We start from the raw sequence: 72,089 nt of genomic DNA, 5'->3' as shown, positions 1-72,089 counted from the left end.
AGCTGATTTCTCCTTAATAACATCCCTTAACATATTTGAAGACTGTTACTCCTAGGTCTTCTTTTCTCAAGACCAAACATACCCAGTGGTTTTTTTTTTTTTTTTTTTTTACCTTTCCTCATAGGTCAGGTTTTCTAAACCTTTGATCATTTTTGTTGCTCTCTCCAATTTGTACACATCTTTCTTAAAGTGTGGCATCCAGAATTGGGCATATTCTCCAGCTGCGGTCTCATTAGAGCCAAGTAGAGTGAGACAGTTACATCCTATGTCTCATGTATATCACACTCCTGTTAAGGGACCCCAAAAAGATAGTATCCGTATGTGTACCTACATCACAGTATTGATTTACATTCAACCTATAACCCCCAGATCCTTTTCAGCAGTATTACTGTCTATACCTGTGGTCCCCAGACTTTTCACATCACGCCCCTCCCTTACCCCTATCCGCCCCCCCCCCCCCCAAAAAAAACCCAGGGCCAGGAGCGAGTCCAGGCCTGTGAGGGCGGCAGACAGGAGTAAGGGGGGAATGAGTCTGGGGTCTCAGCTGGGAGCAGGTCTGGGGCCGGGGCCAGGGGCTGAGGCAGGAGGCAGGACTGGGGGCAGGGTGGGGCGGGTGGCACTCCCTCCCCGCCCCCAAGGGAGCTGGTCTGGGCCCTGCTGCGCCCCCCTGAACATTCCTCCATGCCCCCGTAGGGGGGCATGCCCCGCAGTTTGGGGACCATTGGTCAACACAGTTATTCCCCTTTTTCTGATGTGTATTTGATTTGGTCTTCCTAAGTGTAGTACTTTGCACTTGTCTTTATGGAATTTCATCTTCTTGATTTCAGACCAATTCTCCAATTTGTCATGGTCATTTTGAATTCTAATCCTGTCCTCCAAAGTGCTAACAGATTGGTGTCATTGGCAAAGTTTATAAGCATACTCTCCACTCCATTATCCAAGTCATTAATGAAAATGTTGACTAGTACCAGACCCAGGACACAACCCTGAAGGACCCCACTAGATATGTCCTCCCAATTTGACAGCGAACCATTGATAACTATTCTTTGACTATGGTCTTTTGACCAGTCTTGCACCCACCTTATAATAATCTCATCTATAATGTTATGTGGTGCAGCAAACATACATTTTACAATTAATAACTGATCATTTGGATAATAATAACTAATACAGTCATAAAGAGCTGGTCAAAAATTCTACACAGAACAGTTTTCCAATGGAAAATGGAGATTTTCCAAAACTTAAAACATTTCATGAGAACAAGTCCATTTAACAAAAAATTCAACAGGAAAGTATCAAAAAGAATCATTTTCACTTTCTTGTTTCATTTATTTTGCTTTGACATTATATTATATTATATTATATTATATTATATTATAATTAATGTAAACCTTGTAGCATATTTATATTGATTATATTTAATTTTGTAAGTATAATATTCCATATTATATTATCAAATATATTATATTGTCATGTTTCGACAATATTTGAAACATTTTGATGTTTTTAAATTGATTTTATTTTTAATTTCCATTTCAGGAGAAAACTCAAAATTTTGACTTTTTGTTCCGATTCAGAATGGAAACCAATTTCAAATTGGAATATCCCATGGGAAGGAAATTCTATTTTCTTACCAACTCTTTTCATATATTGTAAGGCGAGAAGGGACCATTTTGAACATCTAGTCTGAGCTCCTGAATAATGCAGACCATAAATTCCTCTATATCCACCTAGTAATTCCTGCATTGATCCCAATAACCTCCTTTAGAACAACATTCAGTCTTGATTTTAAAGTGATGGAGAATCCACCACCCTTAGTAAGATGTTCCGGGGTTATTAATCCTCTGTTAAAAATGTGCAATTTTTTCCCTGTGTGATTTTTTTTTTTTGGTTTGTTTGTTTTTCGGCTTCAACTTCCAGCCACTAGATCTTGCTATATCTTTCTGGATAATATTAAAGAGCCTTCCAGTATCAGATTTCTTCTCCCTGGGTAGCCAGCTCCTTATCTAGTATGGATATAAAGTTGCTAACATAATACATTCACCAACTTGTTTTGATTGAAACCCCCTCGAAAAATATTCCTCTCAAAAATGGAAACATTTTGTTTTGACATTTTCAAAATGAAACACTTCAATTTTTTATTTGAAAAAAAAAACCCTCAAAAATGAAAGCAAATGTTTCTTTCATCCAGAAACAATTTTTTAAAATCTTTTCTGTTCACAAAAAAAAAAAAAATCAAAAAATTTCCATTTTGGGTCAACATGAAACAATTCCCCCCCCCACACCCAACTTTTCAGTTCATCCAGCAAACCAAAAAATCAGTTATTCACACCACTCTGCTTTTGAGCTCTGTACACCAATACTGCATATTTGTTGTTCATTTTTAAGGCTCCTCTGCCTTGTCTTTTTGACTGTGAGCTCTTCAGGACAGGGATTGCCAGCACAGTGGAGCACTTATTCTAATTGGGTGCCACTGTAATAGTAGTAATTGTTATTAGATAGATAGATAGATAGGCTAACGACCTGATTCTGACCTAACTTTCATTGATTTTACCCCATAGTAACTTAGTCAATGGACCTGCCTTTACATCATTTTGGCAATGTAAAGGGGCCTTAAAGTGCGTATAAATGTAATTTGCACTGCCAGAGAGGTGAAAGGGGCCTTACCGTAAATGAAAAGAATCTGGCAATGCAATTAGACCTGACTTACACATTACATAAGTATAAGTGAAAGGAGAGTCAGACTCCAATTTTGAAAGTATGAAGCTGTTAAACTAAGGTATTGTTTTTCATGTTCCCCTTTAAATATAACCCTGTATCTTCAGTCTCTGACATCCCTTTTATGGCAGACGCACATTGATGTGAAGCCGCACACAGACATCTACTGCAGCTAAAGATAAAAAAAAATGCACATCACACCAAAAAAAATAATATGAGGTTAACAGTAAAAAACAAAACAAAATTTCATTGTTCTAAAGATCGATTATTTGCTAACAAAAAAATCTTTACAAAAGAAATGTATATTATTCTGTTTTACAGCTTCAAGCACTTCAGACAATTAACATTGATTCCCCCCCATAAAAGAAAGAAAGAAAGAAACCCAGATACAACAGTGAGGGGGGGAACTGATAGCTAGAGATGATGAAGGAAGAAAATCAGATAGATAGAGATGATGAAGGAAGAAAATCCAAAATAGAACAGAAATGGCTGATTCTCTCTTTGTGACATATTTTCTCTCTCAGCCTTGCATATTTGCATTAAAGTGATTGTGAATAATGTACATTTGACCAGTGCTGTCTGCGGAACTAATGCCTATTAAAGTGATGGGAAGTAGCATATGTTGTGCCTAGGGCAGAGAAAGTCCAATCACCCCCACTGTGTGAGTCTCCAACTAAAATGCAGGACAGCCTGGGTTTTATCCTAAATGAACCCAGCAGGAAGAAACAGGGCATAGTCCCTCATTCTACATTTAAGCTTCTAAACTAAGGTTATAAGAGTTAGTTTCAGAAAAGGGAACTGTAACATCCATCATTTAATTTATACTTGGTGCTAATGTTGCCTTTATCTTATACCTGCTCCATAAATACAAGGGAAACCATTAATGCAGAGAAAGGGGATACATGTATTCAGTTGTTTCAAGAATCAAGATGCATCCACTTTATTGCCACCAAAGCAAAACCCCTACTCTGCTCCAGTTATTCCTTCATATTTTCTGCCAGTGCACAATTTTGTCAGTAATTGCAAAACGATTTGGGTTTGTGGTTTCACTTTTATGTCCCTGCACTGTACTAGAAATGTTCTGCTATTTGAACAGTTTGGAAAGCTTTTTGAATTCTATTACATAATCTCTCTAACAACCTCCAGCATCAAGTTCAGATCCAAAACAGCCTTTCTTCTACCTGTGTGAACTTGATAGCTGGGAAAAAAAGGCAATTATAAAAATGTATGAGAATAACAAATTCAGCTGAACTAAGGAAATAAAAGTTGCCGAATTGTCATGTTTAGATCTGTAGCGATGCTTTTTGCCTCATTAACTGCAGCATTACAAAGGGGGGGGGAAGTGCTAGGACTATTTTTTTTTAATACAGCATCCGTCCCACAATTTATTTCTATCACTAGTGAAATAAAACTTACCTTAAATAGAAGCCCATCAATTTGTGATGTAGAAAAACATACTCTCCCCGTAGGTCAGAAGGAACTCCATTGAAATCAATGGGCTAGAATCTGATCGCACTTAAAAGGTGTAAATCGAGAGATACTCCACTGACTTTAAATCAGTGCATTGAGGGGGAGACTAGAAGCCTTTATTAGAAATGGGCTAAGCTGAAAATTTAGGATCTTGAATCCAAGACGTCAAATGCCCCATATTTTGGGAATTTCATATCTGAGGTTTTCAATGATCCCTCTACAGAACCTGATCCGAGAACAGCTGAAGTGAGAGTTGGCTCATATACAGGCTAGTTGTAAAATTCAGATACAGGTTTGGAATCTGAAACATAATCGCATTCCCAGGTCAGAAATGTTTAAATCTGGAATGATCGTTTGGGCTCATTTTTAGTGCACTGACCATACTTAGGCAATATAATTTTTTTTCCTGGTTATTGCTGATGTTATTTCACTTTTAAAAGATAATGGGCAGATGGTAAAAAAAATGCTACAAAATAATTGCTACAACAATCTAGTCTTATCAGCAGAACTCAGAAATCAGATTATATTTCTATTATTGTTCTTATTGTTGCATTAAAAATACTGGATAGCTTTAAAGGGATTGTTTTATATTTTACTTCTCTTTTTTCTTTCTTTCTTTCCTCTTGTCAATAATAACATAGGAATTGGAGAAACTTATTATTATTACCACTAGGCTTAGAGGCTGCAACTGAGATTGGGGTCCCATTGTATTGGGCACTCTTCAAACACATAGTAACGGACAGTCCCTTCCCCAAAGAGTTTTCAGTCTAAATAGACAAGAAAAATACCTATCCCCATTTTACAGATAGGTAATTGAGACAGAGAGAAATTAATTGACTTGCCCAAGGTCACACAGGAAGTTTGTGGCAGACCAGAGAATGGAAACCGGAACTCTTGAGTCTCAGACCAATGCCTTAACTACAATACCACAAGCCAGAGGACAAGGGCTCTAGACATAAAATGATGTCTATTCTCACTTTTACATGCTTGCTCACCACCTTTCACATACCTGGAGAGAGACTCACACGACACACATATTCACATTCCACTTTTGCTTGTTGTGGCCTTAATGGCTAATGACGGTATTATACAAGATTCAGATAAGGCCAAACATGGAAAGGCGGGTCATAACTAAAGCTGTGTGAAACCAAAATAGTACTTGAAATCAGCTTTGGTTCATGATCAAAATGCATCCATCCAAAATGCATCCATCCATCCATCAGCTAGTAGAGGTTGCTCAGTTTTTCCTCCCACCTGCAAAGAGTCAACAGAAGCTTCTTAACATGTGGCAAACCAGAAACTGTATCAAACTTTTGTTGTCAAGGTATTTTGAGTTTGAGCCTGATACGCTGGGATAGGTCAAATGATTGGCTCAATCTATGCTATGCGATCAGAAGGATCAACCTTGTTCAACAGAAGCCAGAAGTGAATGCATTTCAGTGGAGCTCCTTGGTGCAATGAAAAGTCAATCTACAAAAACTGAACAAACCACATTTGCTTCTAGCCCCTATGTGATTCCCCAAATTATTGGTAATTGGCTCCTTGCTAATTTGTATTTTGCCTAACATAAACATGTTAATTTTAGATTTTATGTTTTAGATAGTCCCCTAATATCAGAATTATTTTGTTAATTCAGAAATGAAATCTAGACTCCATGTATCCTTGTTAGGGGTGGAGAACAGTCCTACAATTCTTCCCAGTTATTGGGAATTCTCTCCTTGCTAGTTTCATTTTGCTCCCATATTTACTTCATATCCTTGTTTCACAATGGAAAATTTGTTTCCCTGGTTTAAGAGACTTTTTCCCCCCTAGATTCATAGAATTTAGGGTCTGATCGGACTGTTATGCTAATATAGTCTGACAGGCTACCTAATACAGGCCACAGAATTCCATCCACCGATTCCTGCATCTAAGACAACAATGCTGTGTCTTGTCCCATATCTAGCTCTGTTAAACCAATGTACTGGTGCACCCATATGAACAGCTGTGGTCCACACCTTGCTCACAGATTTAAAAACCAAATTCAGCTATGGGGAAAACAAGTTCATTCAAACCCCAAACTTTTATTCTTCAGGACATGCAAGCCTATGCACCGATAGACAAAATATCATGAACCACACTGTGTCACACCACACTTGGAGGGGATGTCATTGTAACTAAAATATTGTTCAAGCATGAGCTCCTGGCCCTATTGAAGTCAATGGGGTTTTTGCCATTGACTTCAATAAGTGCCAGGATTTCATCCCATGTGTTTTAGTACATATACCACTACTTTCCTAAGGAAAGGTACAGACTTTGGGCCAGATCCTCAGTCAATGGAGGTACATTGATTTACATCATTATGATTTGGCCCATGGCCTCTATTTTGCCCCAGGAAATGCCATGCTATGCCATGGAAAGAATAAATGGTGACCTTACACAACAGATTTGCCAGGCTACTACGTCAGTCTCAAAATCAGCATCTTCTGCAAAGATGCCAAACCTGGGTAGGACAGTAATTGTGCATGGTTACTTTTTTTGTGCTGGTATTTTCAATATGTGTCCATTAAGACTTATGAGTGGATACGTGCCCTGAGTCCACAAAGACATTACAAGCAGCTACCATAGAGCACCGCTGTTCATTGTGATCATTGATAGCCACACATATAACCAGCACAAAGCTGGATCACTCCTCTAAGGGAACCGCACATTTAGCTATCATTCAAAATCTTCATCCTGATCACTGATAGCTCAGTAACTCCCTGTTTTGCCAATAGGGCTGAAGCATTTGCCATTATTCATCACACCGGTTCACTCTTCCCTCCAGTTCTTTTCATTGTGGCACAATACCCAAAACCCATGAATCTTGCAGTCCTAGCAGCCAAGTCTGTAACATTTTGACTATACAGAATCAGAGCTAATAATTCAAGCAAGCAAAAACAGTGAAATGGAAAGGGGCATTCTGATTAGAAGCACAAATAAATTGCTTCAAAGGAGACCTTTTGTTAAGTGAAATGAATATCAGGAAAACCAAGGCATTAGTGGTGATCCAGTAATCACCCTGGTCAAATCAGAAAGCATCAATGTATTGATTACATTGCTACAATTGAATTTATTAATTACTTATCTCTTCTTATATATTTAACCGGTTTAGCCTATAGTTGATATCAGCTTTGTGAACAAATGGACACAAATGACCTAGAAGTGATAGACCTTGCACTAAAAATGCCTAAAGCATCCAACCTCCCAGGCAAATATATATTAATTTTAACCATAGGTGCTGTAATTAGGCATATGGGGGGCTGCAGCACCTCCTGGCTTGAAGTGGTTTCCATTACATACAGGGTTTACAGTTTGGTTCAATGGCTCTCAGCACCCCCCACTATAAAAATTGTTCCAGCACCCCTGATTTCAACTATTATCTATTTTAGGATTTTATATGGCCATCCATCATCATTGTATCTGAGCAACTTCTATGTAAAATTGAGAGCAATAGATAAGTTCCTAGTGAACTTTGTGGAGTCTCTGGAACTTGTCTTTTTTCAGGGTAAAAGGTTGGCTTGGTGCAATATTTTTGATTTTGACTTTTTAAATTAATAAATTAATTAGCTTTTGTTGTTGTTAATAATACCTAGCTCTTGTATAGCGGTTTTATCCAAATATCTCAAAATGCTTTACAAAGGAGGTAAATATCATTCTCCTTATTTTACAAATGGGGAAATCGAGCCACCGGAAAGTGAAATAATTTTTCTGAAGTCCACCACTAAACCAATGGCAGAGAAAGCAACAGAACCCAGGTTTATTGAGTTCCAGGCCAATGCTCTATTCACTGCAGAGTTGTGGTAACATATGTTAAGAATGAACCATCTTGTTCTTTGTTAACTCCAGAATATTCAATTTTTTTATTGTCTAACATCCTTGTCACTTAATCTGAACTAAACATAATTATAGATTGTGCACTGGTGATTGTGATATCTGCTGGGAAGTTGGAAACCACTTGGGAAACAAAATAAAAAATTGCAATATTCTAATGTTACAACATATAGGTCTTTTATAGTTAGTGTAATTATTTCTATTTTTATGCAAGGGACATGTGCTTACTGGGTTTTTTTTCAGACAATGTTTTTACTAAAAATGCCCCTGATTTTAATATTTGATATCAGATCTGCTATGCAACATGAAATCATCAAGAGGACATACTCATTTTTAACTTTTGGTTAAACGTATCAGAGCAGATTTGGAAGTGTGATTTGCTCCCTGCAAACTGTTTGGATTAGCCGTGCATATCATATTGCCTTGTGGTTCCTTTCCAGCAAAAGACAGACACATTAGGAAACTGACTCCAGTCACTACCGAATTTCAATTCCCTCATCTGGGATTCATTTTCAATCTTTTCACCTGATCTATGTTTACACCCTTTGGAAGCTGAATCCAGATAGGCTGTAACACTGGAAGCTTGTGCTGAGCAGACATTATACTCATCCTCCTCTCTTTGCAGTAAAGTAGTGTGATGGGTTGGACCCCACACCCTCCTCCACATTGAGGGAAGAGGCAAATTTCATAATATATCTTTGGGTCTGTACTCGAAGGGAGGTGGACATCTGAGTGTTGGAGCAAGTCCCTTAAGATGAGTCTTCCCAGAGCTGATCTGCAGCTGGATGTGGCCCTGCCTGTGTGTGTGTTAGAGGAGGTTTTAAGAGCCTGACTGAGGCCTTGGCTACACTGGCGGTGTACAGCGCTGCAACTTGCTGCGCTCAGGGGTGTGAAAAAGCACCCCCCCCCCCGAGCACAGCGAGTGCAGCGCTGTAAAGCGCCAGTGTAATCAGAGCCTGCAGCGCGGCACGCTCCCTCGCAGCGTTGCACGCTACTCCCCTCGGAGAGGTGGAGTACTTACAGCGCTGCGAGAGCTCTCTGACTACACTCACTGGCGGCAGCGCTGTGAAGTCCCGAATGTAGCCAAGACCTCAGTAAGAACAAGTTAAAGTGGGCCCATACTGGCAGAACAGATGGACTCAGTGGTATTTCAGCACATCAGGTGGCTTCCCAAGGGGTCCAACCCGTCACAGGTAGAACAGGATGGATGAGTTGCAAATTGAAACACAATTCTCATTCCCCAATATAAATTTAAGCCAATCCTGCTCACTGACATAGGAAGAAAATTATTATTCTTTGAAGAACATAGCTTAAGAAGCCAATTTAATAGCCATGAATACCAGAGGGTGGAAATATTTATGCGTAACTCACTGTTTCTACTTCCAAAACCTCACAGGGGCATATATTTGTACTTCCACATGACCACATCCTGGTCGCTATCTCTTAAAAAGAGCACATACAAAATGTTTCAGCATTAAAGCAAGAAACACAGTATGCCATGGTCCTGAGTCCAAACACTGTGTGTAGCTAGAGCTAAATGAAGAGATCCGTTGACAATGCTGCATACTCATCTAGGGGTTTGCTAGAGAGGTATGATCTAGTCAAAGAAGCATGGGACCACGAACCATGCACTTCTGAATTCCAGTCTTGATACTGACTTCCTTGGTGGCTTTGGGAAATAACTTAGCACTTCAGCCTCATTTTTCCAGCTGTAAACCTTACATACGAAAACCATGTCATGGAATGTTGTGATGCACAAGAATCATGAAGCAGGAATGAACCATTCCCTCATTAATCATAGACTCATAGATGAGACCCTTGGGAGCAGAACCTCCTAATTTTTCTAGCCTGTCCTCTTACCCTAGTCATAGAATATCAGGGTTGGAAGGGACCTCAAGAGGTCATCTAGTCCTCTACATGAACCCCATAAAAGTATTACCTAATCTACTCTTAAATATCTTTATTGAAAAGGGCTGGCCAACAATGCATGTCCAACAGAAAGCAGATGAACCTTTGTCTGTTTTTACACCTAAACTCAAACCAGAGCTTTATCAAGATTTTTTAATGGTCTTTTACTTCTGGTTTTAAGCTGGGACAGGAACTGAAAATGCTAAAGTATCACAAATAGGATGAAGCTTGTGTCTTTCACCAACAGAAGTTTGTCCAATAAAAGATATTACCTCCCCCACCTTATCTTTCTCATTTCCTGATACCAACATGGCTACAACAACATTGCAAACAAAGTTTCACAAGGCAGGCAGCTCTCCTGGCAGGATGAGAACCAGATGTGCCAGAAATCTCAGGAAAGAGTCTCTTCTCTCAAGAATTCCAGCCCATTTTTGTAGACTCCAGGGATGAGATTTCCAAATTATATAAGGCTAAAATTAAGTTCTTAAAGCCTTGCATTTTCAAAAGGGGCTAGTGATTTTGCATCGCTCAGTTTTGTCTGACGCCTTAAATGGGTCTGATTTTCAGAAGGCAAATGCTCAGCACTTTCTGAAAATCAGGCCCCTTGAAGGTGGGCACCAATAACTTGAGTTACCCAGAATTACTAAGTCATTGTTGAAAATGTAGGCCTAAATCCATATTTAAGTACCTACGTTGGAATTTTCAAAGAGACCTAAAGGAGTGAGGTGCTCAACTCTCTTAGAAAGTTTATGGGCCTATAAGCCCATTTGAAAATCTCTGCCCTAAATAAGTGGCCTGATTTTCAAAAGTGCTGGGCACCCAGCTGCTCCTATTGATATCAATGTGAATTTAGTGATGCTCAGTAGCTTTGAAAATCAAGCCATTATTCAAGGGAGGGTGGTCCAGTGATTAGAGTGCTACCCAGGGAGGCGGAAGACCAGCATTCAGTTGCCTGCTCTGTTGTGACTTTGGGCAAGTTCCTCTCATTTTACAAATGGGTAAACTGAGTCAAGGAGAGGCTGGGACTTTCCCATGGCTACAGAATGAGCTGGTGGAAAAGCTGGGAGCTCACAGTTCCCTGCTTTACACACAAGAACACACTTATAATAACCTGCCAAAATAAATAAAGCATGTGTAGGAATTGTTCTTTCCAATCCCATTTGCAGTCATAAATGAAACAATCTTCCCTCGTTCCCCTAATGGACATTACTTTGTGTAATAGAAGAGAACTTAGGATGGCACAACACGGCATAGACTCTACCAAGAACTGAACTACAGTACTATTGGGTTCTCCTTCAGCTCTGTGGAGTTTATGATACTGAAACTGATCATCTACACAATATGGGTTTATGGATTCAGATCACTGTAATGGTTTGATGCTGTGACGTACTTGGTACTCACAAACTCCATTAAAGCCAACAGGAGAGGCAGACTCTTAAGCCCCAATTCAGCAAGGACTTAAGCATGTACAGAACTTTAAGCATATGAGTAATCCCACTGATGTCAATGGGGCTGCTCATGTGCTTAAATTTACTCATATGATAAGTACTCTGCTGAATCAATACTTTACAGCCTGGTCCAATGGCTGTTGAAGTTAATCGGATTATCTTGTTCCTTCAATAAGTGTAGGAGAAGAAGAATTGTCTAATGGTTAGAAACTAGTTTAGAACTTGGGTTCAATTCCCTACTCTGCCACATATTTCTTGTGTTACATTGGGCAAGTCACTTATTTCTCTGTGGAAATGGAGATGACAGCACTTCTCTACCTCACAGGGGTATTGAGAGACTAAATACATTCAAGATTGTGAGGTGCTTAGATACTAGTGATGGGAACCATGAAAGCACATTAGACAGATTGGATCAGTCCCTTTATTGTCGGTTCTACCATGTCATATGCTTCTCAAACATAAATAATCATCTTGATTAACAACAGAAAAATATTAATGTGAGAAATACTAACATAAATTCTTATTTTGGACTCCAATAAATCCCAGCTTTTTAATGCCATTTGGATTAAATCAAACACCAAACTAACCTGTGAACTAGCATTGGGAAATTTCCATTCCAAAGAGAGCTTTAGTAATACATGCCAGCAACCTACACTTTGTCCCCAGCTGGAAAGATGTTGGCAGTGATTCAAAAACGTATGTTAATAAGGATGCTATATTATATATATATATATATATATATATATATATATATATACATATATATATACATACAAAGACATATGTGTGGATACATATATACATATATATATTATACACACACACACACACACACATATATATATAAAGCATCCTTATTAAGATACATTTTTGTGTATATATATAATGTGTGTGTGTGTGTGTGTGTGGTGTATATATATATATGTCTGTCTGTGTATAATATATATATATACACACACAGTAAATATACACACACAGTAAACCTTATCTGCATCAACACACTTGTTCAAACAGCTTTTCAAATCTGAGTCCCAATCTTCATGAATGAATAAAAAGTCCCAGATGTTAAAATGTCCCAGGACATGCATTTTAACCAACTTTGTTCTGCATTTGTAGCCTGACATGCAAAGGAGGCATATTGATTAGAATTATTGGCATGCTTAGTATTTTAGTTTTACCGTTTCCTACCGAGTGGCATTTGCTCTGAAATGACTAGTCTTTTTGATATTTATTCCCAGTATGGTACTTTCCAGACTTGGTTGCTTTGGAAATTCCCCTTATCTCAGTATCCTGGACATTTTAGAATGGATGCCTGTTTTGCAGGTGCAAGTACAGAGAATGAGAGACGGCACAGTGAGTGAACGGGAGAAGGAGAGAAGGGAGAGAGGGGTAGGGCATGTCTGGAGAGAGGGGAGAGAATGAATGAATAAATGCAAAACATCTGTGAGTTGCAAGACAACAAGGGACAAAATGTGCCCTTCCCTGCATGGGAGCATGAGCTGAGAGTAGGCAAAAGGAGACAACCTTTCTATTTATGTCGCTACATAAAGATCAGGCAATATACCCCGGTCTTTGTGGCCCTGAAGTAAAGGAACTCCATAGATCTATTTACCATTGCCATATGGCTAGTGCAGTCATTTACATGGGTGTAAACTCACTCTTCTCTAGTTAATAAATTTGAGTCTCAATGACCCCTGTAGTCATTTGCTTTTCTTATCAATGGATATGTGTGCACTGCCAGAACATAAGAACGGCCATAGTGGGTCAGACCAAAGGTCCATCCAGCCCAGTATCCTGTCTGCCAACAGTGGCCAATGCCAGGTGCCCCAGAAGGAGTGAACCTAACAGGTAATGATCGAGTGATCTCTCTCCTGCCATCCATTTCCACCCTCTGACAAACAGAAGCTAGGGACACCATTCCTTACCCATCCTGGCTAATAGCCATTAATGGACTTAACCTCCATGAATTTATCTAGTTCTCTTTTAAACCCTGTTATAGTCCTAGCCTTCACAACCTCCTCTGGCAAGAAGTTCCACAGGTTGACTGTGCGCTGTGTGAAGAAGAACTTCCTTTTATTTGTTTTAACAATATTAAGCAATAATCCCACTCCTGCGGGTGTCTTAACAATCGTCCCAACCTCATCCTGCTCTGGCAGTTGTGAGTGTCTAAGGCAGGGGTCAGCAACCTTTCAGAAGTGGTGTGCCAAGTCTTCGTTTATTCACTCTAATTTAAGGTTTCGCATGCCAGTAATACATTTTAACGTTTTTAGAAGGTCTCTTTCTATAAGTCTATAATATATAACTAAACTATTGTTGTATGTAAAGTAAATAAGGTTTTTAAAATGTTTAAGAGGCTTCATTTAAAGTTAAATTAAAATGCAGAGCCCCCCGGACTGGTGGCCAGGACCCAGGCAGTGTGAGTGCCACTGAAAATCAGCTCGCATGCCACCTTCGGCACACGTGCATAGGTTGCCTACCCCTGGGCTAAGGCATTCTAGCTCCCTCCTTCCTCCCCAGCTCCCTACTCTCAGTTTGTCATCTTGGGTTGGTGGAGTCCAAAGAATCTAGCAGGTCAGTGCTGCCTGGGCCTCTCTAGAGGCCCCTCCACCTGACTTAGCTGAAGTGAATTCAGCTTTAATTGCTGGTAGGGAGGCCCACACCAGAGTACTTTAGGAAAACTGGCGCTTTGTTAGTGGTTTCAGCCCAAGACTCCTCAGCTCTGCACAGTCCATTGCCTTGAAGCTGCCTCAGCTCTGTGCCATCCATTGCCTCAAAGCCTCCACAGCTCTGTGCTGAGCAATCCATCGCAGCAAAGCCTCCTCAGCTCTGCGCTGTCCATCACCTCAAAGCCTCCTCAGCTCTATGCCGTCCATTGCCTCGAAGCCTCCTCAGCTTTGCACCATCTGTCACCTTGAAGCCTCCTCAGCTCTCTGCCATCCGTCGCCTCCAAGCCGCCTCTGTTCTGGGCCCCGTCATCTCGAAACCTCCTCAGCTCTGTGCCGTCCGTCATCTTGAAATCACCTTAAGTCTGGGCCATCCATAGATTCAAAGCCACCTCAGCTCTGCACTGTCTGCTGCCTTGAAGCTGCCCCAGCACTGCAGCATCCATCACCTTGAAACCACCTAAGCTCTGCACCATCTATCATCTCAGAGCTGCCTCCGCTCTGTGCTGTCTGCTCCTTTGAAGCTGCCTCAGCTCTGCTCTCTAAAGAGCAAACAGACCCTTTAGCACCAGAGAAGTACTTCCAGCAGAAGGTAGGAGTTTCTTTCCCCTGTCTCTCTCCTTTTATCCCTGTCCAGGATACCTTACCCCGCTGTGCCTGAATATGGTTTCTGTCCGGGACCCCAGGCATATTTGATGTAGATCTCATGTTCCTTTATTGACTAGCAGGGTCACTAGCATTATATTGCCCCCAAATGCAAAACTTAACTGTATTTTAATCAGACACCCTTAACCAATCACATAACTGAAATGAAAATGAGGCCTGGCCCATTCAGTGACTTTCTGTGGCTCACCAACAGATGCTGGCAGAGAGCTCCCTCCCTTATGGAGTTCTCAAGTGACTCTGGGCCACTCCTCTCCCATTTCACCAACACATGGCAATAGTTATCTCCCAACTCCAGGGCTTACACCAATGTGCTGGAAAGATGTATTCTGCTGAGATCTCTGGGCTTTTAACTGTGAACTGTATTTCATCACAAATATCAATCATCATCCTCATCCTCATCATCATCGTATTTAAAAATGATTGTTGTTGTTATTATTATTAATTCATTATTTTGTAGCACCCAAAAGCGTGATAGGTGCAGTACAGGACACATTGAAAAACATTGTCCCTGATGCAAAAAAATCTTAGATGTATGTTACACAATATAGATGTATGTTACACAATTTAATAAGCATAACAAACAAGAAAGCTTAAATAACCCCCTCAAGGATTGAACTCCAACTCTGGGTTTAGCAGACCAATGGGAGGAGGGATAGCTCAGTGAAATGAGGAAGATGAATATAATAGCAATATGATCAATGATTGCTCACTTTGAGTTTGGTTGTTCAATTCATTCAGCTTATTGTTCATTAGATAGTTAGATAGATAATTCAAATTAAACTCTTTGCTATTTTATTTTATAAATGTCCCGATCTTCAGTCACTGTTCATTACCTATTGCCAGTGGACTGCCATCTGCATGGTTGGAATAAACAGCTTTGTTCAGCATTTGATACCAATGACAAAACTCCAAACAAACAAAAATGTATTGCCATAATAATATAGGATAGAGTTATTTGCAGTGAAATGTATTACCAGATAAATACACAGCTTGGATACCAAACGGATTAGCCTTTCATGTCATTTAAAGAAAGAAAACTATTTTGTAATATGAAAATTATTTTTATATCTCTGATCTCACCTGGTGCATTTTCCCTCCTATTCTGCTGATAATTTCAACACATTTTTCATGAAGAGCAATTCCAGACTCCATTATTGTTCCAAGTTCTGATATTCTCATAGGAAATGAAAAACTGCCAAACCTTCCTTCCTGCTCATAAAGACCTGGAAGAGGTGGATAAGACCAGAGAATCTTCTGACTTAGGGAACATTTTATTTATTTATTTATTCACTTACTTATTTATTTAGATAAATCCCCTGGGCAGGAAGGAGAAAACAAAAATTTCAAACTCAGTTCCAAATATCTTGTTTGGAATGTTTGCCTCTTAATTACAGAGCTGCTGGCAAATAGCACACTGAGAGACTTGTAGAATAATTTGGTATTAAAAGACGTGGAGGGAGAGGTGGTGGTGGCTTCAGATTTTTTTTTAAAAGCAAAAGTACTATATATAGCATCTTTACTGGCAGTCACAGCAGAGAGACCAATGATTTATTAGGATTCTGGAGGCACACAGATCTAAAACCCTTTCCATCATGGAAGTGCTGCCACCTCTGGGGTGGAAAATCACAGCTGTTCAATGGGACACAACAATATATTACATTTTAGGAGACAAAGTGCTGAATAAATTTGTTAGCCAATTGAAACTGCATAGAGAATGTAGGTAATATGGAACAACCCTAGTTAGAATTTGGCCAGGACACAGGGGTTAACATCTATATTTGTATGCAAAAGGTCATGGAATTCTGATGGCTACGAAGAGCAATAGTCTCTCTTTTACACCTCATCTGACAGTCAGCCCCTCCAGCAACAGTGACCCCTAACACCATGTCAGTATGTTGGTCCAGTAGAGGGGAGAGAGCATCATCGACTGAGTCACCAGCAACACTTCCCAATAAACCACTGTCAGACACCTCCACTCTTCAGGGAAGTCCACATCCAGAGCAGAACTTTGCGGTTTAAGCTCATCTTTACTGCTGACTGTTACCTGGGTTTCCGAAAGTTCCATCCACTTATTGACCTAGTCCAACAGTACTCAGGTTCATAGAGATGGTAAGATCACAGCCCTAGATAACATGAGACTTCCAGGGAGGGAAACAACTCAGGGGGAGAAAATAGACATGTGGGGCTCAGGGAAAATCTACAGCACTCATCCATTCTAGATATAAATTTGCTTGCACTCTCAACTGTCCCGTGGATCAGCTGTTCTATGACCCTCTAGGTGAAGAATTTCTTCAGGGTGAAATTGTTGATGAGTCTTGCTCATTTTTAATGTCAATCCCATCCCTAGGAATGTGGGTGAGGCTCCAACTGAATAAGAGATTCTTGGCCTCCTATGTAGTTGGAAGCTGAAACACGTATTTCACCTTATGTAAGAGCTACACTCACCATCCCTTCTTTTGTACCAGGAATAAGAAGAGCAAATTGCAAAGACCTAAACCCTCTAAGGGTTCTCAAGACCCCAATTGCATTAAATATACATGATCATTTATTGGAAGCCGGGCCACCTAGAGCCCAGTCCAAGTCCCTTTGAAGTTAAATGGTCAGGCCCCAAAAAGAAGCGAGACTCCATAGATCTGGATACGCCATCGTTCTCTGAGTGCTACAGTGCAGACCTCTGCGTGGGACAGTGACAAGAATCTTTGTTGATGGGACAGCAGAGTGGAGGAATATGGCACTAGTCCCAAACCTTGCATAGCAGGAAGTGCAGCGGACTGTGCTTACTAATCCTCTTGTACTCAGAAGCCGTAACTTTAGCCTAGCTGTGTCCTTTTCTTGCACACGGAGAGAGATTCAATCCCTCTCAACAGTGATGTAATTTGTACTTGCAAAGCCCTTGTTATACACAGGCCTTGTGTGGGGAGAATGAAGATTTGGTCCAGTTATTTCCAAGCAACTCCTATTCATTTGTGCACATATCACAAGGAAAACGATACTCCAGTCATGGCACTAAAGCCACATTCCTATGACAAGCTATGAAAGAGCTGCACTGAAGCTGAGGGGTAGCCGTGTTAGTCTGGACCTGTAAAAAGCAACAGAGAGTCCTGTGGCACCTTTAAGACTAACGTGTATTGGAGCATAAGCTTTCATGGGTGAATGCCCACTTCGTCACATGCATCCGACGAAGCGGGCATTCACCCACGAAAGCTTATGCTCCAATACATCTGTTAGTCTTAAAGGTCCCACAGGACTCTCTGTTGCTTTTTACTGAATCTGAGCCATTCTAATCTGTTGCAATGCATGCGTCTACATGAAAAATAATAGGAACCTGCTCTATAACAATAATGTGAATCAAGTATATTGCAATGATAGCACCAAAGGAATTAAGGCCAGATACTGCTCCCACTACACTCAATTAGAGTTTTGCTATTGATTGCAGTGAGCGCTGGATCAGACCCTGTAACAACTTTGATTATTTTAGCAACCAAGAGTGTGTTTCTAAATGGATTATTCATTTAACAACATCCTTTCTCTTTCATTTACATTCCAGATACAAAAGAATTGCTGCGCTGATGCTTACAGGGGGAAAAATAACGGATGTTAATAGTTTATTTCAGTATAACGAAAATTAGGATACGTCTCTGGCATCATATTAGTTAAGGATAAATTGGGTACCATAATTCTTATTGTGCTGGCCATAAAACAGACCACGCCTGCTTTCAATTTCAAGAACTGTTAAGCAGCACTTTAAAAATATTTGCCTGGCTCCTGACACCTGTAGTGCTTTAGGATGTAACTAGTGACGGGTGCACAGGATCTCCTCCCATTCAGTTCAAGCTAATAAGATGACCATTTGAGGGAATGGCTTTGGGGATAGACAGAGGTATGCAGACCGGGCATTGCTGACTGTTGGCTGATCCTGGAAGATGCTGACTTTTTTTCAATTCTCATCAAAGTCAGTACAAGCGGAGGGTGTTCAGCACCTTGCAGGAGGCATTCACAGCACCTCGCAGACTCAGGCCCCACATATATAGGCCTGGATTGTGACATTTAAGCATAGCCATGAGTCAGGGAGTCCTGATGCCTCCTGAGATATTTGGTGTGCAGATTGCACCCACCTTTGCAAACTGCTTCTTCAGAGTGTACCTCCACGTCCTCCTCTCCGCCCCTCTTGAAATATGTGGGACCCCAGGGATGCACTGATGAAGAAAGCTCTGCAGATCCCATGAGCAGGGGCTGTAGTCGTAACCAGCTTTGGTGGAGGGTGCACAAGTGGGAGAAGGCAATGTTGTAACAGACCGTTGTATCTATGGCATATGATATAATATCTACATATGATAATTTGTCTAAGTGAAATTTAACATAGGATATAAACAATACAGTTTGATCCCTTCATAGAACAGGGCTCACATTTTATTATATAATTACAACAAGGGTAGCATTGCATACCAAGATCATTTCCCACCGTCACACATAGGCAGGTACTGACCTTCCTGCAATTCCCGGAGCTGCTGTTACTCTCCTACTATGTCCTCTTGAGTTTCCAACTTAGTTTCTCAAATAAATAAAAGTCACAACAGACACAGGCCAGTAATACATTTCTTTTTAATTATTATTTTTTCTTCAACTCATAAAGCCATAAGATACCTGCTACAATCCCTTAAATATTTAGGATTGATTGTCATGGCAGACAAGTCATTCAATGGAAAACCACAGAGAATATCAATAGGTGATATCTTCCTTGCTACTAAAAGGAATAGTTTTTTCTATCATTTTTTCTATCTATTGCATTCATTCAATAAAACACTATTAAACTCCATGGGATTTTTCATTTGCTTAAAGTTAGGTACGTACCTTGCTGAATTAGTGTCTGTGTAGATATTTACCTTGCACCATCACCAAAGCATGGGAATGCTTAGAACTAAAAAAATCAGGTAGGCTTCCTTAAAGTGTCTCTTGGAGACTGATAACTACAACTGCAAATGCTGGGGAGGCCTTCTGACTCTTGTCCAATGTGTGCTGGATATTACATCAATGTATATTGCAGCAAAATAAGTGTCACAGTGGTGGAATCAGTTACTGATTTGTAAAGAGAACATGGTTGTAACGGGGTCCCCAGGGTGCAACGTGGACTGTGGGACTGCTGATCCCTCCAAACCATCCAACCTGGGCTGCCTCTCACATTGTGCTGCTGTTGTCAAGCAACCATCCTCTGACAGGCACTGCGCTCACACAGACATCCTCAGGCAGGAACACAACCAGCAGAGTTATATGAATGATCTCCCAGGCACTAATGAACCATCAACAGGGAGGCGCCAGCCAATTCCCCACAGCTCCCCAGTCTTGCACCCGTTTTCCACTAATCAGAACCCTGGCCAGTGTAAGTCTATTATCTAGTTCGCCACTTCATCAAAGGAAAGTGGACATGCACCAGGCTTTGTAACCTGAGATTTCTTAAGTTCTTTAGACAAACTCACTGGTAAGGCTGAAACATTAACATATGTTTATGAACTACAGAAAGATAGATTTTAAGTGATTATAAGTGGTAGGCATAAAGGTCAGAGACAGTTACCTTAAGAAAATGAAATGTAAACACGCATTCTAAGTCCTAAACTTTTACACTAAGCAAGAGCTGAACCAAACAGCTTTTCTCACCCCTAACAGATGGTACAAGCAGCTTACAGTTCTTCAGTACACAGACTGGACCCTTTTCCAGCCTGGAACCAAACTCCCGCAGTTCAAAGTCTTTTTCTTCCAGACCTTCTTCCAGGTGTTGAGATGGGGGGAAGAGAGGCCAAGTGAGGATGTCTCTCTCCCTCTTGTATACTTTCTTCCAGCTGCTAGAAAGATCCTCACTGTGACATGTGCTAGGCTACATGTACCCTAGCACTTTTGTTGGTATAACTTATGTCACTCAGGAGTGTGAAAAACTCCCCCTAAATGACATAGTTGACACCGACAGAAGCATAGGTGTGGACAGCGCTATGTCAGCGGGAAATGCTCTCCCATCGACATAGCTACCGCTGTTCGTTGAGGGTGGTTTATACTAATAATATATGGAGATATCCTATTTCCTAGAACTGGAAGGGACCCCAGAAGATCATCACATCCAGTCCCCTATCTTCACTAGCAGGACCAAGTTCCAATTTTGCCCCCAATCCCTAAGTGGCCCCCTCAAGTATTGAACTAATAACCCTGGGTTTAGTAGGCCAATGCTCAAACCACTGAGCTATCCCTCCCCTGAGGGACAGCTATATTAACTATGTTAATATGAGAGTTCTCTACCATCAGCTACACGGGGGATCTTACAGATGAGCAGCTGCACTGGTATAGCTGTGCCTCTGTAAGGTATCTAGTGTAGATCTAGCCTAAATCCACTCCCATGGTGTACATGCCTTCTCCGGGAAATCTCTGGGATAGTGGATTGTGTGTTAATGAGTCATTAATGACTGTCTGCCTATTGATGGCTGTTCCTTTGTTTTACCTGAAAAGCTTGTGGGTGTTCCCAACCTCACAACATATTTCAGTGACACATACAGCAATACTTCATAACTCCACATATAATGATAGCACATACAATGAACAGGATATTAATGTTCAACAGATTGATACTTTTAAAATTATACCTCACAAGGTATACGTTGTACAAAACATATCATAATGATATGACGGTGAATATGGGGGCTCCAGGGGGCTACTTTGAGGTACAGAGTGTCACAATGGTACAACGTCTTCAGTTGATTCCATTAATGAAGAGGATGCAAAAGATGCTTCATCTTGACCTTTCAAGCTGATTCATCCCATGAAGGTGCTGTAGCTCCTGCTAAAAATTGATCTGCATGTCCTGTGCATTTAATACTGAACTTGTCTCAGCAATGTTCACAGTGGGAACCCCTTGTAACATGATTATAAGTTAGTCCTGGTCCTGATTCATAAATGCTACTCATATCTACACTTGGCCTACCTGTGTCCATTGTTCTTGAACTTGTGTCGTCCTCAAAGATTTCAGCAAGTCAAAACAGGTAATCAACTGCTCTCTGACTATTACAGATGCTGGAGACTTCTTTGTACTGTCACAATTACTGGCTATGTTTCAGTAAAATGATAAGAAATGATCCAGGTGTCTGTGATTAAGCTATGTATCTTATTAATTATGCAAGCCTTGTTTTACTGTTTAAATAAATCTTTGTGCTAGACGGTTAGTAGCTGACTGGTACCACACTGCACTGATATGATACCACCATTCATCTTCATAAAAGTTCTGATAGACTCATCAGAAAGAAGCTTAGGTTTATTGTCTTTGGTTGTCAGTTCTGATAAGTCATAATGGCTAAACTTCTCCTGCAGTTTCTGGATAACACATCACACAGATCTGTTGACTCTTCTGAGTACATGTCAATGACCATCAAGATCCTTTGAAAAGGCTAGCAAAATCCATTTTGAAGGCACTGCTTGGGATTCTCAGGCTCTGACCACAGATGCGGTCGTGCCCATTAAATAATATTCCTTACACTGAGATAGAGTAACACACTTTTGTCTTCTCTTCACTATATTTGGGAAACGTCACCCATAGAGGCACCTCACTGCAGTGTCCAGCATGAGGTTGTTCCATCATCTGTTGTTTTAAATGTGGTGGGATAATAACTTGAAGATCCCCATAATAGACACCCTTATGCCTGAAATAATACAATGTAACTGGACTTCTGAGTTTCCTAGTGTTTCTCCATGTCCAAAAATTGTCATCAGATTGGATATACCCTTGAATATTTTCTTACTTGTGAAGCTTTCACATTGTCTTTTCTCCAAACAGGTTGACAGCTAGCTAAATTTTCAGGGGCTTGAATGGCAAAGCTGATGTCAATGCCATCATGTAGAAATCAGCCTCACAACCTCTGTTAAGCTCAGAACTTAAATGGACTGAAATTCACATCAGTGGCAGGATAGCAGCAAGCCCCCTTTTTTAATAAGTTTTTACCTGCCAAACATGGAAACTTAGGGTGACATCCTGGCCCCACAGAAGACAATAGTAAAACTTCCATTGTCATCACTGAGGACAGGACTTCATCTTTAACTGCTGCCTTCTCATAATTTTTAAGGTAGACTATGAAGGTGGAGTAAAAATGTAACTGAAGGGTTACACTTAAGTAGATGGGGGAAAGAAAGAAAGAAGGGGAAGAGTGAAGGGGAAAATGGACAAAGAAAAGAAAGGAAGAGAAGATCAAAACATTACTATGCATGCATTTAATGCATTCACTTTTCTACATTTAATTCCAAATTACTGATGGAAGAAGTGGGAGGATCTAACTGTGATTAGGTCTGGAAAGGGCAAGACATTTTTTTCAGTCAATTACAGACCTGGTTATCTCTACTTTTCCCTAGATTGAGCCTGTACCCAAATGTTTATTTTTAGACAATATTTGTGTGGTATGCAGAATACCATATTGCTCTTCAAAAATACTAGGTATTAGCCATTAGTTAGTTAATAGGTTTGTGAAGTTCTTTGAGTATGCCAAGTTACATATAAAGGCTAAGTATTATTGTTATTATCATGTGAAAGCTGTTGCTCCATGGATCTTCTAAATTAAATGGGAAGCATGTTATGGCTTGGATTACGTACATGCATAACTTTGAGCGCCGGAGTAGTCCAACTGAAGTCAAATGTGCTGAATGTTGTGCATTTGTGCAAGTGCTTTGCAAAACTGGGTCCTATAATTTCAATGTACAGATATGAATCAGGTGTTGTGCCCTATTCTGCACAAAACATGCTCACATTTTGGTCTTCAGGAGAGCTGAGAACTTTTTCTGGAGTCTGCGACTGCTTCTGCTGCTGCTGCCACCCTTGTTCAGATGCTGAGAGTCTTGTCTGATATTATTGCTGTTGGTACAAAGAATGCATGACCTGAGAAGGACATTGTCAATCCTTCCTTTCATCCCATCTTAAGAAAGATCAGAAGAAAGCTTAGTTTTGACCTCTTGAGTATAGTAATCTGACTAGTCTCACCATAGCTTCCAGAAATTTTAAATAACTCGCTGGCTAACCCCAGTAATATCCCTCCTCCTGTTCACTTTATGGAAAGATCTTGCTGTCAGGAAATATAAAGCTCTCAACACCTTTACCACAACTAGGATTATAGCCCCCCAGGATGATGCTTTTCCAACTGTATTTCTTATGTGTGGTGCAAACCTCAGTCAACCTCATGAACAAATCTGCAGCAGACTTAACTGCAGGCTTGCCAGGGAGAACATCAGTGATTCTGTTCATGAGGTTGGTCTGGAACTGAAACTACTTTCCCCAAGCATGTTATTTATAATCAGTTAATTTCCCTTTGAAACCTTTATAGAAATCTGCAGTGATTCATTCTTCAAGACTGATGTCTGAAGGACCCAATCATACACCTCTGATGTCAGTAGGAACTGTGCCACTAGCTTGAATTGGTGCAGAATCAGTGGTTTTATATCCACAGCTCTAGTTAAAATCCATGGAAGTTGTAGGCACTCAAGCCCAGACACTAATAACTGGGTCTACTGAAGCAGAGACTTTATGTGTCCAACATATGTAAAATGTTCTACAGCTTTTTCTGATGGTTCAGAGGTACAATAGGCCACTGAGGATTTTCGCTGCTGCTTCTTGCTGCTACTCTTCATAGCATTGTGTTTCCAAACTGATAGCAAACATCCCTATTTTAGGAAATGACCCCTCTTTAAACCATAGCACCTGTCACAGTGCCTTTTTTCTGATTACTTCACATTTCCTTATGCCTGTGCTCAGCTCTGCAGATGATTCAAAGCCAAAAAGGCATCTAGTGAGCTATAAATAGCAGAGTGCAACACAAGTACAATAGGAGAGCACACACACATCCTTATCTATTAGGATAACTACTATCCTACTTTGGGGGTCAGAGAAATGAGCTCCTCTCGGCGTCAGGCCCAGAGTATGCACCTAATACTTTGGTACAGAAACCTCTGAACTCAGGGTTACACAGATAAATCTTATGACATTTGGACATCCTCAGATGTGTGCACCGTGACATGGGGGTGATGCCGAATTCTGGATCCAGTTCGGTATTGTTCAACTTGGGCCTCTACTTAGTATTGAATTAGGTGTCATAAATGAAATTCTCAGCCGTGTCTTACTTCAAATAGAATAGGATTCTGCAGAGATGGTATAAAAGTCTTGAATACTTATAAATCTGCTTGTAAAACTATAATAATATTTAGCTTTTGTATAGTGTTTGGGGGTTTTTTTTGTCTGTAGACCTCAAAGTGATTCACAAGGGATGGTATGTAGTATTATCCCCATTTATGGAAGAACTGAGGGATGAAGGGCTTCCACGGGCTAGTAGTAGGTGTGGAAATAGATTCCATAACTCCTGACTCCTGCCCTGGGCCCCTACACTACCTTTCTAAGGGCTTGTCTACCCTTGGAAATTTACCAAAAGAGCTATTCCAGAATCATTATTCCCGATTTGGAATACATAAAGCCCCATTAAGATACTCTTATTTTGGAATAGGAAGGCCTTTTTTCTGATTTCTGATTCAGGCACTCTAATTCCAGAATAAGAGTGTCTACATGGGTGGTGATACCAAAATAACTATTCTGGAATAGCTATTTCGGTATATTTCCAAGTGTAGATAAGCCTTAAGATATAAGAAAAGAAATGTGTGTACATCTCTGTGTGAGGCAGTACTAAGAACTCCAAAAAAATAAGTAATTTCAGTGTATTGGCAATAACAATGAGCTCAATATGCAGGCACACAAACCACTAGGGCTGAGCAAATAATTTGTAGCAAAGAAGAATTATTTGGTTAATTCACCTTCTTTTTATGTTCATGAATGGTCTCCAAGGTTACAAATTATTCATTATTTGAAATCATTTGACAAATAATTTCAATGAATAAACCTTAGTCTGGAGATAATCCAGGAGCAGTTCATTGTATTTCATATTTGAAATTCGAGCTGTGCTGGTTAGTTTTGATTGGAGACACAGTGTATTTGTTGTTATTTCTGTTCCCTGATTGGATGATTGTAACTTTTAGGGTATGTCTACAATGCAAGTGAAAGTGTGGTTGTAGTACAGGCAGGTGCTAGCTTTAATCTAGCTAACAGGGGTAACTATATTAGTATAGACATGGTACCATGGGCTTCTGCACAGGCTAGCAACCAAAGTGTGTACCCAAGATCCCAGTAGGCTTGTACTCTGGATGCTAACCCATGGTGAAGACCACACCCCCATGTCTACATTGTTATGTGTGCTAGCTAGATTGAAGCTACCACATGCTACAACCACACGTTCACTTGCAGTGTAGATGTACCCTTATTAACAAGTTTCAGATGCAAGTACTCATTTTTAAGAGTTGAAAATGCACTTGCCACAAATGTCCTGTTGCAGTCATTTGAAATTCTGTTTCCACATTCCTGTAGAAAATGTGCTGTCTATGCTGATGGGAAACTAACACAATGGGAGTATGAACACAGCAAAAGTACGTTACGTGTTTTATTTGTGCAAACAGGCAATATTTGGGGAGTAGCCCAACCCTAATCACAACTGGTTTCACTAATATATGTTCAATTTGAGCCTGATTTTGTCAACTTTTTCTCAAGGTGCTAAGCACTTATCAATATATCTACCCCCATTAAAGTCAATGAGACTATTTCTTACTATGCTCACCAACATCAGGGTTGTACAATCGAACACTTCATTGCAGAAAACCACAGTTGAACTTTGGCTGTGTTTATACACACACATATCACACACGCTTCAGCTACAGAGACATCAATTGGCAGTCACTCTGTCACGGTCATATCGCTGTACCCACATTCATAACAATCATTCCACCACACGTCTATTCAGTCACATATACATTCAGCCTCCCTCTTAATACTACTCTCACCTTCAATTACAATCATCCCCTCTTACCACCATTAACATATACTCACTCAGACACTTTCACATTCAGTTACATACCCACTCCCCAACACTCACATTCAGTTATACTCACAAAGTTACACCCACACCTAATTAAAATCACACCCTCACACTCCCATTCAGTTATACTACCAATAGTACACCCACACTTAATTACAATCACATTCAATTAAACCAGCAATTCTGCACCTACAATGTAATCCTTCCCTCACATTCACATCCACTTACAGTCAATAGCCCTCATTGGACGCACATGCCTGCTTGTCATATTCAGGAACACAGAGGAAAAGCCAGACCTTCCTCTACAATTTTGACCACATAGAAAATAAAGCAAACACGGTTGGCTACCAGTAATCATGGAGGGCGACTGTCCCCAGGCAATGCCTCCCTCACAGCAAAATACCCCCTGGGGTTTATTACCTTCCTATACTGCTAGATACTACTATCAGTACTTAGATACTGCTACTGCTAGTAATATTAATTATAATAAACGAATAATTTCAGTCTGATGTCAACTAACCAAGATCAGGGTTCCATTATGCTAGGTAATGTACAAACACTGTAAGGCAGTCCCTTCCCTGAAGAACTAATAAACTAAATAGACAAGACAGACAAAGCTTAGGGAAAAGGGCCCCTTATCACCATAGCGCATGGGCCTCTCACAACCATTAATGAGTTCTTCAGCACAATATGCCTTTGGGGAAAAGCAGTATTGTTATTCCCATTTCATAGATGAGGAACCTGGCCACAGAGAGAGCGTGATTTGCCCAAGATCACACAGGAGGTTTGTGGTGGAGTGGAGAATTAGATCCTGGTCTTCTTAGTCCCAGTCCAGCACCTTGACCATAACCATAAGACTACCCAAGAGACTATCTATTCCCTTTCTTGAGCCCACAGTTTTGCTATTGAAAGGCCTTGGGCCCAGACAGCTTCTGTTAATTCCAATGGCAATTTGCCCTGGTCCTACAAAACTTATTCTGGCAAAATGCAACACCAGCAGGCTGACCTCTGGGCTATTAGACCTGATTACAGTCTAGGCCAAAAGTCAGAGGAAGGGTTATCTGCACTTATGACATGTAAATCCATGAACTTGCACAGTGATGTAGAATATTATGGATGGAGTGAATAGGGTGACCAGATGTCCCGATTTTATAGGGACAGTCCCGATTTTTGGGTCTTTTTCTTATATAGGCTCCTATTACCCCCCACCCCTTGTCCTGATTTTTCACACTTGCTGTCTGGTCACCCTAGGAGTGAACCAAATCAGAAGAATAGGAATTATGCACAAACACACCATTGAATTTTCACCCGTGCTTAGAAATACGTTTGATCTGAACCATTTATTTATTTACTTTTGCAGTTCTTTAAGCTCCTTCCACCCACAGTTTTCCTGTTCCATTGCTCTTCCAGCTTCCAGACTGGAAGTAGAAGCCTCTGAAATCTGGCAAGACGTCCTGCTCTTGAGAGATTTCTACACAAATTTTGATTCAGAGAGATAAGCAAAGCTCTGGATAAATAGCCAAATTTCCAATTGCTTGTTCAAATGGACCCTCTGATCCTTGTCAAGTAGCATTGGGGAAAAAATAAAATGCTACTTTGACTCAAACAGTTTTTGCTGCAGTGATATTCATTATTTTATATTTCTAAATTTAGAATATGTCTACAACTTGTTCCTTGCAGTGGGCTGGATCCACCAGTCCTTATTCAAATAGAAATCCCATTGAAATTCATAGTAGTTCTGCTTGAGAATAGACTGCAGGATTTGGCCAGGTCTATGACTATAGGCCTGCTGCCACAATAGAAGACACATAGCCTATTCAGAGATGCCTTTACTGAATGCCAGGCCACAAATAAAGAGAGACATGTGGTACAGGGTAAAATTAGCCACAATTGAGCCAAATCAACCAAACCTAGATCAGTTGGAACATCTTTGTTGATCCTGACCAGGATTAATATGTGATGATAAATTACACTGGTTCCTGCAATTACCACTCCACATTCAACCATCCTACCTCCTGAATCTCCACTCTATGCATGGAGGAGGGGCTCCTCTCCTTCTACATCCCAGCCAGGACCCTCAACCAGTGCCTGAGCCAAAAGTGATATCACAAGGGGGCAGGCAAAGAGTAATGTGCCTAGCAAAGTCAACAGCAGGGATCAGCAGAAAGAGAGCCAGATTCACCCTGCTGTTACTTTGTTGATTTCAGTGGAATTACACCAGTGTAGAAAGACCAAAGAGAGTCTTCATTGTAGAATGACCAAGGGGAATATTTTAGTATCCTCATCACAAACATTGATATTCTTCTATTTTAAAGGGCTTTGGGGTGCTTTGTGTGGGTGACTTGTTTTTGTTGTGGTTATTCCAGGCTTGCTCTTGTGAATATTTCAGTTGCAAGTATTAAATGACCCACTCCAGCATTCTGGCTTCAGCCAAAACTCTCTTTGACCTTGTAACCCTTTCTTATGCAAAAAAAAAACCCTTTCCATCTAAATTTTCAAACCTGACTAGTGATTTTTAGTGCCTCCATGTTGGGGAATCCCACATATTGAACATCTGAAAAGAGCCTGATTTTGTTTTCAAAAGTGCAAAGTGCCCAACCATTCAAAGTCAGGCCCCTGTCAGATATCAGGAGTTGGCCGTCCAAAAAAGGAAGCACCCCAATTCACTAGCAACTTTTGAAAATATAGGCTTAGCCTAATCCTATTGAACTGCTGGAGTATACGAGGTTGCAGGATCACGACCAAAAACTGGAGTTCTAGGTGTGCCAGGGATGCAAAATTGGAATCAGAAGGGAAGGAACTAGTGAGATTATGATAATGTATGTTATTGTTGGTATTAATCATTTATTATTGTTGTTGTTATTACATTTTATTATAAAACAATGTAGGATCTAAATGTCTGTGTCCACAGCCAGAATAAAAAATGCAAAGCCTGGGCCACCTCGCCTTTAATTTTCTAACTGCTGTTTTGTAAGGCTGTGTCATGCTTCTCAGTTCAAACACGCTTTGGCTCTTTATTATTCATGGACCTTTTTCTCAGTCAGTGGTGTTGAATAATAAAACAGCCCAGGATCAAATGGGCCAATTCTCCACGCCTGACACCAACTGCTACTGTTCGCTGGGCTCTGCCAAGCGTTGCCTCTGATAATGAGTGGGATTTGGTTAAACAGTAAATTAATGAATAATGAAATATCCAGGTTGATCAGTTAGAGAGCACGCTTGCTTGGCCCCTGGCGAAATGCTCGGGGCAGAAATTACTCTCAAACGGCACTTGCCTGTCTGCTGGTCTGGGTAACTATTTTACGGCCTATTGCTTGACAGAATGCTGTGGAGGGGGAAGGGGAGGTTGGAGGGTATAAAAAGGGAAGGGGGAGGGAAGCGGGCAGGACAACCTAGTTATCACCTTGCTAAATAATGTATATAAGGAAAGATTTACAAATATGATTCTGAACGTCAAACAGTGTTTAAAAATACAGCTATGGGTAGCAAAGTGTCGGAGCTAGATGATGTTGATTTAGTTGGGGATTGGTCCTGCTTTGAGCAGGGGGTTGGACTAGATGACCTCCTGAGTCCCTTCCAACCCTGATATTCTATGATTCTATATAGCTAGATACAGAGGGAGGGTGGAAATTAGAGCCCTCCTTATAACAAACCCATTTGTTTCAGAAGGCAACTTTGCTAGAAGCAGAGCTGCACTATCCCTGCAATGGTAATGTGTGCAGATCCCTTGGGGCTTTCACTCGAAAAGGTGATTCCCTGTATCCAAATAGGGCCATCGCTGCAGCCAGTGGGAGCTTTGGCATTCACTTCATTGGGTGTAGGATCGGGCCCAATGGACACGTTTCACTGATTGGCTACACATTTTCTACAGCACGTGCAATACATAGGCCACCCCAAGGACACAGAATACTTTGTCCCTCCCCTCCTGAGTGAAGTTGCTGGACATAAACCCCCTTAAGTGCAATACTGAAGGGATGTACTGTACAATGACATAGATGTGAGTTTACATTAGACAAGACTTCTCTTATTGAATAGCACTGTTATAGCCTATTTCCCCCCCCCCGCCCCCATTCAGCTTTCAGCTGAGTGGGAGAGCCCCTTGTTCAAAGATTATACTATAGATTATAGCATCCCATAGATGTTCAAGGACCGCGGGCACATGAAAGAAACTAAGAATGACTTTAGCAAAAGGCACGGAACGTGGCAACCTATTTGGTATAAACAGAAGGCAAGAAACTAACCCGGAAGTGAGAAAATAACTCTTTAGGCTTCATTTTCTACTCTGGAAAAGACAAGTAGCAGTAAAATACTCCCCACGGGTCAATAATACACGTGCATACACAGACACACAGAACCATTACTTATCTCTAGCTACAAGAAAAAGCATCGAATTATCACATATAAATGCCTTAGAACTACGCCCTAGCAGAGATAGGGACTGATACTTTCCCGAAATCATTAGAACATAATTTTAATGAGAACATATTTTAAACAGAAGGGAAGGTCGATCAACCCAACCCCACCCTTTGTTATTCTTTTAATCTCCAAACTTCGGAAGCAAATCCTAACTTCAACAAGCTAGGGGGAGAAAGTTAACGAGCAGTGCTTATAAAATACAGCCTAGAGTTCGGTGCTTGGTTCCCTTACGGTGTCTGATGTCACTGGGAGGGTGTCACGGAAAGTTAAGGTTTAAATAAACATTAGAAACTTCAAAAAGGAGGCGGCACATTCCATCTCCCCACAAACATCAGTGAAGGGGTAGAACCTGCAGACTTTACTTGAATAATTGGGTTCTATATAACCAAAGGGGTGTGAATTAATTTGACTGGACCAATTTGAGGTTCTCTCAATTTATATGTACTTGTATGTTTGAGTATATATGTTCATATATAAATATACATGCACATTAGATAGTTAGATAATGTCACAAGGAACTTAAAATCTATGTTTATTATAACTGCGCACATCATACACCAAAAATGATCTGAAAAATTGTACCAGCAAAAGCCAATGTTTATAATACATAACCATTTAGAACATTTCTCTTTTTTCCTCTTACTTATATTGTTCCAATTATAAATAGTAAATTGATGTTAAACCAGCCTATTTACATGAAGGACATGTGCCAGGCACCCTTTCCTAAAAGTTAGCTTTGTTTTATCAAGCAATCTGCCTCCCCTCCTCCCCCTTCCATTATAATTAGCCATTGTATCATTATTCTATCATGGTTAATACACAGTTGGGCATGCTCCTTTTCCACCACCTAAATAGACCGAACTCTGAAATCAAACAGAAACATCCGAGTCAAGGCGAGATCAATAATTATCCTCATCCTAATTGTTGCTCTCTGCTATTTTGAACCCGGAACGACAGTCCTTGCTCCTGTAAACCGCGCACTGATGTCAATAGGAGGATGCATTTAAGTCAATGAAAGTTCTGCTGGCACGAGGACAGCAGCTTAAGTCTCTTTAGAACAACTGAGAGCTGTACACATGGGTGATTCCGTTAAGCAAATATGGAGTAACTGATGTTCTAAAAATGTATTTTGTAGATATTCAGATTTCTCCCTCCCCCCGACACACACACACACACACACACACACACACACACACACACACACACACCCCTCGTGCTATAATTTTAACCGAGGCAGTACTCCCAAATAAAACTGAGAAAGTAGCGGAAATTATAGAGGATGCTAAGTATCAGAGGGTAGCCGTGTTAGTCTGTATCTACAAAAACAACAAGGAGTCTGGTGGCACCTTAAAGAGGATGCTCTTTGTCACTCTGAATATCTGACTTATCCAGTGTACACTCGTATGGAAATACCAAAACACTCAGACATTTTAAATGTCCCCTTATATTGGGCATTTGTCTGCTCCTGTATTTGAAAAGATAGCAGTAATAAATAACAATAGCAATAAATTATAAAATTATAATATAATTCAGAACGGATTCCCAGTCCTGCAAACGACATATTCCTACCGTTGAAAGGCAACAAAGGTAAAACTGCATACATCACTCAACACCACAGATAAGACGTTGCTTAATCTATGTTTTGTGGTTGCTTTTTCAAGTCTTGTAAAGAATGTAATTCCCTTCTTTAAATTAATGAATATATTTGACTGTGTCTATTTGATCTCTCCTGGTGGGGAATATAAACCCATCAGTGCAAGTGTGAAATACTTCTATCTGAGAATTTTGGGGAGCAAAACTAATTATATCCAATGCCATTTGATAGAGAGATTGAATGGCCACTACAAAGTCGATTCCGTAATGAGTACCTTCTATTGTGCTTTTAGCCAGTATCATATTAAGAAATGGTCACTCTTAACTGATGATCAACAGAAGGATTTCATATGTGACACTCAAGAGACATTTACAAATAGAGGGACAATCCTGCTCCCATCGAAATCAAAGGGAACTTTGCCATTGCTTCAAATGGTAGCTGGAACAGGCCCATAATCGTGTGTGTGTGTGTGTGTTTCATATGAAATTTGAAGACATGAAAGGGCGTCAGAAGTGTTATCATTTACTTAGTGCAGCATTACATTTAGCAGCTTCTGCCTCGGGTACATATGTAAATAAAGAAAACTCTACCTCACATAGCAGAGCAATATTTGCAGTCACTTTCCCTTTTAACAATGAAGTCTGAAGCTAAGAGTTTCAAAAGGAAGGGCAAAATAAACTGCTTCTCTACTTCTTCATAACGCTTGTTAGTTTCTGATGAGGTCATTTTGCATTATGCAGAATTTGGAGGAGGAACAACAAAGACATTGTATTTATTTGAAACAATCTGGTCTGAAATGTCCTGAATTCTATACTTATCTATATCTATATCTATATCTATCTATTAATGAGAAAGAGAGAGAGAGAACGAATTCAATGAATAGATTTGTAGTCTGGAAAGACATTTGACTACTTTCATCACAGGGACAGGGGAGATGTTATTTATGAGATCTGGTATAAACGTGGGACACTCTGTGTAGGTGGGGCAAAAAGGAGTTCACCCCAAAGGTATGGAAGACAAAACTGATGTTTACGACTATATAAATCAATGTGAAGTTGTGTAATAGAAAATAGAACTAGCAAGAGTTTAGAACAGAGACTGAGGCAAGACAGAAAAACGAAAAGGGACTCCCCGGTCATGACTGAGAGAGCAGATTATAAAAGAACAGTGTGGTAGGAAGTTTTACAACTACGCTTTAATGGTGGTGGTGTGTATTTTGAATCATAGATAGATAGATAGATAGATAGATAGATAGATAGAAGGGGTGTATGGAGATAGATAGATATCCGGGGCCTGATCCGGATGGATTGAAGCCCCTGGAAAAGTGCGGTGAGAGTAGGACTGATCCCTAGGATTGCTTTGCTTCGCGCTATTGCATTTGCAGAGCACATCCCAATTTATTTAACTAACTCATTCATTAATGAATAATGATAAATGTGATTCTAAAAGATGATGGACGGAAGTTACTATTTCTTTAATGAAACTGAGATTACAGCAACGCTATAGAGCCCGAGCCTGTCGTTTTAGTGCAAATGCCCCACTGTCATTGATATCCTGGGAAACTTCCCAGCCCCCTGCTAGGGTTTTAACGGCAGGTAGGATCAGGCCACTGGATTTCCAAAGAGATGGTGAGTTTTCCTGGTTCGTTACAAAAGAATTGTTACGTCATTGTTGCAGGGTAACAGAGGAACTTCCTGGTCCTGTCCCTTCCCATCCCCCCATCTTTCAGTGCGAGTCCGTGGGCCTTCTAGCGCTGGTTTAAATATTGCACGCAAAATACATGGACAATAGAAAACGCTTTGGAAATAAATGCAAGTATCTAACGTTATCTGAGCAATTCCAGGGAGAATCATTAATCCTTTTCCTGTCCAGGGCTGGCTAAAACCCTCTAGATGGTTTTTAATAGATTTTTTGGTTGTTTTTTATTAACCATTGCAAGCAGTAGATGGGTCCCGGCCCGCCTACAGTGCCGTTAACTGCCAGGATCTGAGACTTATTCCCCTTGTATTTTCTTTCCTGCTTTAGTTCAGGACTATATTGCTTCACCCGCTGTACATGGATCCTTAAAATACTTCGATGGGCGCATTTCCCAGAGACATGAAAGTAGGTCACAGTTGACTCCAGCCCTTCTTTGGCTGATGCAAACGGCGCCTAGAATTCTTCTTTGTAACGCAGACTTGATTTCTTTTTCTTATCATGTGTAATGAATTATTTCTATTCGTGGAGTCAAATCGGTGGGAATTTGTGTTGCTCTATAGAAATGTAAAGCAAAAAACTTCCAACCAATCCCCTGACATCCTTTTACTAACAGGAAAATAAAACCAGCTAGGACGTGCAGTCAGTCTAAACTGGGACAAATAGGTCACTAATTATCCAGATTTCTTGGACCGTCAATGTTCCATATTTGTCTAAACACATGCGTATATTAGTTCTAAGAGGGGAGGGTCCGGACAAAGGCTAATGGCATTGGCAGGGGCTAATCTGGTAGTTTTCCCATTTCTAATTTACGTTGAACAGTATTCTGATCTCATTTCCAACATTAACCCTCAGTGTGAATCCGGAGTCATTCCAGTGTCACTCCAGATTTATATTGGTGCAAATGAAATCAGGATCTGTCCCTATGTTCCTTATAAGTGTCACTTCCAACACAAAATAAGGTTTGCTTGGGAATTCTTTTTGCTATGATCTCATTCCTGGTGCTGCAGTTATACAAAAGGAGGGCATAGCTCATTCTGCCTTGTACATATCAACACCAAGCTTGATCCATTGAACATATAAATAGAGCAGAAATATCTATCCATCGATCCATCCATCCACACACATACAACTGGAACGGGTACGGTGTTACAGCAGTGGTGATCTCGGACAAAATGTTTCCTGTTGTTCCAGTGTTATAATAATACAGAGAACTTTGTTTTACTAGCTCACACTTGGGCTTGAGAAGATTTACCACTAATCTAGCTAATACAGGCAAAATTAAACAAAAGATCACTTTAACATGGCATGAGGTTTATTATGTCTGTTTAGAAAGAGGAGGAAAAGATGGCAAAATTATAGACACCTCTGAATCAGACAGAAATAAAATGCCAACATTTCTGAGAAGCAATATTTATTGTCATTTTTTTTTAATGTAGAGACATATCCTAATTTTCCCAAAGCCCAGATTGGGAAAATGAAGACGTCTTGGCGTTATAAGTAAATCCGTCTGCAGAACTGAAGCAGCACCAACATTCAAAAAAACTGAAGAGGAAAATACAACAAAACACAACAATTTTTATTCTTCTTATTATTTATGTAAATCAGATCATCACTGGACAAGAAACCAATTTCTACCCATTACCATAACAGCTTGTCTATAAAGAACAGAAAAAAAAATTCAGATAGGATACTATCTAGTGTCAAGCGGTTTTTTTCTCTCTTTTTTTTTCTTTTTTCTTTTTTTCTTTTTTTTTGTTTTTAAATCCCCCCACCCATTCACAGAGGTATAGATTCACAGATAAATAACTCAAAACTACTTGCTCGCCATATTTACACATTCCCGTTAAATTAAGCATAAATAAATATGTACAAACTTAACATTGAATGCCCCTCCGCATTTCTTTTTTTTTTTTAGGAAGAGTCGCTCAGCTGATATTTCTCACTATTCAAGGTGATCCAAAAAGGAATCAATTTTGGCATAGAAAGGAGGGTGGTATCAGTTCCCACGTTTTCAGTTTTTAGGTTAATGTTGATAGTTATTTTTGTTCGTGTTTTTTACTTTTATAACATGTAGATATACTTTGGCACACAAGGGGTTACGATAGATAGGCTCTTTTGTACCGTCAGATATTTCTAAAATGTGGGGTTTTTTATAATGTTTTCTTTTACATTGGTATAAGAAAATAGAAAAAAAAATTAGTGTCCCTTTAAGTCAGAAGGGGTATTTTGTTGGATAACAGGGTAACAGAAAACTACTTTTTCAGTAGCTCTGGCGATCTTTAGGACCATTACTGGATCGAAGTAAGCTAGTGTTTCCCGCCCCCCCCCCCCCCGCAATTAACAAAAGATTAAAATGGTACAAAATAAGAATCTAAGCAAAGCTTTTCAGAAAACATGAGCAGGGTAACTTTTAGTCTTAACAGCTCTGTCGTTTTCAAATTCGTGAGTATATTTCAGGGCTGCAGAACTAAAAAAAAAAACCAAGCTCAAGGTATTTTGTTATAGAATTTGTTCAAGATACAAGACGGTAATTATTTAAATATATAGACACACAGGTACATTTAATTGCCCGACTAATCTCTGGTCAGGGATCCTATTGCGCTATCAGATTTTGGTTCAATAGAGACTTCTGGTGACATGATATGGCCCAATATTAATTAAATACCCAGATTTTTCCCCCATCCTACGTGACATAAAACTAGCCTCCGGATTCGTTTATATCTCGTGTTAATAACCATGTGGCTTATCAGAAAAGCTGCAGGTGGCACAGGAGTTGAGTTGTTGAACATGGGATCTACATGTATATATTAAACAAATTGTTTAAGGGGGAAATTAAATTTACAGTAACCCACCTGTTTGGTTTTAAAACAAACTTTTCAAGGTCTCTCCTTAAACGTTTCCCTTGAGTTAAAAGCAAAGCTGTCATGTTAATCCTCCTGTTTATTGATTTATGATCCCGAGGAAACCAAATCTTTTAATAACTCAATTATCAGATAAACGTCAAAGGTGCCTAGTCTGGGGAAGTGCAAAAAGACTGGGTAATGCCTTGCAATTAAGTTATACTTTAGCGATAGTTTGAGAGCAGGAGGCTGAATTATGCGTTTAGAGGGATAAATTGTTCAACAAAGTTATAATAATCAGTAATGGACGCCTGCTACCAGTTGCCAAATATTAGATTATGGGGGAATCAATTAGGTTTTAAACCCATGCCATGTTTTTGCAATTTAGAAATGTCCACGAGCTTTCTCTCATTACCGGCATGAGGGGGTGGGGAAATGTTCTACTGAAGTCAAGGGGTTGTTTGCCCGAGCAAAGAGAGAGCAGGTTGTGGCGGACTCTTTCTACCCCTTAGATATGTTTAATTGGAGACTAATCCAAAGTCTGTTGAATTAAACTCCTGTTGACTTCACTGGGTTTGGATCAAATCTCACGGGACCGATCCTGCTCCCACCAAACTCAAAGGAAGTTTTACCATTGATTTCAGCAAGGGCGAGATCTTATAGTGCGTTTCTAGTGTATCTGCTCCGAAATTCTTGCAAATGGCATGCCCTTTTCAGAGAGGCTACAACATAGAGAAGTTGAACTGTAAACTCTTTGGGGCAGGAACTGTGTCTTCATATCTATTTGTACAGATGGGGACCTGGTGGTGTTTGGGGCTTCTGGGAGCTATTTCATAAATATGAAGCAATGATAGCCATTTGTGCTCAATACAACGCCTTTTGTGTTCAATAAGCCCACTTCGGCTGCTGCGCCTTGGAGAGTTTTTAGCTATGCCTGTTTGGCACGTGGTAAATGCTCTTGACATAGACTAGCTTCTGCTGCACGCACTAGTTGGTGATTGGTTTCCAGAAACACAACTGTCTCTAACGGACAGAAAAGAGAGTCTTGCCTTGCAAGGAATGTTGTGATTAATTTCCACTCAAGTGTTTCCCCCCACATCACAGAGGCGGTGGGTAGGCTGTCTTGTAAGGAGACTGAATGATGATGTCCATAGGCTAAAGTCCGCTGACTTCTCTTACAGGAGTGTCCCGGTGAAATTAAGGGGACTACTGGGAAGGATTTGGTCCCAGCTGTTCAGATGCTGTGTGAACAATTAGAACCAAAGATCTCCGTGACCTGACTCTGCCTCTCAGCCATAGCTGGGAGCTCCTAGATTCTAATCCTGTCTCTGCTTTGCTGTGAGCCTTTGGACAAGACACTTAACCTTTCTGAGCCTCAGTTTACCCTTTCTGCAGAATGGGGATAATAATGTTTGTCGCCTGAGATTTAAAGTAGGTTTGAATTAGGGCTAAATTGTACGGGGTTAATATTCCCATTGGCTGGAATGGGGATATCCTGTAAATTAAGGCCAGTAGGGTTGGTTTTATGCATGCTCCAGTCCCTGGTTTGAAACGCAAGGTAAATTTCTCCTCTTACTGCTTGAAGATAATCCTCTATATTAACCGTAGCAAGGGTAGGAAAGCCAAAGAGGATATCAAATGTAAGTATTTAGGAAGTGTGGTATTCGTAGCTAAGCACGTGAGGATGGGTCTGAAAAGCGAAAGACATGTTCGTTTATTTGTTTTAAGAAATAATTGTTGGGGAAATGGAGAAAGGGGCAATAGTTTTACACGAAATTCACCCCTCCCCCCACTTGCCGTTATTTAGAAAATAAAGACCAAGTCCAAATGTTTGACTTTCTTCTCTTTGGGATTTCAGACGTGCCTGAGACACAATGAATTCAGTATCTGATCTCAAGTTGAAACAGAAGGTGACATCCTGGCCCCATTGAAGTCACTGGGAGCTTTGCCATTATCTTAAATGGAGCCAAGATTTCACCCAGCGACAGTAGCTTTTCTGACATGTGAACGGATTCCTTAATGCATGAATCTCTACCCCACTGAATAAATACAATTATTCAAGACTGAACAATCCAAGCTGAAATTCATCTCCTTAAGCAGAAGTATTATTTCCCATATATGCCATAGAAAGGCATGTCTTTAAAATGTATATTAGTCATAAAACATCATGTAATGCACCCAATGACTGCAAAACAAAAACAAACAAACCCCACAACATCGGTGCTATTTTTTCCTCCTATTGCATTTGTTCTAAAACAAGAGTCACAGAAACATCTTAATAACTTTCTAGAGAGAAATAGATTTCCTCAGAGTGAGATAGTCATTCAGGACATTCTCCTGCAATCCCACCCCGCCCCTAGTAGGCACCCACACAATTGCATTTAGCAACTCCTTTCGCTTTGTGTATCAAACACTAATGCCCAAGCAAGTGTTTGCAACAACCCTTCGACAAAACGGTGTTCTTCTTCTTAATATTACATCTCGATTTCAGTTATTTTTAATCTGGTTTCAATTATTCCCTTTGAGCTTCTTTAAAGAAGTACACCTGCAGAATTCTGAAACCACTGGCTTTGATTTAAGAAAAAAAAAGTATTAGAATCGTGGATTATTTTTCTCTGTACCTGATATATTGTGTAGGGAGCTCTAGTCCTCTTTGAAGAAGCTCATAAGCCAAGCGGGCAAAGCTTTGGGAAACAGAAGAAAATAAAATAGTGCATACTCCAGAGAAGGAATTACATACTCAATTTTTGTTACTAGCACTTCTTTTTTAAAAAAAAAATGAGTAGATCTCTCTCAATACACCCACACTATTAGAACAAATTAAATAGAGAGACATTGGCATTGTTGGGAATATAAACCCTTTAGAGGAAATTAGGATACCTTAAATATAAGATTAGGAGTTTTAAACAGCATTAACATCTTACTGGACCTTATTTTCAAATTTTGCACCCTAAGAGCCAATGCAGTTTTGCCATCAATGCTAAATACCAAATAATACTTGTATAGTTGTAAACACTGGTAATCTAAACAGAGGGTCTGTCTAGACCAGGAAAAAAGGGTGCCTTTTAAAAATCGAGTTAGTTAACTGGATTGAGCTAATATGACTTGAAACACCCAATGTACTGTAATTAATGTAGACACTGTAATTAATGTAGAAACAGTTTAATACATTTACAATTCTATTAGCAAGTCATAGTGTAGCCTTTGCTACCCAAACCAGCCCCTTTTCTAGTCTATATAGATCCAGAGGAGCAAGGTAAGATGAGGGCAGGGTTGGAAGTGAGGGGTGCTGATGCGAAGAATGGAAATGTCCCAGATAATATTACTGGAAGATTTTTTGTTTTCCCTAGTGTAGACACAGGACACTGTTTGATTAAAAAAAAAAATAGACTATACATCTGAGCCCAAACAAGAAACCAATGCACCGACACCAAAGCGTTTCTCTGATTTCTTCCAATAAGTTATTCATTTCTTCCTTTTATTATTATTATTTTATTTCGCCCCCTCCCTCCCAAAAAATCATTTAAAAAAAGTGAGAACAGAAGTGGAAAAATCCTGGTGGTTGTCTTCAAATGTTCCGTGTAAGAGACATTGAGCCACTGTTCTTGCTCCATTGTGCACCTCTGATCTTAAGTTACTGTCTTTCTTTTTTATTATTATTTTTGTCCTACCTAATATAATTCTTCCAAATCCCAATCCAATATTTTAAAGCTAAAATTAAAACTGTTTTGTTTGTTTTAAAAGATTCTCTCTCTCTCTTTTATTTATTTATTTTTCTCCTTTTTTTCATTTTCTGTGTTTCTCTTCCTTGTCTCCAGTTTTACTACCTGGTCCTTCCCCAGATGTGTGCCTGTTAGCAGTGTTGTTGTTCAAGAACATCTTGTCCATGCCTTTGAGAGCTTCAGTCAGGTAGTTTTGGAGGGCTGTGAGGGCAGCACAGATGGCTGGGGCCCCAAAGCCATGGGTGATGAGGCTGAAGTGAGTCAAGCAGCTCTGAATGCCTGGTTCCAAAATAGGGCTGGGTCTGCTGTTGCCAATGGGTGTCCTGTCCTGGGCCAAGAGATCCGTGAATTCTTTACAAAGTTGCCTGCAAGGGTAGTAAAGAGAAGGAGAGAGAGCGAGAGCGCCCAGAGTAGTCAGTCACTTCACTTCTCTTTGATTAACACTTTATACACAGCCTGAGACTTCCAAGGTGTTGGACATGCATTAAGTTACAAAGACAGGCAGCTGCCCCTCTCATTCCACCTTCCCCCAACCACACACACACTAGGAAAATGTACTATAGTCATTTTACACATAAATAAACTAGAGTGCAAGGAGGCTGAGGGCCTTGCCCAAAGCCTACTGAAGTCAATGAAAGACTCAAACAAAGGCATCACAGACAATCAGTAGTGAAGTTAGATACAGAACTCAAAGCTCCTTACTCCCACCTTCCCTCCAACAACAGACAGAAGGATCCTGATTTCATGACCTCATGCTGCACTCCTTACCCCTCCACAACTCCCCATTGTCCAAGGGAGCAGGAGGACTGCAAGAATAGGCCCTTGCCTGGCTATTTCCTTACAGAGTTTGCTCAGTAAAGAGAAGAAGGATTCCTAGTAGAGTTAATCATACTCTTTCAATTACACCTCTTCTTCTCTGACTTAGGGTACATCTACACTACAGGGGGGAGTCGATTTAAGATACACAAATTCAGCTATGTGAATAGCGTAGCTGAATTCGACGTATCGCAGCCGACTTACCCCGTTGTGAGGACGGCGGCAAAATCGACTTCTGTGGCTTTCTGTCGGCGGCGCTTACTACCACCTCCGCTGGTGGAGTAAGAGCGCCGATTCGGGGATCGATTGTCGCATCCCGACGGGACGCGATAAATCGATCCCCGAGAGGTCAATTTCTACCCGCCGATTCAGGCGGGTAGTATAGACCTAGCCTTAGAGACTTTTTATTCTTGGGCCAGAAAGATGCTTCTGAAATGCCATCTATCTTTTTTTTTAATGTTTTATTTAGTCTATTTATTGCCTTTAGAATTAGCCAGATTGCCCTAAATGATAGATAGATAGATAGATAGATAGATAGATAGATAGATAGATAGATAGATAGATAGATAGATAGATAACTGCTATCTGGAGCTTGATCCTGGTATTATTAATTATATTATTATTTATTATGATTATTGTTATTGTTATTATTTTCTCAGAGATGAATACTACCTAGCCTTCATGTGAAGGCAATACCACCAATAGCCTGTAAATGACTCATTGGGATGACTGCTAAGTAGGATTGCTGAATACCAAATGTAGTCAGGTCTTTCTCTTCCCATGAATCCTGAATGAACTCTTCCCATGAGGGCAGGGGAGGAGGGGGTTGTTCGATGATGTAAGCCAAGAGTTGCAACAGTGACTAGAGAGTTTGGGTGCCTCTGTTTTCAGAGAGCCCCGAACACTCCCCTTCTGGACACCAGGCCCCTTTGAGACATCCTCAACGTGAGACCCCAATATCCCTTTTGAAAATCGTGGCCTGTCATGTCCACACATTCGGTCATAGTCTGTAGATGCTTCCAGGCCGTCTTGCACATGGGCAGCATTGTACAGATTCTGTGCCCAGTAGGGTATTTTATATACTACAATAAGGGGAGGGGGGGAGTCCCCATGATCATCTGACTCAGGCTCGTTCTTTTTAAAGTCAGGTCTCGCTCTATCGGCTACTCCTGGAACCTGTCTCGCTCTTCTTCCCAGTCCGCCCGGTGGCGTTTGTTTGTAAAAGCTCGGGGGCCCTACCGGCGAGCGCCAGGCCAGCACCACCGCGCGCTCCACGCGCACAAAGGGAGCGTTCGCCACCAGGTACAGCTCTGCTGGTGCAACAAACGGGAGGTAAGGTCAAAGCGACAGCCTTTGCCCGGGGCGATAAATAGACACCAGGGACGGGTTGCTGCTCTACTCTCGCCGGGATGAAAAGAACACAAGCCACCTTTTGGGGAGCACCGCTTCGAAGCAGGGGGTTTGACGTTTGGTGCTTGTTTATCTTTAAAACAGCTCCTTTGCCACCTTGGAAGATGAAAATTGAATCCTTCCCTTTTCATTTAGTGGCTTCCTATGGCTAAACCTCCCTTCACCCCACTCACAAGGCCCCCAGTTAAACAGGTGCATCATCACAGGGCGAAATAGAAACCCAGAGGGGAAATGATAATCCTCCCTCCCCCACAAATAATAGCAACATTGAGGTAGGAGAGAAGAGTTCATCTGTGATCCTCTGAAATTCCCGATGGGTTAAAGAGTTCAGAGGGTGGGGAAAGATAAAAGTCTTATCCACTAGGAAAGTGCAAAAGAGGAAACTTTGAGTTTGCAGAGCAAACGGTAATGAGTCAAACCCTTTAAAGCTTCAAAGAGCAAGGCAGGTCTGCGAGCAATTAAAGTTCTGGGACATTAATATCTTTTGACCCCGCGGAAAAGGGCAATCAAATTCCAATCACGTCTAAAAAAAACATCTGGACACATTTGAGCAAACGATTTTCCACGCCTCCATCTATTTCTTTAAATTGTGCTGTCAGCGGAGCAAGCGACGTCCCAGAGCCACTAAATAGCTTGGGTCTTGCCCGCGACAGAGTTAATATATGGGACACACCCAGAGCTCACCACCGAAAACCTGATCTGCCCTTAAAACATCAAACCATATAGCGCGAGAGCCAACGACAGGAGTAAATCAAACAAAATAGAAAAAGCTCCTGTAAAAGTTTCAGAGACCTAGATGTAGTGGCAGGTTTACAAGGTCCCCCTCTGGAGCTGCAGCTGCGCATTTCTCAAGGTGATTAACGGTACACATTTTGGGGAGGGGAGACTGTAAATTATTTAGTCGGGGTCTTTGATAGACAAGGCCGCTCGCTCTTGAAATCAAGGTGAGTTTTTCCTTTGACTTCAGTGGGAGTGGAGGCAAGGCCTAGCCACTCCTACACAGAGAGAAGCGTGAAATACACAAATAGAGAAAGAGAGGAATGCACACCCAAAAACAAACAAGAGGAGAAGAGAGAGAGAGAGAGCTGCAAACTCATACACAAGGAAAGAAAGAAACACGGAGACTCAAAATAGGCGGGGGAGGAGAAAGGGGTGGGGGAGGGGAGAGAAATAGACACAAACATGGGGACACGTGCACACTCACACAGAGAGAAAGAGTCAAACCACAGTGTGTTTCATGCGCACACAGCTCCAAAGACGCTGTTACAGCTCCAACGATACGCACGGGCACGTAGTGTTACAGGTCCACCATACGCTACAATCAGACCCACGGACAGGAACACACCCAGAGCACAACCTCTCCCCCACACATCCACCGCACAATGACGGACGACAGCGAGAGAGAAGAGCACAAGAGAGGGAGATCGGAACAAAGCCTATTGGAGAAAGCGCTGCTGGGCTCCTTTGCAGAGCGCTAGCGAGAATGGCCGCGTGGAGGAGAACGAATGTCAAACTCTCCAAGTGGCGGCCCTGAAAGCAAAGCGGGCTGTGGACTCACTTTGTAGCGAGTAGCATGTTCTTCCTGGAGTGGAGATCGCTGGGGTCCGTGTGCTGTCTGTTCAGGTACTCGGAAACAGCTTTGGCTGGAAACTCCGTTTCACAGATGTATCCAAAATCCCGAGCTAAGTGAACAGCTTCACCTGAGGAGAAATGAACAGCCTTTGATCATCACAGGCCAGCATAGTTGTTTAGTGAGGAGGCTGACCAGAAAATGGTTCAACCGAGCCGGCTGGAATATACTGAAACACGTTATTGCTGGTGGTACTGGTCACGCTTTGAAAAGATCAGCTCAATTTGGCACTGCAGAGGCACAACCCCAACTGAATTCAATGACAAAGACGGTTCCATGGGTGTAGGAGCCCATTATTCTTGTATCAGTCTCTTTCTGCAGAGCACATCCCCAGTTTTTGGCTAAAGGAGTCTTCACATGGCATGTATTGTCTTAGTTCTATTGACTTCAGTTGAGTTTGGTGATTTACACTGGTTGTGGTTCTAGTCCCACGTGCAGAGAAAAAGTGTGTTATTAATACATAGGTAATATAGACTTTCAAGTGTGTGAAAACAAAAGAGACGTCCTGATAGGTAAATGGACCCGGACTTTAAATGTGCAGAATAGGTTTGTATTTTCATAGCTCAGAAAAGTGTCACAAAAGCTCTACCATGGAATATCATATCCCGTGTGCGTCTCACACACACACACACACACACACTATTATAGCCACATCTGGAAAACAAAGCAGCCAACTGCATTGTATCCAATGGAAAGTGAAGTTTTGCATAGGTCTGATCACAATGCAACAAAAGCTACCCCTTCCACCCTCACCCTACCAAAAAAAAAAAAAAAAAAAAAAAAAAAAAAAATCCCAATGAAGGGGGACCTTTCATATGAAAAATAATAATTATTCTAACTATCATTCTAATTGGCATTTCCTCTGCCTGCCTGGCTTCAGGTTTCTACCCTCCAGAGGTTCGTGTCATCAAACTCCTACTGATGTACTTTCTACCACAAGAAGAAGACGACGACACAGTAGCTGAAGAAAGGGGGTGTGGGGAAACAGACTCTAGGGGGATTCCATCAGATTATAGCACAACCCCTCTAGAATAAAGCATTAAACTCTTTAAAGCACCGCCCGGAGGACCACGAGGAAGATTTCTAACACGCAAACCAGCTATGTCTAATAATTCTAGTACCACATTATTTTTAACGATCAGGACTTACTTTAAAACGTCATTTAAAAAAAAAAAGCTTTCTCAATAATCACCAAAAAGATGAATCACACTGTCCGCCAAATGCTAGAATTCCAATGGACAGTTATCTCCCCTCCTCCCACCCCCCACCCAATTATGTGCAGAGACACCATCCTCATTGCTTTTTGTTAATCCTGGCCAGAGATGAGTGAAACATTTATGCTACAGGCAACATAATTTAACAAGAAAAAAATCCTATTGTCAGAAAACTAGAAAAATCTAGAGCAGGCGCAACTTTCTATAGGAGAGGGGAAATCTTTTAAGGTAAATTGTTGATTTGTAAGTAAATCAGAGGACAGTAACATAATGTATAATGATGTAAACGTTGTATAGTTTTATATCCATATATAATGTATTTGCACACACACACACGGATCTGCACATACATTTGTGCTATGTGTCAACTTTTAAGATGTTCTGATTTTGCTATTAATGTGAATGCATAGTTTTACACACACACACTGCATAGATATAGGTATGGGGTGTGCTTGGGGGGTGTGTTTGAAACTATGTATTAATTAATATATATGAATATGCATATCAGACGATGAATGTATTTTCTCACATGGTAAATGTTTGTATATAGTGTCTTTAACTATGCATTCATAGTTTGATCGGCATTTTCATGTAATGTACTATGATTTATGAATATATAGATATACTATATCGTCAAAATAGAAACAATACTTATAACTAGAACGAATATAGTCTTGATTTTGATTTCACATATGAGTGTGTAACTATGTATTGCATTTATAATTAAATCAGAAGAATGTAAAAGTTAATATATAGTACAAAACTATAGGCACATGCATATGAGATACGACATAGTGTGTTATTGTACATATTGAATGTTACTCGCCTCTTTGTGTATGTATAATATAAATACATATAATTCATAATTACATCCACATAATTGTTAGTTATAATTTCTAAAGAGCCACTTTACCCCAGAATAAGTATAGTATTTCCTAAAAAACAAGTGAGAGTCTTGTGGATTCCACATTTCAATACAGTACCAACATCAGAGCATCACGTCAAGTACGGGATAGCGTTTGTTCATTTAAGAGGAGGTATAACTCGAGTATTCCGTTTTTTTCCTTTTGTTTTTTTCTTGTATCCCCCCCGCCCCTCCCCTTCTTCTTAAAGAAAGGGCTCGCTTGTTTCTTTGTTAAACTTTCACCCTCAGGTAAACTGTACTTATAACTGTTAATTTGTAGTAACCGCTTTCCCTTGCCGAAATTTAAAAAAAAATAGTTCTTTATTATTTTCGTTCAATGGCCGTATTGTAATGTGCATCTGTCATAATTAAGGTTGGAAGTAATGAATTAGCTAAAATTCTGGACCCAGCACAGACTAGACCAGGGGTTCTCAAACTGGGGGTCGTGAGATTATTACGTGGGGGGTCGGGAGCTGTCAGCCTCCACCCCAAACCCCGCTTCACCTCCAGCATTTAGAATAGTGTTAAATATAAAAAAGTGTTTTTAATTTATAAGGGGGGGGTCACACTCAGAGGCTTGCTGTGTGAACGAGGTCACCAATACTAAAGTTTGAGAACCACTGGACTAGACCATTATTCAAAAGGAACAACCTGGAAATCCACAAAAGTAGGGAATGGGAATATTTGGATAACTGCAGAGAAAGTTCGATTCTGCAGATCTCACTGAGGCAAACCTGAATTCAAGACACCCATTGGAGTTAATGGGAGTTTGATCAGTGACTTCAGCGTGACTTAAATGGGATCCTTAAAGTCTTAATTTCACCCAGTATTATGCATGTTAAACAGATCTTAATGCCACCGCTGCAACGATTTCCACTTAATCCATGAAACTTTGCAAAATGTCAAACTCCCAAACCGAAGAGACTTCGGAGCAGCCAATAATGTGAAGCGAGCTTGCAATTCACCGCTTACCTTCCACCAGGGAGGTGAGTAAAGTGACATTTGCGGCCTTACGCCTGCCGGCTGGTAAATTCAAACCGATTTTTTCTAGCCTCTCTCTCAACGATCTCCCCCCATTTTTCGATTTGGCTCTGGAATTGCAAAGAAATTAACATTCTGATTAACCTCGGAATGTCCCTGAAACAAACTTTTAGACTGTGCAATCTAAAGACCACTGGAGCTTGAAGGGGTTTTAACTTGAGGTTAGCACATTGTGTGTGCGCGCGCTTGCTGATAGAGTTTGCTGAGGTTTGCTTAATTTTTGCCACACACAACTGACTAGGTTCCCCCTCCCTCTTTAACTTACAGAAAACAAATGCACAGAATGAAATAACTTCTGTGTACGCTGCTGTTATGGAAGAAACCAAATTGGTTCATACAGTGTAAGACTAAGGCGTATTAGGATACGATTGTATATCTAGGTGGAAAGACAGAAGTATGGGATGAACTGATAGGGTATATCTAGAGGAAGCATGGAAGATATACGGGAAATTGATAAGAACACCTAAGGAAGAATTCAATAGATATTATACAGGAAATGTTGAACTATCTATTGGAACAGCTACATTATATATGGGACATGAATACTTAGTGATAAGAGCACATAATGGAATCTATATAGGAAATTATTGATAGGGACATTAAAAGGAAGACTGTGATATACATGGGAAACGCAGAGTTATTGTTAGGGCCAGGTCTAGTTTTATACAGATGGTTTAAAATCCGGGGTGAAATACTGGCTCCATTGAAGTCAATGGGAGTTTTCCCATTGACTTCAGCACTCCAGGATTTCACCCCAGATCTTTTATCACTAACAACTTCTTTAATTGCATATAAGGAATATGAAAGGAAGTCAAATCCTGTAGAGAAAGTCTCCCTACCTAGATTCTGGTCTGTCAGTATTTTGTGCCAAAGGAGCTAGGAACCAATGGCACAGTTGCAAGAGAGCAGCCATCTATATTTCACATGCTCTGAAATATAGATATTGAACAAAAAGCTTCTCTAAAATTTAGACTCGAGATACAAAGTAAAGTCAGCATAGTCCACTGTTTGGGTCCTGGGTCTTCTCCAGAAATCACTGAGGCTCAATAATGGTGTATGTGTTTAACCTTGCTAGTTATATTTTCTATTTGAAATTTCTCTTGCAGATGTTCTCTTTGCGCCACTTTCTATTACAATGCACAGGCAGATTAGCATCTGTAAGTAAAAAATCTGGTTTCTTCTTCCCTAACAATATGTCCACATATGACACTCTGGGAGAAGGACATGGGCAGACAAATCACCACAGAGGACTGGGATTTGCTATGGGAAGGAGGACCAGCAACCTGTCTATATTACAATAAAATAAATATTCTTTAATATATTCACATTAACCTGACTGGTGTGAGGTAGCACTGAAACAGTACCTTAAATAACATATCTATCTATCTATCTATCTATCTATTTAGTGGGTATGTGTATGTAAAATGGGGATAAATGTTGGAGAAATTGGGGTTAAAGTGGAGATTTTATGTATATATGGTGGACATGTCCAGTCATTAGAAAGTATCGGGATAAAACCTGTAACTAAATATCACAAATTGTTGGATATTTATCACCAAATAGTCCTTTGGTAATCCTTCAAGGGCTTCCCAGTTCAAATGGTCACACGCAAGAGGGAATGAAGAATTAATAATCTCTCAACTTCTAGTAGATGTTGGACTATTGGTAGCTTCTCGTTAGAAAAGGAAAATTAGTCCAACCCTAGAGGAATGGTTCAAAAACTATGGGAGGCTGTTGATATGGAAAAAATTAACACACCAATTATGTACCCAGCAAATTAGACAGAGGACAAATAGATACTTAGATATTTGGTTACTTTTTGGTCAATATCAGATAAAGTAAATTCACCTGAAAAAAACCCATCACACCATGTCCATTTTTGTTTAATATTAGCATTTAATAGACATGCCTGGTCCTTAAATATGTGTATACAGAGATGTCACTAAATTCAATAAACTCACTAGAAAGGACATTTTGTAGGTGTAATGATGCTCACTCTGTAATAGAGTAACACCCTTTAAAATAGAAATATCCGATGACTATATTCTTGCATAATGCCTCTTTAAACAAAAGCTACCTGTTGTAATGATTGCTTTATTTCTGATATTTAATTGGCAAGGATTTGTAAACTTCTTCAAACTTCCTAACTAATATAAATAAATAAATAGGTAAATACGTAAATAAATAAAGTTTCTTTGTTTTAAATCTCTGTTTCTTTTACAGGGAAAAATCATAGTAGCTAAGCTGTCTTACCTATAACTCCTGTATTCATAGAGAAGACCTTTTATTTAAATAGAAGCCTTCCTCTAAAATGTATGTTTGAGTAGATTAATGTGTATGTAAGAGACAGTTGGGAAGTAAAGTAAGTGCGTGTGTGTGTGCGTGTGTGAGAGAGATCCCTTATTGACCTTACTGTGAGCTGCCTTCTCAGAGTCTTGTACGCTAACGTAACTTTATGCATTCACTTCCATGTTTTCATGTTGCTGCTTATTTTTGCCTTGCCTTGAGTTCTACACACACAACTACAACATAAAAACAACACATATTTGCAAATGTCTTTACCATAGTATAGACTTTAGACGAAATGCTTAGTCTATGTGTATGTCTACGTAAATGCCCACACTTGCTGCAAGCCCTTACCTTCTAAGTACTCCTCCTAGGAGGGATGCATTCAGACACTCTGGAGGCGAGAGGCGTCTTTGAACTTCTCCCACGGTTACTTTATACTTTGAAGTGGAACTGAGCAAGGACAAGCGGCCAGGTACTGAGCAAAACACCTCTCCGGTATTGACTGACATTCCACCCAGGAAGCCATCTTTATTCATCATCAGAGAAGTAACAGATTTTGGAGGAACTGGCACTGGAGAGAGAAAGAAGGGGTGAGTGTGGAGTATGTAACATGATGACACATAAGAGTACAAACTGTCCAAACTGGCTAGTCTGACATCCATAGCACATCTGAAGAAAAGTGAATTCATAGGCCCAGAGTTTCCTAGTAGCTACACCAATAAGAGTCACCGTTGCCTTGAGTCTACAGGAAATTTACCTGGATGGGTGATAATGGATAGGTAGAGGTGCAGTGGAGTACAGCTGATGTATATTGGTTTGATAATTAAAAAAACGATGTATATTATAAATGTATTTTAAGTGTATTTCTTCCTAAATTATTTGTTTGTAAGCCCTGCCATGCAGGAGCTATATCTTCTTGTGTAATGGACAGCGCCGGGCACATTGCTGGGTTACAAGAATATTAATACTCCTCTTCCTAATACTAACAATGATAACAACTAGGAAACATTCTAATGAAGTCAAAGGAGTTACTGGTTTAAGCGAGAATTGGGACTACAGAATTTAGCAAGGAAAGGATTACTTTAGTGTTGTTTTGGGCTTCTAATAAGACAGTTTTTTTTTTTTTTTAAATGGAGATATCCTATCTTCTAGAACTGGAAGGGACCTTGAAAGATCATTGAGTCCAGCCCCCTGCCTTCACTAGCAGGAGGAAGTACTGTTTTTGCCCCATCCCTAAGTGGCTCCCTCAAGGATTGAACTCACAACCCTGGGATTGGCAGGCTAATGCTCAAACCACTGAGCTATCCCTCCCCCTCTTTTGTGCAACATAATTAGCACAATTATTTCCCCCCTAAAAAGGTGCATTAGATAATAGCCTGGTATCAGATTGTTTAGCATATTATATAACAAACAGAAAAAAAGTGGGAGTATTCAGTTTCTAAATAAAACTGGTCTGATTACAGCAACAAAAATACACCAGGGGATTTCTTTTTAAAAGTTTGCCCCTTAACTAGTACCAGACAAAGTAGTTAATTTCTCTGAGTAACAAATAAGATTGCTTTAGGAAAAACCGAAGGACTTATAACATTCTAATTCTTTTAACACCAAACAGACACAATTAGGAACAAACACTTATTTTGCTAAACTAAAAATGAAAGCAATTCCCTCCTGGTATGAATTTTGTTTACAAATCAACTTAAATAGCTTGGTCATAATTGTGTGTAACTGTTATGATTTACAGCAGGTGCTCTAATCAATCAACCAATCACTTTAATTTATAGACAGCGTCGCAGCATTTTCCCAGTTGTTTCATTTCTGCAAGTAATTGATAACAAACCATACTTAAGGTATGTTTTATGCAGGAGTTAATAAGAGCTGACAGCTGCTACTGCCGCTCTCTTTTGGAATCACCGCAGCCTCATTTCCTTATAGAACGTGTATTCCTAAATTCTAGATTCGCTGGTGGTAGTCTAGGGGGCATATTTTACAGAGAAGACTAATTGATTACACACCCCTGTACAGCAGATTCTCCTTTGCAATATCGCATTGCCAGTCAATCAATGGCAAAACCAATTTTGCAAGTAATAGGTTCGACTACACAAATATGCCAGCTATTTAGGTACTTATAATACATGCCAGTTAAATCATAAAACCCTATTTATTTGCAACATGTCTGGAGAATCATCCCATTGGAGTTGGGGGAATATTTAAGTCGTCTGGGGCTGCTGAACAATAAGATCGGATATCCTAATACCTTAACAAGTGCTAACAACTGGGCAACTGCCAATTTTATAGCCTCAGTGTATGGAATAGACACAACAGGGTTTCGCTGTTTTTATTATAAATTATTTCCTACCGCCAGGCCAGACTCCAACAATAAAACCTCTATAACAGCGCAAACCCAAAACGCATGTAGATTTCATATAGACAGATTGCTTCAAATAGACTGCATATAGTCTCTAATGTAAACAACTTATTTTGAGTGGCTTTACTGAGGGGGGCGGGGGGGGGAATCAGAAACTGAAACGGATTCCCATTTCGTATTATTTTGAGTAAGACAACGTATACAGCTTCGGAAGAACGTTTCCAGCTTCTGAACTCTAGCCCGTCAAAAAACTTGAAATTGGCACAAAACAGTTATAAAAGAGGGGCAGAGGCCCGAAGCGGTTTTTCCATTGCTATTAATAGAAATGTTGTCATTATCTTCATTGATCAGTCAGATCCTTTGGTTTTAGGATGCTTTAAGGGTATATGTTAAAAAAAAAAACCCTCTCCCCTCTGCGCTACATTTTTCAGTAAGATGTTTTGCAGAGTGACTCAAGTGCCCCCATCAAGACACAATCGAGTTGTTTTGAAAATAAATGAACATACACACGCTGTGAAATCACTAATCCTTTAAAGGACCACTAACAACTGAGATCATTTCACTTTGCAATTTTCTCCACGCCAACAAACAAACACAAAGGTTTTGATACACCTTTCCAGTACCTATATTTAGTGACTAGTTTATCAGGTCACTGTCCAGTGAACTGAGAAATTAAACAAGAGACAACAGTCCTAAGAAAATTTGATCTTCGTCTAAACTCACAACAGAGAGAGCTGAACACATGATATGTTTAAACATCTCTCTCCCAATTTGCTTTGCCCTTTATGGAGCATTTGTTACATTAGTTAACCTTTGAAAAATGGATTTATTATGTTCAATATTTTTTTTCATGCAAATTTATTTTGATAAGCAAGTTAGTCCTCTTCCCTGCTATGCTTTGCAAACTTCTGCGATTGTTCTTTACAATAACTATACAAAAGGGACTAGGTATACATCAAGATCACTTGAGTATAATAATTCTAAACACATTTAGGAATCTTACAAGCCTATGCAAGCATATCTATTGTGATTTCATAGTTTCAGAGATATGTATTCTAATCTATACTCTATCTTTTGTAAATTACCTGCCACTCCTAAAAAAGTGAGTTTACCATGGAATGGATTAATTATCTATCTCTATCATTACAAAGATATTAGAACTATTACCAGAGATAATATAATTTTGAGATTTTAGAGGCTGTGTGTAAAATGCATTTATTTAAACATTTATACACTGTATTCCCTGGAGTATTTTTACCTACATCTATGTGTTTTCCAAATCTGGTTTTATGCCTCATAATAATTGTCCATAGAAGGACACAGCACACGCACACACAAGTTTCTGCCTACTTCTTGCATGTTTTGCTTTGTCCAATTTATGCTGATCTTGTTGTCACTTTCACAATTTTTTTTCTCCCAAACTCTTTTGTGTGTGTCTCCTTTCCCATTGTCCCTCAAAACCTCCCCTCCACCTTTGAAAAAAAAAAATTGATTCTCCTGGTCCTTTCGGCCTCATTGTCATTTTCCCTTCCATTTCTCTTCAGCTTATCAATAAACCGAGAGAGCAACAGTAGCCGCTTGATTTGTTAGTAATTATGAGCATACTGTTCCTGCAAACGGAATCTCTAGATGAGTGAGAGCGCTTTAAAACGACAGCAGGAAATGGTAAGGAAATGGAGCATGGCAAACCTCAGCGTGAAGCTCTCAGTTCTTTACATGTTTACAATTTTCTGTGCATACATTAAGGCTCAGTCTTTTTTCATTTCTCTGTTGGGTTGCTCTACATAACTGTGTGGCAATGCAAAAGTAGCATTTCACACACACACGGATTAAATTAATAAATGGGATTTAAGTACTCGACATTATTCCAGCACCCTCGTTATACTGCAAGACAAAAACATGGTTTAAAGAAATATTGGTGGTTAATCATCTGCACTGGGCAAATAATAATAGTATAATATCAATTTTTTGGTCTATAGATCTCTGTAAGTATTAACTGGATTTGGAATTAGCCTTTATTAGAAAGGTGTATGTCCATCAGAACAGTCAATGATTTGGTAGTGGGAGATTTGGTTTGGCTTTGTAGGTAAACCTAGAAACCCGAGAATATATACTACCCCCTGACCCTGAGCCTCGATCCTTATTTTAAAAATCTATCTATCTATCTATCGTGTATTCATGAGCTGATGGCAAGAGTTCGAGTCCACCACCACTCCTTGCCTTTGAAGCTAGGAGTTAATTTAAGAGTGAAATCTATTACCCCGAAATTGTTTCCCATTAAAGTAACAGCGATCATAAAATACAGTTGGTGTTCCAGGAAAAGAACCAAAAATAAATAAATAAAGCTAGGCAAATTCTGTACGTTACATTTCAACCGATTCGCAACTCGATCACCTGAAAAGCTGTAACCAGATATCGTGGTTTTTAGTTAATCATTTATTGCTGGCCATTTCAGGAAGCGGGAGAGAAGAAAAAAAAATCTTATCCTGTTCTATTGAGGGAGTGACTTTTTAAAAGTGTTAAGAGGCTCCTTTTGTGTGATTCTTGGGGGGGGGATTAGAGCTTATTTGTACTATGCTAACATATGAAGTTTAAAATAGAGTTTGGTGCTACTGTGTGTGTGTGTGTGTGTGTCTGTACACAGACAATGTCTAGAAATAGTTTAAAGTAAATAAATCAGGATACTTTTAAGGTCACTGACTATGTCCCCAAAGTCACAACAATTGAACTTTGGACTCAGGTCACGCGAGATTTTGAAAGAGGACAACTTTTTTTTGTCATAGATCATGCCAAACAAATTACAGCTGAGCTGCTGACAAGGGGATCCGCTACGGCCTTCTTTACACACCGAAAACCTCCCCTTGATTTCAGCAGAAACCTGGGTGACAGAGAATGTGAGGATAAACCCAGATAATATGTAGCTGATAACTCCTTAAACCTGAGATAAATCTAATATTAATACTCTTGATGATCATCATCATCATAGTCATTTATCTAGGCTTCCTCCCTTTCCTTTCCTTTCCACCACGCCAATCTTAATGGAACTAAGAGTTAAGAATGATTTTTTAATGTCTTGTTGGATTTTTAGACTGTTAATGTACCGCATCCTTCTCATTATTACTTTATTGATTGCTCATTGACCAGACCCCTTCAAATCGTATTAGCCACCCTCTGCCAGTTTAGATTAGGAGAGTTTAAAAAGCACCTTTCATTATTTCGCCACCACTACCACCACCACCACCGTAGAGTAGAGGCTTGGCAGCTTAATGCGCTCTCTAATGGGGCAGCTAAGAGACGAGGGGCCACGGTCCCTGCCTATTGCATTAATAGCTCAAAGGGGGCTAATACAGAAAATTAGTCTTAAACGAGCTCTGGAGATCTCCAAATGAAAGAGCCATTTATCACGCTGGCTACCTTCACTCCACTCGTTTGCTCTCTCTACTGGGAACAACTCATTTCCTCTTAACTAAATTACTTCAGAAATGTCAAGTAAGCCCGGATAGCAAACATAACAAGAGAGTGTGTGTGTATATAATCTATTGTGTGGGATCAACACGGATGATAAATTGAACAGTTCAAGATGATGATGATGATGATGATTATAATATTTTTACAAGGGTTTCTTCAAATTTTAGGCAAGCTTTCTGAAGCGATAGATAGATAGATGATCATCATTACCTCCATGACACTCAAAGATCATACAAATATAAGCACTTATATCCGAGAGGATGGTTGAGATATTTGTGTTAATAATTTAGTTCTATAGCCTATCTTTCACACTACATGTTATGAAAACGTTTTAAACAGTAAACTAGCCTCTTTTGAAACAGGCAAATCTCTCAACCCTCCTCCTGTCCAGATTCCATTTATCATTAAGTGTACTTTACTGGTAATAGTCAAGAAAAAAATCTATCTGTCTATCTATCATCTGCCAGCAAGAATGATCTGCGGGTCTTTGATAACTTATTCTTATTTCAAAGTACATTCCCATGGCTGCAAAGTGTTGAGACCACAGCAAAATTCATACTGAACCCTTTCTATTTTGCACCTTCTATCGGTCTGATCCAACATCGTCAGCCACAAATATGTCTCTTCCCTTCTACCAGTGTTCAAAGAAAAACGAAACTCACAAAAATTAGACTAAAAGTTCGATAAAGCACAGCATTAATTCTAAGGGGGGAAATAACATTCCTATGCCTTTTAACACATCTACAAGAAAATGTCGGTATCTTTTTTACTGATATGATTTTAAAAGTGCGTATGTATACTTTTAAATATAGAGATTATAATTCTAAGTGTCTTCTGATATAGACTAAGGTTAAGCATACACCTGTGGGTGTTGGTATATTCAGATGTGTGCACACATTCACATGCATACTAGAATTATTAGCATCTTCTGATCGATCTCTCTCTCTCTATATATATATATATTTAAATAAATAATTGTAAGTATCATTAGATGTGCTTAACACTGACTACCTTTATAGCCACAATCACTGTGTATTGACACCAAATGTTCCTGCTACCCTTTTCATTTTGAAAAAAAAATAGATTGTTTTGACGAAGTGGTCACATACAATACATGGCAGTGTTCTGTACATAACAAAAGGCAAAATGTGCGTACGAGCAACGAAAATACGAAGGTAGATCAACGTTAAAAAGAAGGCTCTCAGCCACAAATCAACCGCCAATTAATCAAGAAGACCCAAGAGAAAACATTGCGTATGAGCTAGAGAGAAAGAGATAGATAGATAGATATAGAGAGAGCATACATTCGCAAACCGGTATGTCACACACCTAAACTCATAGGCTGGTAATCCATGCGAACTGAAAAGCGCAGAGCAGTTCTTTTTCTTAAAGTAAGACAATTCACTGTTTCCCACAAAACCCTACGTTTTCCCACCACCGGACATAAATTATGTTGTCAAAAGAGCTTCAGGTTTTCATCCACCCTTCCCCAAAATTATGATTGCTCGAATTTACATAATTACATTTTTAAAGGAAACAAACGATTGAAATACCTCACCCTGCCTTGAATTCTTATTCCATCAACACCCTTACGTTCTTTTCTTAATATTCTAGAAACTCATCCCTATTAAAGTATCGGTTTCATGTGCATTAGATGAATAAACCACTGAAGATAAGTGCTGTTGATAGTAAACATAAGGGCCAGCATTGCTAAGCGTCAGCTCTAGTATTTAAAACTGAATCTAGAAATAGAAATTCCTTGGATAATTAAAGATAGCTCTCCCTAAATGTGCAGTGTGAGAGCTGTTTAACGTCTATCAGCATAACCCATACTAATCGCCATGCATCTTCAAGTGACTGTCAGAGAATTGTAAAAAAATTAAGCAGCTGCAACACGCCCAAAATGAGTTATTGTAATTACATTTAATTAGTTTAATTAGTTAATTATTTTGCTTACAGCTGTACAAGAGACTGCAAACATTTGTTAATATCACATTCCCTTTAACAGTATGGGGTGATTCTGCAGTTACACTAAATCATGTATGCATATGCAGAATGATTTTAAAAATGGGCATGTTGGAGGGGGAGGTTGTATTTCCATAAGCATGTGTTTCTTTCCCCCCCAACACATTTGGCTCGATTGGAAAACGCATAAAAGCCACAAATGGAATCAAACAATTCTTAAGAGTCACACAGTGCAGATCAAGAACTACTAAAGGTGAAAAGTTAAGGTATATCTGTGAAAACTATTTTATAATATGTGGTGGCATTTTTACACCAATATCAAAATAGGAATTGCTGGGAAATTCAAAACTTGATGGCTGTTTACTTATTTTAAATCAGTTGGCAACAATTAAAAGAAATATTTAAGATAAAATGTAATTATCTAACTCCCAGACAAGAAAATACTCGTTCCTTTTAGTTCCTCTTTCCTCGTTTCATCTATCTATCTATCTATCTATCTATCTATCTATCTATCTATCTATCTATCTATCTATCTATCTATCTATCTATCTATCTATCTATCTCCCATGCCTGTCTATTTTTCCGGGTAAACTAATTGCCTCAAAGTAAAATCATATCAGGAAGACATTGCTACACAGTATAAGTTTGTCAAACTTGTTGGAATAATCCATACCTTTTTTAATGACAGACTGGTCCAATAGGTTCATACCGCTGTTATTGGCATCTTCAACTGACTGTGAATATAAAAACATCACTATTCAAATTGACTGGATATTAAAGTATGGCGTACATAAATCATGTCATTCCAAACTGGAGTTTCTGTTATTTCCATTTATATTAATTCACTGGGGGAAGAAAGGTTTATTAGTATTATTATTATTATTCCCCCAAATCGACATGGAAATGAAATTGTTCCAAATCATATGGTCTTATAATAAAAAAGAGGTGTGAAGCATATGGGGTGCAATAGTATTTTTGTTATCTTATAAAACATAGATATTACATAGTCTCTTTTGCATTCAATAAAGCTTTATATTTCTTTCTTTGAAAATTTGGCAATTTGGTAACATCTCCAAGATCTAGTATCTAAATGAACACGATTAAGGACAACTTAGTTTTTTTATTATTATTATTTTTGACCCTGCCATTTAACTCACAGGCCTTTTACTTTTTATATAGGAAGGTTTACATTATAGACTTGTAATTAAAATTTGAGCAATTCAGAGTAGAGTGCAACACCCACATAGTATAGGAAACAGAGATTAACAGCTCGCACGGTTTGGTTACAATTTAAAAGTGTGTGTGTGTGAGAGAGAGAGAGAGAGAGATGGGGGAAGGGAATTACACAGAGACAAAATATAAGAGCAATTAAATCGATTGCCTAGAAAAGTCTCTCTCCTCAACCTGTCTACTTTCACCCTGCTTAGAAGCACACCTGTTATTATGGCATTAACTTCTTTAGCAGGAAAACAAACAAAGATGGTTACACTGCAGCAGGGGCAAATGTTAAGTTTTATTTTTTAATATAAATTGTCTGATATAGAATACCCTCTTCAATGAGCAACAACAACCATCGCAGAGAACAAAGGTGACTAAAGAACCATTTCTAATAGATTTCAATAAGTGGTTCCGTTTTGTGGTCAGTTCTAAACTGCAGATGTAGATAGATAGATAGATAGATTAGATGGCTTTGGGGTTTGTTTGGTTTTTTTGTTTCCCAAAGACACATTAAACATCTTTAAGTCATGGAATTTTCCTCTTATTCTAACTTTATCTTTCCAAGTAGTGTCTTAGTTTATCATAATCCAGTCCTTATGTAAATATCTTTCTATTCTCAGGAGACCCCAGCTAAGGTGGGATATGAGTTAGGATAAAATTATATTTCCAACAGCACATCCAAAGTGTGATGGAACAATAAACAATATTTCCTTGAATTCCTTTCCCTCTTGACCCCAGCCTCCCAGTTGCCCCCCCACACACACACACACACAAGTTCCTTTTGTCTTTTTTTTTACTCCTCCTTAATCAATAGGCCACATACCTACAGGGTATCACAGAAAATAAGAGGGGAAATATCAAATACAATGATAAGGTCTTTTCTTTTTTTCCTTCTCTCCTTTAGCAGCTTCTATACTGTCTTCAACGAGACAGAGGAAGATGAACAAATGGTGCAGCCTGGTGGAGAGCATCATTTTGCAACAGGATGCTATAAAAATGGAGGCAAATATTAAGCGCCATCTTCCTTTTTGTAACCTCACCTTATCTCGATATTGCCTGGCTATGTCTATGTCTACCTATGTGTGTGTGTATGCACTCCACTCGCTTTATCAGCAACGTGGGTTAGTTGTTACAGTTAATGAGAAGACTCTTGTCTGATTTTCTATCTAATTACGCCCTCCTGCTGGGTTTTTGTACAGGATGTTCGCGCAGCATGCTGGCAGTTAATAGTCACAGAGAGGATCGTAAAGATTTAATTAGGACTGCATGCGGAAACGTGGAAAAACAACTCAGACTTTTAATTACTAGACTTCTTTAGTTAAAAGTGATACCAGGGGTTACTTTATAAGAGACTCGGGTGTTTTGGTGCAACTTAACTTTCAGCCTCCTTAGCTTGCATACACGGGGATGGGGGGTGGGGGTGGGGGGGTGGAGGAAGGGAAGGAGTAGAGGTTGTAATGGGGGAGGTGATGAGTTTCTAGCATAAATTTAGCAAACCTGGAGATGTATTATTGCAAATAAACTTGATAGTACTGACCCGTTCTAAACACCATCTCCATACCCAGCAGCTATAAAATAATATAACTGAAATAAAACCCACAGAGTTTGTCATTTGTTTTGCAAACTCTGGATGTGTGATCGTGTGTGTGTGTGTGTGTGTGTGTGTGAGAGAGAGAGAGAGAGAGAGAGAGAGAGAGAGAGAGAGAGAGTTGGATGCATTTCTTCCCTATAGCTTTGGCTATAATAATGAATGAAGGTATAAAAGGTGCAGATCCCCTAATCTGCGAGGAATAAAGATGAAATTGCAATGGCTATTTTAATTTATTTTTTCTACCTAGGGGAGACATATTTGTTTTCAATGTGAAGATCCTTTTTTTTTTCTCTGTGCATATTTGTCGGTTGTAAATTGCAGATGGAAACCCTAATTCGCCGCAAAGGACAGCACTGTGCTTACAATAGAACCCTACGTTACAACCACTTAATTATGTTCCTGGACAACGGATTACACATGGTCTGGAACTGGGTTTATATCATATCCTCAATTTTTTCTCTCTCTTTCTCTCTGCCAACCAAACACATACTTCTGAAATCTATTTAATCTGATGGTTTAAAGGAAAAAAAACTTTACTCAAAAAGTAAAACTTTGTGAGCAAAAAAAACCCTGACTAATATGCCTCAAGGAAACTTTTTTTCCACAAGGCATAGAAAGTAGGTGTATTTATTGGCTATATAGGATTTTTTTTTACCTGTCCTAGAAAAAGTCCATATTAAGAATCACATATTAAGAAAACCGCCAACTTAACCTGGCTCGCAAACACAGAGGGAAAATAATAGAAAATGTCTGTCAATAAATACAATCCTGTCACCACCTCTGTGCCTATTTATACTAACTTGCTGATGAGCACTTTCATCTTCATAAATTATCCCTTGGAATATTTTTTTCAGTTTGAGAGCCAACCTTTAAAAATAAGTACCTGCCTCATTCTCCCAGTGCCCTATCCTGTCTAAACATTGTGTCCAGAACTCCAGAGATAGATTCCTGCACGAAAATACCCTGTCTGCAACGCCCCTTTAGCTGTTTGGATGAGCAATACAGCACAGGCTCAACTAGGTCCTTCCTACCGTAGGCTATGGATATATTATTTTGTTTAGAAAATGACCATGCGACATGCACCTTATTTGTATTCAACACCTTGCGCCTTATTGACTCAGCGGGGAGTTTAATAGAAGGATTCGTTTTGCTTTAAAAATATCTGAATACGAATAACTGTATCCGGTCTCTACCTATCTATAACAGAAGCACAACGAGTATACCAGCTAATTCTGTTAGTTTTCTTTTGGCGTTAATATTTTCTATATCTTTTCGGTACTAGATATAGAGAGATAAGGGATCCTATTCTGTTGTCCTTACTCAAGCAACACTCCCATTGCCAGTTTTGCCTGATTAAGGAATATAGGATGAGCCCCATAAAGCCTGTTCATGGAGCGCAGGGAGACCGCGTAGGTCTGACAAATAAAGTTTTAAATCCGCGCAATCCAATGCTCCGATTGCCATTGAGTTCAGAGGGATCAGTAACCAAATACCAAGGAAAGCCTTTTCCATGACCATCGCAAACGCTAACGCACCAAGAGACAGGGGCGTGCGAGTCTTTAAAGTGACACCCAAGCAAATCAAATTTGCAATTTTCCCCTTCCATTGATTGTATTTTCAGCAGTCTTGCATTTTTAAAGCTGAGCAACAATAGGTCTAATAAACGAATTCCTCCTCATGCTTGTTGGGTACTTTTATGCTGAATTGGGTAGAAGCCCATTTATTTTAGTGAAGCATTTCATTTTAATGAGTTCTTTATTCTCCTTTTTGCAGATTCCTCCCTTGCTATTTTAAAAAATCTGTCCAAGACTTTTAAATATCTGCAACCCGGCAACAAAAAAGCAGGAAAAACACCACCGCCACCAACCAGCAACCCTCGTGTAAAATGTGGGCCGAAAATCATGCATCCACCTACTATGGGAGCTGTGCCCTAGTAAGGTCGAAGCCGAGCCATTTTGGGTGAAATTGTTATGGGGCTTTTGTTTTAAGGAAATAGCCCGTAATGACTTTGGCTTGGGGAGTGAGAGAGCTAGGAAATATTGTACCTCAAGGCCCATGAAACTCCATTGTTTCCCAAAGGATGGAACAGAACAATGATATATGTTGTTGAGATAGATAGATAGATAGATTAGATTAGATAAAGAGAATATATATATACACACACACACAAAACATTTAAAAACAGTGCCCTGTGCAATCCTTTTATATATCCTTGATCCTATACACAGGGTTTTGTTCTGCTTTGTTTTTTTCCTAACTGGGAGTAATTTTTTAAAAAATTTGTTATTCTGAAAGATCTCACTGAAACCCCAAAACTGCAAAAAGCTGGTTGGGAGACCCATATTTCACATGGCTTAATATCTGAAATAAGAAAAGCTTTCATAAACTTTATCCCTTTTCAAAATGCCTAGATTATTCAGAAACGCCTGTTCTTTCTTTCTTTCTTTCTTTCTTTCTTTCTTTCTTTCTTTCTTTCTTTCTTTCTTTCTTCATTATTGTAGCTTTCATCTTGTTAATGTATTGTGAGATGAATGTAAGAAAGAAAGAAAGAAAATATTTTTTAGAAAAATACTGGAAAATATAAGTAGGGAACGACCCTGAAGAGGCAGGGGGAGGGTAACCTAATAGATCTTTCCGTTGTCTAATTGCTATGATTCATAATTGATCGTTGTTGACTATGTGTCTCCCAGCTGCTAAGATTTCTTCAGGCTCCCTGGCAGTAGCGGGGGAAGGAGCAGGAACGCCTTACCTGCACGTCCTCCATTCCTGGGTGTCCGATGCCATGCAGAGAAAGGCTGTCTCCCATGCCGGAATCCAGGCCATGGTGTGCCGAGTGAAGGAGAACATCTGGCCGCCTCACTGAGTGGTAGTCCCGCCTGGGGTCCAGTCCCGAGAGCTGAGGCAAGGCGGCCCGAGGCTGTGGCAGCAGTGAGCCGGCTTCTGATCCCACCTCTTGCCTCTGCCTTTGTCCCCAAGGGTGCTGCTGGGGTTGATGCAAGGGGTTTAGGGAGTAAGGGTCATTGACATGGGAGTACGGGTCCTGGCTTTGGTGGTAAGGAAGAGGCTGGTAGGGGGGTGGGAAGTAAGGCGGCTGGAAATCCGAGGACGGGGTGTGAGACAACGGCGGGGCGCTGGAATAGGGTCCCTGGGAGACAGAGCCCAGCTGGGACAATCTGGAGCTGTGGCTGGGGACTCCATCATGCCGGTCCTAAAAACAAAAATGGGAAAGGAATAAAAAAAAAGGAAAGAAACAAAAGAGGAAATGAAAAACAAATCACACCGCAAGATAAAATAAAATACGCATTTAAATAGACCCCTTAAATCCCCCGGACTCGAAATAGTCCAGCATTTCCTGTCCTGATCATGTAAGTTTCCAAGGACAGGCGAGAAGGGGGAGGTGGGAGAGAAATATACTAAAATGTCATAATTAAAAATGTAGGAGTGGTGTACTCTGTGTAGGTACAGTTTGTGGGGCTTTGATCCGTTCTCTGGCTGCCTAGCATCCCTCCAAACCACAGCGTATAAAGTTTTCAAACATCTATTCACTCCCCTTCACCACTAAACTCCGGTTTAAAAAAAAATATCACCCACTCATTCTGCCTTGGAAGGTCAGAAGAAATGCTGTAATAGTCGGATGACAAAGAGAGGGTGAAAATAAATGTTAAAGGTGTCTTTATGTAAAGTCAACCCTCTGGTGTTTTTTTTAAATAAATACATATATAAAAATATTAAACAACAAATCCAGCCACTGTGATTTCTGCAGCAACTTCGAATGTATGTTATCCCTTTCAAATATTATACTCCAAAGGGGGGGGGGGGAAAGGGGAATTAAAAATTGAAATTAAAAGTCTTGGTGTGTGTATAGGGGGAGGGGGGAATATGAAAGTCTTCCGAGAAAGTGTGGGAGAGGAGTTTTGTCCAACTCCATCCTAGCTGAGGCTTCAAAGCTAAAGTAAACAAGAAAACATCTAGTCCACAAAGTGTTGTCCAAATCCCCACCAGCGATGGCAAAAAAAAAAAAAAAAAAAAAAAAAAAAGTTTTCCTCTCCCCCCCAGCTCAAACCAAGAACACACAATGCAAAAAGGAGAAGCAGCTGCAAGCCTCCTCCAATTATTGTGCTAAATTACCAAGCCAAAGGCGTTCAAGAGAGAGAGAGAGAGGGGGAGAGGGAGCGAGAGAGAGAGAGAGAGAGAGAGAGAGAAAGAGAGAGAGAGAACATGCAATTCTGGTACAACATGGATCCAAACTCACCATGGCGGAATAGGTGTGGACTAACATCTGGAAATAAAAAAAAGTCTTGTAACAGCTACAAATAAAAGAGTGGTGCTGATAATAATAATAGTAATAATAGGAGAAAAATATCAAGGAGCTCGGCAAAGGGACGTGTTGGACACAGGAGAACAGCTTGAGGTATTTCCAAGTCTAGCCATCAAAAATCATCATAAAAAAATTAGCCAGTGCGCCACCCCCCCGCAAAAAAAATGAGGTTGGAAACCTATGCAGACATCTATGATTTCCCCCCTCCCCTCTGGTTTTTTATTTATTTATTTATTTTCCCCCCTTTGAGCTTCCAGATGCAATCCTCTTCAACCCAAGGCTAGGCTGAGACTGCTCCGATGCCCCTTCCTCCCTGTCCTCCTCTACACCGCCTCATAATAATTGATATTCATGACTATTAATATTACACGACTACTTTAAAGGGAGAATGCAGGACCAAATGGAGCGTGAAGCTTGCAGCCCGCTCGAGAGCTCCCCTACCATTGTAAATGACGTTCATTCAGTGGAGAATTACTAGATGTAATCAGACGAGGGGGGCTGGCAGAAGCCGAGTTGGGGGAGAGAGGGAGAAGGTACGGGGGGGAGGGTGGGGAAGTTTAGCAAGGAAAAGACATAACTTCAATTAACTCAGGCAGAGGAAGAAGTGTAAACTAGACACTGCTGATTTGGAGCAAGGAAGTGCTATGGAGCAATGCTAGGGGCTAAAAAAAATCATATTTCCTTCTTTTACATGTAATTATGCATCCAAATAAGATAATTTGATTGTTCTTGGTGCTTTTGTTCATATTATATCTATCTATATCTCTATATCTCTATAGAGATATAGATATTGTAAACAAATAACGGGGGGTGGGGGAGTTTTCCTGATCCTCTCTTGAAAATAAATAAATAAACTATTCAGCCACTATAATTTGTCTGTTTACAGCGGCAATTAAGCACTTTGACTGAACGCTACAGATCGCATTTATTTGTAAAAGCAAAATATCTCAAACGTACAAATAAATCAGTGTTAAGTCGGGTTCCATTTCATTCTCCATGCTAATTTGCCCCCTAACTATGCCAAAAATGCGCCCAGTTTTCACCCAGATGTAAAATGTATGCAATGAATTTTAAAGGATACTAAATTTATAGTTTCTAGGCAAAGCCAGGGGCGATAGAAAACCCTTTTGATGTTTCAGGAACCCGTTCGACTGGCCTGCCTGCCATTTCTGTTAAAGTTCAACTTACGTTCCCTCCTACAGAGACCCACGCTTCCCAGAGCAAGTTCGTCTCCCACTTTTGTTTTAAGACCACATCAATTTAAGTAGATAGGAGGTTTTTAGACCATACTATTAATTATAAATCAGAGAGAGAGAGACAGAGACAGAGAGAGAGAGACAGAGAGAATGAGAGAGAGAATGAGAGATTTTTTTAAAACCCTGGAAAGATTCAATTTTCTATCTATCTATCTATCTATCTATCTATCTATCTATCTATCTATCTATCTATCTATCTATCTATCTATCTATTCCTAGGGAAAGTAGTAGGTTGGGTATTTTTTGTTAACTCTAGGCATTACAGAATCACTTCCCAAGCCCCACAAAGTTAAGAGTATATCATGTTTCAAGACAAAATACGAACAAAATATTCCCCACTGCTAAATTCCCTGTCTCCAAGATAAAATAAACGTACAAGTATAAATAAAATTTAAAGCAGGCAAATAGCCTTAAAAGCGTCCTCTGAAGAAAAAAAAAAGAGTCCAGAGACATATCTACCTCTGGATGGTTGTTATTAGGAAGGGCAGATCATGGCTTTCCACTTGATCAGTATTTGGAAAGGAACGCACTTAAGGAAAAGCAGGAGTGGGATGGGAGGTTGTCCGAAGGGGACAGAGCCGTGCCTGCGCCGATACTAATTCTGCATATGCTGGATTTTGCGAGCGTTCAGTTGATAATTAGCCTGACGGGAGCTTTTGAGAGTTGAGACATTCCTTCTATCGGGAAGACGGCTCCCCGCCAGGATCATAGGACTGCTTACAGAGCACACACTGAATCGTATTCACTACTACGGTTCTACTCTCAGGCATGAGGCACTTTGATAACCTTTGTACATTTTATCTCGATCACTTCATTTTATGAAACACTTCCTACAGATTAACATGTCCCTTCAAGTGATCTTTCTTTCTTTCTTTCTTTCTTTCTTTCTTTTTCTTTCTTTCTTTCTTTCTTTCTTTCTTTCTTTCTTTCTTTCTTTCTTTCTTTCTTTCTTTCTTTCTTTCTTTCTTTCTTTCTTTCTTTCTTTCTTTCTTTCTCCTTCAGATCTCTGGATTAAATATTAACTCACTTCCAGAATTAAGTCCTTAAAGGCTCTGACTTTTGACCAGCCAGCCCATGACATGGTATCCACTCCATAGACTGCAGGGAACAGGGTTCCTTCTTTTGGACAAACACGCTCCATGCAGACTTTACTGCTAAAACAATCAACCGGCACCGTATCCTGCCGTTTGGAACGAGTTCTGTTATGGCAACAAACTCCACTGTACTGAAATTGAAGGGGGACCCGTCTTGAAAATCTCCTTAGCAAAAGTGCTGCTCACATTTGCAAAGTACCCCAAAAATAAAAATAATAATAATTAAAAAAAAAAAAAAAGCGAAACGGGACAATACAGACGCCTTTTCCTTACAAGTTTTTTTTCTCTCTGCGAAAATGCAGTCGCTGATTAACTTAAAAGAACCAAATGGACTGAGCATACTTTACAAAAAAAAAAAAATAATATCCAGGTCATGAAGCAGTAGAAAATTAGCAAATGTTTTACATTTTTGCTTTTGAGCCTCAAAAATCAAAGCCTTCTGAATAATCCATACAACTTTCACTGTTCTCTGATTATATCTATGTAGCTCTCTCTGACTATATATGTGTCTATGTGTGTATAGATACCGATGTACATATATATATATTTCAGTGTATTTATAAAAAAATCATACAGATGTATCTTATAAGGAAGGCACAACAAGAAAAACAAGAACCTTAGGTTGCTCTAAGATTGGGGCTGAAAATAAGAAAAAACAACAACAACCCAGAAATGTATCAAAACATAGGATTACAAGAGTGTGTTTCCTTTCTTAAGCTTTTTTTCTTGACATTTGTCCGCGTTTAATCGAATTATGTTGAATTTGAGATCTAAAAATCAAACTTTTGCGTCTAAGTTGCCTTATTTCAACCCCCAGATCATTTCGTTGATGTTTTAAATCTCATCAAATAGCTTTAAAAAAAAGTTAAGGACTCGCCTTGCTGAAGACAAAAAAAAAGCAAATAAATAAACATATGAACATTTATTCTGGGTTTCCTGAATGTATATGTGTGTTATCTATATAGCTTTCCATATGTATGTACCTATCTATATATGTATTGTATAAACGTACATATAAACATGTAAATGTATATTTATATACTGTATACATATACTCTCTCTCACACATGCATATTATATACTCACCTCATAGATATCTTCATACTTGACATTTTCAACCAGTTTCCAGAGCATGATGGCAGGCTGTTCTCTAGGAGGTGAGTGCATTCATGTGAAGAGCAGATGTCTGGATTCTCAGTACTTCTCTGTCTGTAATGATCCATCTATAATTGGAAATGGGGGACAGACAGCAAATCCGACGTTCCTCTTCCATCGCAACTTATATCTGTTGTCTGAAACAATAGGCTGCAGAAGTAAACCTCAATCGGATAGTAAAAACATTATTGGTTATATATATGTACACACAGACATCATATATAGAGAGAGAATCTCACAACTAGACATATACAGACATATATACATATAGATATAGTCGGATATGTACACATAAACATACAAATACATGCATACAACTATAGATGCATTTATATGTATAGATCACATTGTGTGTATGTATACATATATACATATAGATATATACACTTATATGAACACACATATTCATATATTGTGATACTCAACGATACCCACAAGTTTATCGTTGTGTGTATCACAATATATGAATATGTGTGTGTGTGTATATACACACACATATATACACTTATTAATACCCATTATTCTCTCCGCTGTATGTGTTTATCCACAGCAGACAGACTAGTGGATATTTGTATATCCTTATTTATATTAAAATACAGACTATTTTGCCTCTATACGAAACGATTCATCATTTGCAATGAGATATTATGTTTCCCTCCACATACTATGCTTTTATATACATGGCCAGAAATCCTCTCTCCTATGCAGTAAAACACAAAAGCAGAGAGTTAGAGACAGGGACATTAAAGCGGAAGGAGCGAATCTAAAGTAAAACCTTTGCATCTGGAATCCTTATACTCATGGCTTGAGCAAGATATTTTATAACTCGGGACATTTTCTCGGCACAGCACAGATCTTAACAATATCCCGAACACCTCTCTAAGAGCTCGTAGCTACTTTCAAAAGACATTAACACCATGAAGTTATATTTGTGCTTTTACATTTCTCCGTTGATTTGGGGCGTTGGAACACAACTAGCCTTGATGTGTCCAGGCAAACATTCGTTTGCATTGTCCATTTTTAGTATTGCCAAGGACACGAGCAGTTATTAAGGGCAAGGAGAGACCATCTCTCGCTTTGAAAGAAAACAACTGCGCTTTTCAGTGAACTAATGAGTAAGACAAGGAGGTGTTTCTAATTTCAGGGTCCTATCTGTGGAACTTCAGGGCGTCCGTAATGTTCCTGCACATCTTTGTCAATCTATATGTGACCCCTATGAGGAATATATATATATATATATATATATATAGTCCTTGGGACTTTTTAATCTCCTAGAAATCGGGATCGGTTTAAATCTAGGAGTGAGGAGATTTAATAAGCAGAGTCTCCGATTTTTCAGCCCCGCAAATTAAACTAGAAAGTGTAAATTCGTCTTTCTTCTGTCTCCCTTCCCAGCTCCCCCCTCCCCCTCCATACACCCCATTTCCAAGCATGCATCTCCACTGGAAGCTCAACCCACAAAGGGGACGAAACAAATAGCAGATAGTTATTATAAGAGGAGCAGGGCAATTTCTGTGGCAAGTTATTAAAGCAGATAAGAGGGATTCTCGGCGAAGATTGTCTTATTATCCATTGCTGCGTGGGGCTATCAAATAGGACTTTAGTTGGTTTGAGAGAGACGTCCGTCTCAAGCAGTAGTACAAATAGGATATTGAAAAGCGAAACGTATATGTGTTGTTTGCATGTAGGCTTATACTTTATGTTACACTCACAATCACAAAAGAAACGGTTCTGCCTGTAATGAGCAATACTTCCGATTCAAACAAATATCAGATAAAGGGAACTTTACTACCAGTTTTGCTGAAGTCTCTGGCTCATCTTCTAAAAGTCTGGTGCTGCAAAGTGACTCCGTTTTATGATCTATTTGTGCGTTATTACGCGTTACAATTGAGTAGTACGGGAGATTATGTAAGTGCCACGTATCAGAAAACACAGTAATAATACAAAAAAAAAAAAAAAAAAAAAAAAAAAAAGATCAAATCGATGTATCGACCAATGCTGCTCCACTAGCAAAATGTTTTAGGCTGTGCATTCTGATTCACAAGTCCCATATTTATTAGAACTCTCATTAACACAACGCAATAGGGCCATGTGTCTGATGAACATTTGGAAAACGATTTGATTTATCAAGGATATTTTTTTCCCCTACGGAGTTTATTTCTGCTTAATGTGGTCATTTAAAATATAATTATATGATTTTATATTAATATATTATATTAGCTAAAATGTATAATAAGCTTCATATTAAAGACGTTAGACGTATAATAATAATTGATCAATATAAATATGTGGCTTACATTTTAAAATGTTTATCATTAGTGTTTTAAAAACTATTTTAATATACATTTTGAAATTAATGCAAACAAATATTTTCATGTCAAACGACTCAGAATTGTTGGAACTGATCAAATGATGTAATTTCAATATCATATTTGTTATGTTTTATTCTTCAGGGCCATATTTGAAAGAGTGAATACATATTTTAAAAGTAGGTTATCAACATGGAATCAAAATGTCCATAGCTAAATCTCACCGTTATTACGATTAAAATCTAAGCAAATTGTTCCAAACTGACCACATCTGAAAAATCCTACATATTTTAATACGAAGCTTTAAAATCCCTTTGAAATCCATCATTGAACGGGGCAGCAGCGCCCTCTGTTGGGATTTGTCTTAACACAATAACTCTTGACTATAGAGTTTAAAAGGTTGTTAGTTCTTGTGATTCTTACCGTCTACAACTTCAACTATAACTGTGATTCTTACCGTCTACCGTCTACAACTAAGAGTAACAAATAGCTAACGCTCTTCACTTCTAGCAATCACACGGATAGCTATTTTAGGACAGACATCTCTCTTTCTGTTGAACATTTTTACAAAATAATAAATGAAACAAGTCAAAATGCACTGTCAAATCTCAATAGTTTTATCCTTTCACAGTCAAGTAACAATGATTCTTTTATGCTATCTTTTAAATGTATAAAAATACAAAATAAGTAATATTGTCTATTTACCCAAGTTAATAACTCTTCCCCCAATCAACCTAAATCTATTGTTATTTTGTCAAAAAGTAAGGCAATACTACATTATTTCAACAAATATTCCATTTTAACTCCCATTTTATTTAATATTTGATCTATCTATCTATCTATCTATCTATCTATCTATCTATCTATCTATCNAATATTTGATCTATCTATCTATCTATCTATCTATCTATCTATCTATCTATCTATCTATCTATCTATCTATCTATCTATCTATCTAATAAACTTGCATCCTTTCCCTGTATTTTGAAGCCAGAATGCACGTTTATAATAACAAATCTCTCTCTCTCTCTCTCTCTCTCTCTCCACCCTCCCCCAATGTATTATTGGCTACAGTTTAAAATAAAATCAATTTAGTGCAACGCCCTCTGCTGGTAGCTGGAGGCTCT

At 39.5% G+C, this 72,089-nt stretch overlaps 1 protein-coding gene across 2 annotated transcripts; it reads right to left on the bottom strand.

The window, feature by feature from the left end:
- Window positions 1-39,968: 39,968 nt before the first annotated feature.
- On the bottom strand, window positions 39,969-68,774 carry TFAP2B (transcription factor AP-2 beta). Of its 2 annotated transcripts, XM_034766684.1 has the most exons (8): window positions 68,585-68,774; window positions 65,083-65,109; window positions 63,580-64,038; window positions 58,695-58,755; window positions 50,575-50,794; window positions 47,866-47,984; window positions 44,704-44,845; window positions 39,969-41,284 (listed from the first exon to the last, which is right to left on the bottom strand). In XM_034766684.1, the coding sequence occupies exons 1-8, from the start codon at window positions 68,663-68,665 to the stop codon at window positions 40,984-40,986; spliced, it is 1,410 nt and encodes a 469-aa protein (XP_034622575.1). In that variant the 5' UTR covers window positions 68,666-68,774; the 3' UTR covers window positions 39,969-40,983. The 2 variants fall into 2 exon arrangements, with proteins under 2 accessions (XP_034622575.1, XP_034622574.1); XM_034766683.1 differs by lacking the exon at window positions 65,083-65,109.
- Window positions 68,775-72,089: the final 3,315 nt, after the last annotated feature.

The sequence above is a fragment of the Trachemys scripta genome, chromosome 3 (assembly GCF_013100865.1).
Source record: "Trachemys scripta elegans isolate TJP31775 chromosome 3, CAS_Tse_1.0, whole genome shotgun sequence".
Classification (NCBI taxonomy): Eukaryota; Metazoa; Chordata; order Testudines; family Emydidae; genus Trachemys; species Trachemys scripta.
Note: the sequence above shows the minus strand (reverse complement) of the source record. Positions and strands in the feature narration are given on the sequence as shown.

Coding starts and splice junctions, on each gene's coding strand:
- TFAP2B (XM_034766684.1), bottom strand. CDS start 68,665: ATGCACTCACCTCCTAGAGAACAGCCTGCCATCATGCTCTGGAAACTG. Junction 65,110..68,584: donor AGTATGAAGATATCTATGAG/GTGAGTATATAA, acceptor TTTTATTTCCAG/ATGTTAGTCCACACCTATTC. Junction 41,285..44,703: donor AACATGCTACTCGCTACAAA/GTGAGTCCACAG, acceptor CTACCCTTGCAG/GCAACTTTGTAAAGAATTCA.